The 65,107-nt window shown below is 33.7% G+C and overlaps 2 protein-coding genes across 2 annotated transcripts; one reads left to right on the top strand and one right to left on the bottom strand.

Annotated features, from left to right (window-relative positions):
- Positions 1–24,173: 24,173 nt before the first annotated feature.
- Positions 24,174–55,419, top strand: LOC128552018 (uncharacterized). Its single transcript, XM_053533011.1, has 11 exons — positions 24,174–24,756; positions 25,975–26,073; positions 27,031–27,444; positions 32,773–32,868; positions 33,636–33,728; positions 44,321–44,515; positions 48,232–48,259; positions 49,785–49,972; positions 51,565–51,692; positions 53,440–53,549; positions 54,268–55,419. The coding sequence occupies exons 1-11, from the start codon at positions 24,174–24,176 to the stop codon at positions 54,701–54,703; spliced, it is 2,370 nt and encodes a 789-aa protein (XP_053388986.1). The 3' UTR covers positions 54,704–55,419.
- A 5,068-nt stretch (positions 55,420–60,487) lies between these two features.
- On the bottom strand, positions 60,488–61,060 carry LOC128552017 (keratin, type I cytoskeletal 9-like; the record flags this gene model as incomplete). The annotated part of the gene is made up of 1 exon (XM_053533010.1): positions 60,488–61,060. A coding segment is annotated over one exon (573 nt), but the record flags the coding sequence as incomplete, so codon positions are not given.
- Between the last annotated feature and the right edge of the window lie 4,047 nt (positions 61,061–65,107).

The raw sequence follows: 65,107 nt of genomic DNA, 5'->3' as shown, positions 1-65,107 counted from the left end.
AATCAAACATTAATCTGATCATTTGACCTCTGCCAATGTGCAAGTAGTGGCAGAGAAGATTTGGTATTGATATTAGCAGAACAGAACGGAATGAAGGATTGTTTAAATCTAAACATTACAGCTTATCATCTGTACGAAGTAGCAGATAGATACAATGCAAATTAAGGACAGAATGAGTATTAAAACCATCAGAGGGTAAAACTTCTACGACTATTTGAACGCTTTAAACAGTCGTCTCTTATAAGATGTGCTTTGATAGACGATGTAATAATGTTTATTAGTGTTGTAAAACAGTTCTATTAGCTTGAACATACTTGTCCTTCGCGTATTTTATGGAGGTATATACAACGTCACAAACCAGTACAAAGATAATATTCGTTTTAAATAGTTATTGACTTTTGATATCGTAGACTGTTTTATTTAAACTCATTAAGTGTTTTATAATTCATTGTTAAAATTTAACTCGAAGCTCACTCTTTTAACTCGAAAAACACTTTTTGAAAATATAATTCGAAACTCACTTTTTCTTTTTACTCGAAACTCACTTTTAAAAACAAAACTCGCTTATGGATCGATTATCTCAAAGTTAACCATATAGAAATGTCCTTACTACAAACCGAACAAAATAGTGCGGTAAGTCGTTCCATGCCATAGATTTAGTCAACCATCAAACTATAATTATTCTAGCACGACTGTAATTTCAGCTGTCGAACGTGCAAAACAAACAATTCTTACCATATCTTTCAATTTATATAATATATATTTCTGTTGTGTATTCCTGCAGTAACATATTAATTAACATATTAATGCTCGAAAACTATGTCACCGATAAGCCTACGAGGCCAGCGTTTTTTACAGCTGAACACGCAGACTGAAAAGATTACAGCTAGCCTAGAAGAGTTGTATGTATTTTTTGTAGCGATTTTGATGGTTACACCAGGAAGGTCTAATACGGGGAGTGGATACTTCGTATAAATCAATACATTTATCTGTATTATGCTGTCATCTGGTAACTGGATGTATACTACTAGCCTGCGTTCTAGCCGTCCAGAAATCAAACTAATTTGATGCTATCCTCGGAAATATTGCCTGAGGTATTTTTTCATATTGGCAATATTTCCACTTGTGTCAAACACTTAAAAGACTAACATTGTTGAAGCAATTTCCGATTAAACTCACAGAATTGGCAATAAATTCAAATAAATCTTACATGTATCAAAAGGGGATTCAAATTTTGATTGATTTATGTAAAAATTATTAAACGATATCTAAAATAACGAATGTTCTGGTGATTAATACCTATGTTTGTCCTGTACACGATTAATATTAATAGTTACAGTGATAAAATAGAAAACGTGGAAACTTCACTAGTCGCTTAATACGACAATACTGATAATGTTGTAGGCTCGGTTTAACTGAGCCTGTTCATGGACGGTAATGGAAATGCATGTTACCGTCCACGCCCTCTAGCCCGTGTTGAGCAGAACTCAACATTTACACATGCAAAAAATAATTTCGAGACATCCGCAGATGTATTCAAACGACAGTGTAAACTTTACATGACACTGTGTTTTGATTTATCTTCCATTATTTTGGTTCTTAAAAGTTTTGACGTTTAGCTTGCCTGTCACAAATATAAAACAATATGAACGTCTAACTATTTTGACTAGCACTCAAGTAACAGGACAGTTAGCAAATTCTCAGGGCATTTTCTAGCCGTCAGGTAATTGATTTCTTAATGGATAAGTAATGATTTTATAAAGTTTTAACTGTTATTTACTTAAAATAATTAGTACTTATCTATTTCAAATTATGAAAAACCATTATTAAAGGTAATGAAGATTGCTTATATGTATAAATTAAGACTGAAAAATACTCAAGTCTTGATATGATCATTTTCAAGCATTTTACTGATGATTTTCTGTAACTTCATATTTAATTTCCATGTACTTGCTCTTGCAGATAGTCCTACCTATCTGACCATTGATAAATATTTAATCCCCAATTATAACTGGATTATTGCAGAAAGAACTTATGCGAATGCAAAAGAATTGTCAAATACATGCTTTTTGTATGGTATAACAAAATGTTTTAAGATTCATAAAATAAATTCAGATCCACTATTTAATATAAAAACAAGAAAAAACTCTTCAGTATTTACTATGAAAATGGACATTTAAATAAAATGACTTATCACCAAGTTTTTAACCATAACGTTACTGCATTCTGCCTTTTAATTTCCGTCACACATGTGTAAATGTAAATGCAAGGTAGGATTATTATTTGGGTAATTGATTGATCTCTAGCACTATGTCTACTTATCTGTAAATAACATATTGTGTGAAAACTTACTGAAGTACAATTTTCAACGTCTCAAATAGATTGTAGATTTATTAGTCGATAATACGAATGAGATCGTTTTTGTATACAAATCCATTCATAAAAATGATAAAACATTGATTGGCGAACGTCCTTGTTATGTTTTTCTAATGGCATAAACGTTAATCCTAAAAACACAAATTTATAAATATATTTTTGATGAATGGAAAGCTTTAAACCTAATCAATTTTGACTTTATTTCGAATAAAATCCATTATTTATGAACGCTTAACTACTGGTTTTCTAAAATTTTAAACATCACGTTGCCGCTATAATTGATGTTAAATGTCATTTAAAACAGATTTCAAAAAAAAAAAAAAAAAAAAAAATGAATTCTAAAATATGAGAATTGTAGAAATTTCCAAACTGTTTTATCTTTGAAAATCCATTGAAAAATAATGTTAAAATTTAAAAATCTAAAAGAAATATATACCTGTAATGATTCATATTCAGAAATTATCACAGTAAGAGGAAAAATAACAAAGTTGAATTGTCATCGTTACGAAAATATCAAAATTGGCAGCGACTAGGGGTAAAAAAAAGATCGAACCTCTAGACAACACGTACAGGAAATATGCATACTGAGAGACGTATTTTTGATCTTTAAAATTAAGACTGTTTAAAAATTTTGAAACCAATTAATTATTTGTATGAAATCAATCCGAATCGTTTAAATGGCCGCCATATTTAAAATGCTGTTTTCTTTCCTGACGACTGTGTCAAGACACTTCCAGCAGCTGTTTACATTAGGAACTTCGGGACTTTATCGTTTGCAAGCAGTGTAATGATTAAAAAGTACAGAAATTGTTGTGATCGCCTATGTCTGACGTATATACTTTCTTTTGTAGTACATATATACATGTATGTTATAATTAGGTCAAACAGGTGAGCGTATCAGCCCCCTTGGGCCTCCTGTCATATCTCTCCTCTTTTTTCTTTTTCTTCATGTGAATAGATATGTTGTTCAAATGATTATATTAATTCTGTATAAAACACAAAGGCTACACATTATACTTGTTAATTAACTACAATTAAGTAGCCGTTTTCCATTGTTACACGTGATGTTTTATCATGACGTTATATTGTGTGCTATGCTGATGTTTCCCATTATTGTGGGACTTGTGCAGAATGTAAATAAAATCTTGGAAATCTTGGTTTACTTTATTTTACATGTTTCATGACAAGCAAATTATTGACTATTGACTATGTTCACTGTGTTTTAGCAGAAATATACTCCGGGTCTATGTGCTAGTCAAAGAAATGTATAAAGATAAAGGGCGATTCATGAAATTTATTGTTTGAGAGCGATTGGCGGTTTTGAAAAATTGAAACCAGTTTCACCTAGTAATCGAATTGGATCCAATTAACAAAGTAATCGTCCCAGTTCTTTTAAAATCGGGCGATGTTTTCAAAAGTTTGCTCTCGTACGTTTTTCTTGTCCGTTTATATGGAAAGTTATAAGAAACCTTACAGTGATAATACAATTGCAAATTAAAGGAAGTGTCTAGCCGTCCGGTAACTGGTCTTTGTAATGTTATATTCAACAATAATATTGTTTACAGACAATAGATAAATCTTGAATTGATATTACAAAAAGTACGTTTAATTTACTAGTAACTGTTGTGCTTTGACATTTCAGTTCAGTTTTGTTAAAATCTACTTCTCGATTATCATTTAAGATACTACTATGATACTTCATAGAATGGTGAGATATGGTTATTAAATGCCAGAGGGAAGAATATGAGTTCCTATATCAAAAGTAAAGTTCACACATATGATCAAATGTCAAACTTTGTGTACATTTGTACACTAGAAAAGCTTCCCCTGATATTTACACATAATATGTACAATCGGTGTTGTTCAGAGACAATCGATCCTCTAGTACTTTCAGTGCTTTGATTTAAACTCGGGACTCACTTTTTGTAACTAGAAACTCACTACTAGAAAAATAAAGACATCATCCATTTAGTGACGACACCGTACATGACTGAAAAAAAAGTTTTTATATTTTATAACCCTTGTAAACGAGTAAAATTGAATTGTGTTACATTGACTTGTTTCATTCTTTTTAAATTTACCATTTTTATGCCCCCGAAGGGAGGCATATAGTTTTTGAACCGTCTGTCGGTCTGTCAGTCTGTCCGCAATTTTCGTGTCCGGTCCATATCTTTGTCATCGATGGATGGATTTTCAAATAACTTGGCATGAATGTGTACCACAGTAAGACGACGTGTCGCGCGCAAGACCCAGGTCCGTAGCTCAAAGGTCAAGGTCACACTTAGACGTTAAAGGATAGTGCATTGAAGGGCGTGTCCGGTCCATATCTTTGTCATCGATGGATGGATTTTCAAATGACTTGGCATGAATGTGTACCACAGTAAGACGACGTGTCGCGCGCAAGACCCAGGTCCGTAGCTCAAAGGTCAAGGTCACACTTAGACGTTAAAGGATAGTGCATTGATGGGCGTGTCCGGTCCATATCTATGTCATCGATGGATGGATTTTCAAATAACTTGACATGAATGTGTACCACAGTAAGACGACGTGTCGCGCGCAAGACCCAGGTCCGTAGCTCAAAGGTCAAGGTCACACTTAGACGTTAAAGGATAGTGCATTGATGAGCGTGTCCGGCCCATATCTTTGTCATCGATGGATGGATTTTCAAATAACTTGGCATGAATGTGTACCACAGTAAGACGACGTGTCGCGCGCAAGACCCAGGTTCGTAGCTCAAAGGTCAAGGTCACACTTAGACGTTAAATGATAGTGCATTGATGGGCGTGTCCGATCCATATCTTTGTCATCGATGGATGGATTTTCAAATAACTTGGCATGAATGTGTACCACAGTAAGACGACGTGTCACACGCAAGACCCAGGTCCGTAGCTCAAAGGTCAAGATCACACTTAGACGTTAAAGGTCATTTTTCATGATAGTGCATTGATGGGCATGTCCGGTCCATATCTTTGTCATTCATGCATGGATTTTAAAATAACTATGCATGAATGTGTGACACAGTAAGACGACGTATCGCGCGCAAGACCCAGCTCCGTAGGTCAAAGGTCCTAAACTCTAACATCGGCCATAACTTTCATTCAAAGTGCCATCGGGGGCATGTGTCATCCTATGGAGACAGCTCTTGTTTTAGATAATTAAGATAATTTAACCTACCTGAAAATAAAGTTTTGTAAATCAGATCAAGGATTTTAATATCCAGATAAGGCATATGTTCTCCTAGACGAAAATTCTTGTGTCTGAAATCATTCGTCTAACTTATTCATCTGATTCCTGTGGTTAGATTAACTATCCACCGTATTGTAAAACGCACAAAAACAATTGTAAAATATGTTTCTGACGTTTGATAATATATAGAGTGAAAAACCGTAAAAACCGAAGAAAAGTTGACTTTGTTTACAGATCTGCTTATCTTCTATAATCTTGAACCTTTCGCTAAATTTGGTTTGTGGTATAAATATGGTAATATGGCGGCTTTCCAGCTTTCATTAACGTAAAGATCGAAAATGCCTATCCGAGATTCATTTCGAGCAGTTGAGAAAAACCACAAACGAATGGCATATTTACATGGCTTACACATATACTAATATGAGAATTGACTATAATTCATCATCAAAATTCATCATAGAGTTATAATCACCATTCTTCAGATATCATCATTATCTTGCATAATCAACATTATGATTATTATTATTATAACTATTATTTATTCACCACAAACAGCAAATATCGTCAATCATGCTCACCATTCTCAATCATTGATTATCATCATCATCATCATCATCATCATCATCATCAAAATATTTCAAACATCATCATCATTATTCATTATGCATAATCACCACTACTCATTATGATAATCATCATTCGTCAGCAATATCATTATCATTCAACACAGGTAGATAATCATCCTCATCATTGTATAGTATCCTAACTATCAATAATAATCATCACTATTTATCCTCATCATTCTTTGTTAGCATCCTTATTAATCTTTTCTATCAACATGCATCACCATAATCATCATATTTTACCGATAACAACCATGTAATACATTATTTCCCCATTACTACTAATCATCATGATTCATCATATTATTACTTATTTTTCTTCATTATTCACAATAATTCTCATCATTGATTCATCATCACGGTTATTCAGCATGACCAACGCCTTTCAACAATAATTATTTACGAGAACTATCCGTCCCGATGGCACTTGTGCATTTGGCGATAACGAGGCTTAATTACAGCAAGCATCACTGTTTGCCATCAGCATTCATCTTTAGCATCCATATTCACCTTTTTCTATCATTATGAAGATGGGTTTTACCAGTATGGATACAATCATCGGAAACGCCAGTGTATGAATACGAAAAAATAAATACAGCACTTTTGAATGTTTGCTTGTTTTGTTTAGAAATGTATTGTGCACATTTCGTGCCAAATTACATTTGTATGCAGTCATAATTCATATTCCGATGTGTGTCACTATCTCTGAAAGTAGAACATAAACAAAGTGATTATAGATTATATGTCGTTTTCTACTAAACAAGCTACAAGTTCTGTAAGACATTGTTACGAAATTGTGCATGTACTTTTAGCAAACCAATTTTTAGTAAATAAAACTATATTCTAATGTTTCATGTTCTTTGCACGGTTGTTTTTCCCCTTAACAAATACTGAATTGTAATTTGAACAATAGAAGTATCAAGGATATTTAAATTATTGCAGACCTCTAAAGCGGGATGTAAGTTACATTAGATTAAAGAATGAGATATAGTCTATAACAGTCGTATTTTATTCCTTTTAATCACTATATATATATTTTGCTATACTGTCCAATGATAACAATGAAATTAACATGTATTTTGTATATTTGATGCCAAACTTACGTTGTACACGTAGAGTCACATATATATACTCTTTATGGGCATCACGTGTGTAGAAAGTTATATTGGTATACAATCAAAATGGGAAAAAAGTTTGCTCCACAAGATTTTTGCATGGGATGTGTGCGTTTGTGCGGGGTAGGTGCAAAGGGTGTGGAGTGGATGGGTGGAGGCGATAGGGACAACAGCTCCTACCTTTGACGAAACCACGTCAGATATAAAGTTTAATAAGGACTAGTTTCAAATTTGAAAGACATTAGCACCTAAACTATAAAATATTTCAGATAAATTGTCTCTTTTATTTCAGTTCTAGTGAATGGAGCTAGTCTATATCCTATTCCCAATATCACGGCGCCTAACACCCTTCCGCCCGACCACCGTCTTTGTTTTTTTGTTTTATAGCTCTAACATGTGTTATTATCTTATGAAAATAATTTCTTCTTAAACATTTTCGAAAAGTCAAGCGCGCTGTTCTTCCGACCATTTTTGTTATACATTAGTCAAGTGACTTGTCTACACACACATTTGCCAGAGGAATAAGGACTCGGGACGCAACCATTGCAGAAATAAAATGTTCTGCTTATCTGTACTTCATGGTCTTCACCTTTATTAATGTGGAAATAGTTTTCCATAATAGTTTTGCAATGGACAAACTGACCGACAAGCCGCATGACCAACGGACCGTCCAATTGTAAAATGAACCCTATTCGCACCTTAAATTTTGATTTTCAGGATATAAAAAAGTAATAAATGACAAACAAGTATATTAAGCTTTTTGCGATGTAATCTTATCATTTCTTCTACCTATTTGAATGTATTATTCAGTTTACATTGGGGCCATTCTGTTTGAGACAAATCATTAAAAGTCTTAACCGCTCAAAAGAAACTTATTCTGTCACAGATAACATCTACAGAAATATGTATAATGAGACGTCCTACTTCGGAGACTGAGGTTATCGCAAACAGTCCTGTCAATCATTTTGTAGTAACGGCCTACTATGCCATTATGATGTCATTATCTAGGTAATAGCATTGTATTCGCAAAGAAAGCTGTCTGAATCTTGCACAGTTTTCTAACAATTTGCGAAATGCTTGTGACGGGATTAATGAGCACTTTTACTCATTTAATTTCGATTCTATGTGATATAATATATCCTGGAATTTCTGGAAGGAGCCATTACATCAACAACGGTATTTAGTTATTTCCTTTCAAAATGTGTATTTACAAAGAATTGAATATGCTTGTTTAGAAAATGAAATTAAAGTTCTTGAAATTTCAAAATAATTTTACAGATACAATATCTAGTTGTTGTTATTAAATTTCCAGTATTTCTTCTTAATTTCAACATTACAAATGCGTGACTCATAAATTTTCTATATTTTTCCATCCACGATTAAGCCATGAATTGCATAATCATTACATTGTATGTAAGATAACCATTCATTAGTATTATATAGTTGTATAACTTTAAACTTTCAGGTTGATGTTGAGCCTTCCAACATGGGTACTTGACCGGGTTTGAAAAGATGTAATTGCCTGCCGAAAAACAATGTGAAAGCCTAATACAGTGTGACTATGTAGAATATTCGGTTATTTCATCTAAAATAGGAATAAAATATGTTGATGACCAGTCGTCTGTCAATGAAAAGACATAAACATGTAGATACATTATAATTTTATAACTGTATCTGGTTTTGTAAGATGTACAACCTGAAACGAAGTTCAAATGAAATGTTTCACTAAAACCTGCACACATTATCATTAAACGATCAGTCGCGACGTTTATTGCCTTATTTCGTGTCGGATGGCAAAATTTACACCATTTATTTTGCCTGCTGTCAGATATTTCAACGCAAGCTATTTTCTATCTGAATAAGGTTTATACAGCAGAGCATGCAGTATACTGCAACGTTTTAGAATTTTAACCGTTTCTCTGTATTCATCTGTATTATATCTCTATGTGTTTGTGCTCTATTTTGTTAACTTGGTAAACCGCGTTGCTTTGGCTTATCATAATTCTGTTAGTAACGATATTTCAAAGTTTTTTCCCTATCACAATAGCTTATCAGAATTCTAATAGTAGCAACAATACGCAGATTTCTTCTATCCGATTTCACACAGTGAGCATTGTTGATTTCTTGTACCTTATCTGAATTTGGATAGCAAAACCAACGCTCAGGTCTGCTGTAGTTCAGATCTATTTCTGCCTATGTATTGTTTCGGCTAATCTGAATTTGGATATTAACGTCAATATTCATTTTTTTTTCGTCCGATTTCTGACTGATGATTGTTCTGGCTTAGCTGAATTTGGACAACAACGGCAAAGTTTCAAGTGTTTCTTAAGTACGATTTTAGATAGTTTAACGTTTTTGGCATATCTGAATTTGGATAACCATTCAGAGATATATTTGAATTGATCTGTTAGTCTTGCATATTTGTACAATTTTACAATTTATATAAATAGAATGAAAATAATATGAAAAATGCATGTTATCCGATTTCGGATAAAGCATTTCCTTTCAAATATGTTGACATAAGGGAGTTATTTTTAGATGGATGTGTTCCCTGATTAAGATATTTTTCTTGTGTTATGTTAAAAGTTATTAAAGATATGAAATATCTCTTTGCTCTTTTGTGTTTTTTTTCTGAAAAGTTCTCAATAAATCGATCAATTTGACAGTGTTGAAACTGTCAAATACATATGTAACATGTCATATCAAAATCAATACTATTGTTAGATTTCAAAGATGCATCTCTATGTCTGAAGAAAAGACAAAGTTATCGTTTATTCTGGTATGTTATCAAATAGGCGTGACCATCTGTTTATACCATAACGGTTTTCGATCTGCTGTTGGGGGTCGAAATAGCTAAATGGTTGTTGTCTCTCACGATTGCAGTTGTTTACTATGGACTACTTGTTCCAAAAGTAAATAAGTATCCATTTTTTGTTAAAACTTGGCGTGAACATTTTATCTTGTGCGTCTTCTAAGGTATACATTGGCAAATCAGTTCTTCTTGTTTCGAAGGTATCTCGTAATGGTGCGGTAACATTTATAGTAAAACTGCGATATGTTGAAAAGATGTCCTCAAGAGATAGGTATGACTTGTTTCTAGGAATAAGAGTTTGATATAGCTGGTGCCCTTTTTTCAGTATATCACCTAGAGTAGATGTTTTCCCTGCATGGCAAGGGTTTAAGCATTTAGCAGTTAGGAGACACTGGATGGAACTTATCATGCATTGTCTACAAATGTCTTCGCGTATATCTAAAAACCCCTATGGCCTGTTTCTAACATTGTTTTAGTTACAGTTAGATTGATTTCTTTAAAGGATAATTACTTACTTCTATATTTCTTATTATCAGTAAGATTATATCGTAATTACAATTCGTAGTTAAGCAATTATTGACATCAAGTCAACAATGATGTCAAAATACTAAAATATTCTATATCAAGAGAGGAAAAATTATTTAACTTTATTCACAGTTGCAATAAAAATGTTTAACCATAAGTATTATCAATGGAAAGTATGTGGATTAATTGTTTTCATATAATAAATTGGAACAGAGCGGTTAGTGACACAATATATTGTAAACGCTCATTAAGATTTAAGACTGGCGATTTATTCGCCAGACTATTATAACCATAAATCGAAATTCCACAAAGTTCAACAGATGCTGAGACTGACAACACAAAATATGATTGCATTCGCAATTCAAATAGTTCGCCACGTTTAACAGTTTCTCCTTAGAGCTGTATAAAGATTATGAATCTTAACCTGTTTCAATAAATCTATTTGCTCAAACATGTTATAATAATGTTTTATTTTTGAAAGATACATTAGAAAATATTACATAATGATGGTAAATTAATTCGTCCCTTTGAATGCAATGTCCGTAGGAATGGAACTTTTTCGTAATTCAACGCTGTTGTCGCTTCGTTATAGATTATTAACCCGGTCTATGCTATAGGAACTACGGGGCGTAATCGCTGCGTGGATATACCACAGAAACGTGAGAAGAAACAAATGACCACATTCTACGAATTGTATATATACCTAAACAACGTATATGCTTTATTTTGCTATAGAAATAATGTTAGCATTTACACTAGAAGCTATAATATCATTTGACTTAACGGCAGTTTGTTTGTTTGTATGTTTTTGTTTGTTTTGTTTTTTTCCTTGCTAGTTTTAGAAACATTCTGACGAATGCTGACAGATATTTTGTAAAAAGTGCTTTGTCACCAATTTGCTTAAAGGGTGGGGGAGTGGATATAAACGATTTTTGTTTAAACACTCGTTTTCATCTGTATTTCATGTTATATTAAGATAGTAGACCCGTGATGGTAATGTTTAACAATTGCATTAACTTGGTAAAGTCCTGAAGTTAACATTGTTTCGCTACGTGTTGTATCTTTAAAAGACTTCTACCGTGTCTTTTTTTATTTGTTAATTTTGTATAAATTATGTTTTTTCCTCCAGCGGAGCAGAGACAAATTTTAAAGTGATAGCCATTGCGCAAAACGATCGCAGAAAATTATTTTACCAAATATTTTTCTAAATGAAACCTCAAAGTACTGCGTAACAATAATTATAAAACACAAATTACAAAATTGTAGGAAACAATTTTTCTGCGGAGCGTCGAGTAAAAGGATTTAATCGAACAGAAAATAAACTCCAACTCTTAAAAAATATGGCCTTGCTCTCTGCATTCAAAAAGAATCATAGGGCAGAAGTAAAACCTACCTACATTTCTTCCAAACTTTTTAAACTAAAGAATAAATGCAAAATCAAAATGCAACTAAGTATTTTCAAAGTTTTCTAAATATTCACTCTTCAGATTAAATTTATTTTAAAAAGCAAGAAATGGAAAATCAAATGAAGTCTTGAAAAAAAAAAGAAATAAAAAAAGTTTATCTTACTTGAAAAAAGAAATATAATGAACAAAGTTTGGTCCTAGTGGAGTTTGAACCTACACCTTCCTGAAAAAGTAGTCTTATGGTAGAGATTGAATACTCTTCAAAAAAAGGAGGTACACTATAACGGGTCCGCCAATTTTCCTAACCATCGTAATAGGGAAATAACAGGACTAGACCATAATCATTAACTATTTATGTTATCTGATATTATGTCCCTCAATGTTTATTATCGCTTCTTGATAAACATATATAAACGGTTTTGGCACGCCAATTGTCCAATAATAATGCCAACCCAGGTTCACGATTGAAAAACCAGGATTAACAATCGATAAGCTAGGTGTTTTGAACGTAAAACCAGGTTTTTCGAATACTTACCAATATTTTTGAACGAAGACATAAGATAACGGGCATTAAACATAGTTTACGCCCGTGAATCCAGGTTTAAACTAGTTTTTTTTTTAAATTGAACAATGAATTTCGGCCGTTATTCTACGTAAACCTATGTTTACGGGCAAAAACCAGGGTTCAGGAGTGTAAACCATAGTTTACGTACGTGAACATATGTTAACGATCGAGAACTTAGATTTACGACCGTGAACATTGGTTTACAACCGTAAACATAGGTTCAAGCTCGTGAACATAAGATTATGATAAAAATCATAGAGTTCATGGTCGTTAACATAGGTTCTCGTCGGCAATCCAATCATTCAGTTATTACATTCTTGGTCGGAAAACTAGAATTATCGAATATTAAGCGAAAACATAGGATAACGGGCGTCAAACATAGTTTAAGCTCTTGAACCCATGTGTACGTTCAATAAACTAGGTTTCTCGATTGAACTTTAACTTCGGTGTAGAAACGTGGACTTATGCTTACGAGCGGGAACTTTGGTTTACGATGTTATTCTATGTTTTCGCTCGAAAGAATAGTTTTATGCTTTTACGTTTACCCATCGTTAATCCTAGTTTTTCGACTGTGAATCTGAATTCATGCAATTATTGGACAATTTCCATATATGTCACGTCTTTAAACTAAGGTTTACAATCATAAACCTAGGCTCAAGGTCGTAAACAGCGGTTCACGTTCTTAAACGCAGGTTCACGCTCGTAAATATAGGTTAACAGCCGTAAACCCATGTTCACGCCCGAAATTCATGGTCGATTTTTTAGCTGAGTTTTTCTGATCGCTCAATGTCCGGCGTCCGTCGTCTGTCGTCTGTCGTCTGTCAACATTTAGCTTGTGTATGCGATAGAGGCTGTATTTTTCAACTGATCTTCATGAAATTTTGGTCATGATAACATTGATGAAATCTAGGCCGAGTTTGAAAATGGGTCATCTGGGGTTAAAAACTAGGTCACTAGGTCAAATCAAAGAAAAAACTCGTGTATGCGATAGAAGCTGTATTTTTTGAATAATCTTCATGAATTTTGGTCAGAATGATTACCTTGATGAAGTCTAGGTCAAGTTTGAAAATGGTCCATCTGGGGTCAAAAACTAGGTCACTAGGTCAAATCAAAGGAAAACATTGTGTATGCGATAGAGGCTGTATTTTTCAATTAATCTTCATGAATTTTGGTCAGAATGATTATCTTGATAAAATCTAGGTCAAGTTTGAAAATAGGCCATCTAGGGTCAAAAACTAGGTCACTAGGTCAAATCAAAGGAAAACCTTGTGTATGCGATGGAGGCTGTATTTTTCAATCAATCTTCATGAATTTTGGTCAGAATAATTGCCTTGATAAAATCTAGGTCAAGTTTGAATATGGGTCATCTGGGTTCGAAAAGTAGGTCACTAGGTCAAATCAAAGGAAAAGCTTGTATATGCGATAGAGGCTGTATTTTTCAATTGATCTTCCTGAAATTAAGTCAAAATAATAACCTTAATGAAATCTAGGCCGAATATGAAAATGGGTCATCTTGGATCAAAAAGTAGGTCACTAGGTCAAATCAAAGAAAAACCTTGTGTATGCGATAGAGGCTGTATTTTTCAATCGCTCTTCATGAAATTTTGTCAGAATGATAGCCTTGATGAAATCTAGGTCAAGTTCGAATATGGGTTATCTGGGTTTAAAAACTAGGTCAAATCAAGGAAAAACATTGTGTTTGCAATAGGGACTGCATTTTACACTGGATTTTTATAAAGTCTGGTCAGAATGGTTGCCTTGTTGAAATCTAGATCAAGTCCGAATATGGGTAGTCTGGGGTGAAAACTAGGTCACTTGGTCAAATCAAAGAAAAACCTTGTGTATGCGATAGGGGCTGTATTTTTCAAACAATCTTCATGAATTTTGGTCAGAATGATAAATCTAGGATAAGTTTGAAAATGGGCCATCTGGGGTCAAAAACTAGGTCACTAGGTCAAATCAAAGAAAAACCTTGTGATTGCGATAGAGGCTGTAGTTTTCAATTAATCTTCATGAAATTTGGTCAGAATGATTACCTTGATAAAATATAGGCCGAGTTTGAAATGGGTTATCTAGGGTCAAAAACTAGGTCACTAGGTCAAATCAAAGGAAAACCTTGTGTATGCGATAGAGGCTGTATTTTTCAATCAATCTTCATGAATTTTGGTCAGAATGATTACCTTTATAAAATCTAGGTCTAGTTTGAATATCGGTCATCTTGGTTCAAAAAGTAGGTCACTAGGTCAAATCAAAGGAAAAGCTTGTATATGCGATAGAGGCTGTATTTTTCAATTGATCTTCCTGAAATTAAGTCAAAATAATAACCTTAATGAAATCTAGTCCGAATTTGAAAATGGGTCATCTTGGATTAAAAAGTAGGACACTAGGTCAAATCAAAGAAAAACCTTGTGTATGCGATAGAGGCTGTATTTTTCAATCGCTCTACATGAAATTTGGTCAAAATGATTGCCTTGATAAAGTCTTCCTTAAGTTTGATTATTGGTTATCTTGGATCAAAAAGTAGGTCACTAGGTCAAATCAAAGAAAACCCTTCTGTATGCAATAGAGACTGTATTTTTCAATTGATCTTCATGAAATTTGGTCAGAATGATTGTCTTGATGAAATCTAGGCCGAGTTTGAAATGGGTTATCTAGGGTCAAAAACTAGGTCACTAGGTCAAATCAAAGGAAAACCTTGTGTATGCGATGGAGGCTGTATTTTTCAATCAATCTTCATGAATTTTGGTCAGAATAATTACCTTGATAAAATCTAGGCCTAATTTGAATATGGGTCATCTGGGGTCCAAAAGTAGGTCACTAGGTCAAATCTAAGGAAAAGCTTGTATATGCGATTGAGACTGTATTTTTCAATTGATCTTCCTGAAATTAAGTCAAAATAATAACCTTAATGAAATCTAGGCCGAATATGAAAATGGGTCATCTTGGATCAAAAAGTAGGTCACTAGGTCAAATCAAAGAAAAACCTTGTGTATGCGATAGAGGCTGTATTTTTCAATCTCTATTCATGAAATTTTGTCAGAATGATAGCCTTGATGAAATCTAGGTCAAGTTCGAATATGGGTTATCTGGGTTTAAAAACTAGGTCAAATCAAGGAAAAACATTGTGTTTGCAATAGGGACTGCATTTTACACTGGATTTTTATAAAGTCTGGTCAGAATGGTTGCCTTGTTGAAATCTAGATCAAGTCCGAATATGGGTAGTCTGGGGTGAAAACTAGGTCACTTGGTCAAATCAAAGAAAAACCTTGTGTATGCGATAGGGGCTGTATTTTTCAAACAATCTTCATGAATTTTGGTCAGAATGATAAATCTAGGATAAGTTTGAAAATGGGCCATCTGGGGTCAAAAACTAGGTCACTAGGTCAAATCAAAGAAAAACCTTGTGTATGCGATAGAGGCTGTAGTTTTCAATTAATCTTCATGAAATTTGGTCAGAATGATTACCTTGATAAAATATAGGCCGAGTTTGAAATGGGTTATCTAGGGTCAAAAACTAGGTCACTAGGTCAAATCAAAGGAAAACCTTGTGTATGCGATAGAGGCTGTATTTTTCAATCAATCTTCATGAATTTTGGTCAGAATGATTACCTTGATAAAATCTAGGCTAGTTGAATATCGGTCATCTGGGTTCAAAAAGTAGGTCACTAGGTCAAATCAAAGGAAAAGCTTGTTATGCGATAGAGGCTGTATTTTTTCAATTGATCTTCCTGAAATTAAGTCAAATAATAACCTTATAGAAATCTAGTCCGAATTTGAAATGGGTCATCTTGGATTAAAAAGTAGGACACTAGGTCAAATCAAAGAAAAACCTTGTGTATGCGATAGAGGCTGTATTTTTCAATCGCTCTATATGAAATTTGGTCAAAATGATTGCCTTGATAAATCTTCCTTAAGTTTGATTATGGTTATCTTGGATCAAAAGTAGGTCACTAGGTCAAATCAAAGAAAACCTTCTGATATGCAATAGAGACTGTATTTTTCAATTGATCTTCTGAAATTAGTCAAATATACCTTAATGAAATCTAGGCGATATGAAAATGGGTCATCTTGGAGTCAAAAAGTAGGTCACTAGGTCAAATCAAAGAAAAACCTTGTGTATGCGATAGAGGCTGTATTTTTCAACTCTATTCATGAAATTTTGTCAGAATGATAGCCTTGATGAAATCTAGGTCAAGTTCGAATATGGGTTATCTGGGTTTAAAAACTAGGTCAAATCAAGGAAAAAACATTGTGTTTGCAATAGGGACTGCATTTTACACTGGATTTTTATAAAGTCTGTCAGAATGGTTGCCTTGTTGAAATCTAGATCAAGTCCGAATATGGGTAGTCTGGGGTGAAAACTAGGTCACTTGGTCAAATCAAAGAAAAACCTTGTGTATGCGATAGGGCTGTATTTTTCAAACAATCTTCATGAATTTTGGTCAGAATGATAAATCTAGGATAAGTTGAAAATGGGCCATCTGGGGTCAAAAACTAGGTCACTAGGTCAAATCAAAGAAAAACCTTGTGTATGCGATAGAGGCTGTAGTTTTCAATTAATCTTCATGAAATTTGGTCAGAATGATTACCTTGATAAAATATAGGCCGAGTTTGAAATGGGTTATCTAGGGTCAAAAACTAGGTCACTAGGTCAAATCAAAGGAAAACCTTGTGTATGCGATAGAGGCTGTATTTTTCAATCAATCTTCATGAATTTTGGTCAGAATGATTACCTTGATAAAATCTAGGTCTAGTTTGAATATCGGTCATCTGGGTTCAAAAAGTAGGTCACTAGGTCAAATCAAAGGAAAAGCTTGTATATGCGATAGAGGCTGTATTTTTCAATTGATCTTCCTGAAATTAAGTCAAAATAATAACCTTAATGAAATCTAGTCCGAATTTGAAAATGGGTCATCTTGGATTAAAAAGTAGGACACTAGGTCAAATCAAAGAAAAACCTTGTGTATGCGATAGAGGCTGTATTTTTCAATCGCTCTATATGAAATTTGGTCAAAATGATTGCCTTGATAAAGTCTTCCTTAAGTTTGATTATTGGTTATCTTGGATCAAAAAGTAGGTCACTAGGTCAAATCAAAGAAAACCTTCTGTATGCAATAGAGACTGTATTTTTCAATTGATCTTCATGAAATTTGGTCAGAATGATGTCTTGATGAAATCTAGGTCAAGTTCTAATATGGGTCATCTGGGTCAAAAAGTAGGTCACTAGGTTAAATCAAAGAAAAACCTTGTGTATGCATAGAGGCTAATTTTTTTCAACTGATCTTCATGAAATTTTGTCAGAATGATAGCCTTGATGAAATCTAGGTCAAGTTCGATATGGATTATCTGGTTAAAAACTTAGGTCAAATCAAGGAAAAACATTGTGTTTGCAATAGGGACTGCATTTTACACTGGATTTTTATAAAGTCTTGTCAGAATGGTTGCCTTGTTGAAATCTAGATCAAGTCCGAATATGGGTAGTCTGGGGTGAAAACTAGGTCACTTGGTCAAATAAAAAAAAACCTTGTGTATGCGATAGAGGCTGTTTTTTTTCAAACAATCTTCATGAATTTTGGTCAGAATGATAACCTTGATAAAATCTAGGCCCAATTTGAAAATGGGCCATCTGGGGTCAAAAACTAGGTCACTAGGTCAAATCAAAGAAAAACATTGTGTATGCGATAGAGGCTGTATTTTTCAATTAATCTTCATGAAATTTGGTCAGAATGATAACCTTGATAAAATCTAGGCCGAGTTTGAAATGGGTTATCTAGCGTCAAAAACTAGGTCACTAGGTCAAATCAAAGGAAAACCTTGTGTATGCGATATAGGCTGTATTTTTCAATCAATCTTCATGAATTTTGGTCAGAATAATTACCTTGATAAAATCTAGTCCTAGTTTGAATATGGGTCATCTGGGGTCCAAAAGTAGGTCACTAGGTCAAATCTAAGGAAAAGCTTGTATATGCGATTGAGACTGTATTTTTCAATTGATCTTCCTGAAATTAAGTCAAAATAATAACCTTAATGAAATCTAGGCCGAATTTGAAAATGGGTCATCTTGGGTCAAAAAAGTAGGTCACTAGATCAAATCAAAGAAAAATCTTTTGTATGCGATAGAGGCTGTATTTTTCAATCAATCTTCATGAATTTTGGTCAGAATGATTACCTTGATAAAATGTAGGTCTAATTTGAATATGGGTCATCTGGGTTCAAAAAGTAGGTCACTAGGTCAAATCAAAGGAAAAGTTGTATATGCGATAGAGGCTGTATTTTTCAATTGATCTTCCTGAAATTAAGTCAAAATAATAACCTTAATGAAATCTAGTCCGAATTTGAAAATGGGTCATCTTGGATTAAAAAGTAGGACACTAGGTCAAATCAAAGAAAAACCTTGTGTATGCGATAGAGGCTGTATTTTTCAATCGCTCTACATGAAATGTGGTCAAAATGATTGCCTTGATAAAGTCTTCCTTAAGTTTGATTATTGGTTATCTTGGATCAAAAAGTAGGTCACTAGGTCAAATCAAAGAAAACCCTTCTGTATGCAATAGAGACTGTATTTTTCAATTGATCTTCATGAAATTTGGTCAGAATGATTGTCTTGATGAAATCTAGGTCAAGTTCTAATATGGGTCATCTGGGTCAAAAAGTAGGTCACTAGGTTAAATCAAAGGAAAACCTTGTGTATACAATAGAGGCTAATTTTTTTTCAACTGATCTTCATGAAATTTTGTCAGAATGATAGCCTTGATGAAATCTAGGTCAAGTTCGAATATGGATTATCTGGGTTTAAAAACTTAGGTCAAATCAAGGAAAAACATTGTGTTTGCAATAGGGATTGCATTTTACTCTGGATTTTTATAAAGTCTGGTCAGAATGGTTGCCTTGTTGAAATCTAGATCAAGTCCGAATATGGGTAGTCTGGGGTGAAAACTAGGTCACTTGGTCAAATAAAAAAAACCTTGTGTATGCGATAGAGGCTGTTTTTTTTTCAAACAATCTTCATGAATTTTGGTCAGAATGATAACCTTGATAAAATCTAGGCCGAATTTGAAAATGGGCCATCTGGGGTCAAAAACTAGGTCACTAGGTCAAATCAAAGAAAAACATTGTGTATGCGATAGAGGCTGTATTTTTCAATTAATCTTCATGAAATTTGGTCAGAATGATTACCTTGATAAAATCTAGGCCGAGTTTGAAATGGGTTATCTAGGGTCAAAAATTAGGTCACTAGGTCAAATCAAAGGAAAACCTTGTGTATGCGATAGAGGCTGTATTTTTCAATCAATCTTCATGAATTTTGGTCAGAATAATTACCTTGATAAAATCTAGGTCTTGTTTGAATATGGGTCATCTGGGGTCCAAAAGTAGGTCACTAGGTCAAATCTGAGGAAAAGCTTGTATATGCGATTGAGACTGTATTTTTCAATTGATCTTCCTGAAATTAAGTCAAAATAATAACCTGAATGAAATCTAGGCCGAATTTGAAAATGGGTCATCTTGGGTCAAAAAAGTAGGTCACTAGATCAAATCAAAGAAAAATCTTTTGTATGCGATAGAGGCTGTATTTTTCAATTGTTCTTCATGAAATTTGGTCAGAATGATTGCATTGATTAAATCTAGGCCAAGATCGAATATGGGTCATCTGGGATCGAAAAATTAGGTCTCTAGGTCAAATCAAAGAGAAAATTTGTGTATGCGATAGAGGCTATATTTTTCAATTGATCTTCCTGAAATTAAGTCAGAATGTTTTTGATAAAGTCTAGGTCAGATTTGAATATGGGTCATATTGGGTTAAAAAGTAGATCACTAGGTCAAAGAAAATCCTTGTGTATGCGATAGAGGCTGTATTTTTCAATCGCTCTTCATGAAATTTGGTCTAAATGATTGCCTTGATAAAGTCTTCCTTAAGTTTGATTATTGGTCATCTTGGATCAAAAAGTAGGTCACTAGGTCAAATCAAAGAAAACCCTTTTGTATGCAATAGAGGCTATATTTTTCAATTGATCTTCATGAGATTTGGTCAGAATGATTGTCTTGATGAAATCTAGGTCAAGTTCTAATATGGGTCATCTGGGTCAAAAAGTTGGTCACTAGGTTAAATCAAAGGAAAACCTTGTGTATGCAATAGAGGCTAGTTTTTTTCAACTGATCTTCATGAAATTTTATCAGAATGATAGACTTGATGAAATCTAGGTCAAGTTCGAATATGGGTTATCTGGGTTTAAAAACTTAGGTCAAAGCAAGGAAAAACATTGTGTTTGCAATAGGGGCATTTTACACTGGATTTTCATAAAATCTGGTCAGAATGGTTGCCTTGATGAAATCTAGATCAAGTCTGAATATGGGAAGTCTGGGGTGAAAAACTAGGTCACTTGGTCAGATCAAAGAAAAACCTTGTATATGCAATAGAGGCTGACTTTTCAAGATTGTTGCTCCAAATTGAATGATAATTGGTCAGAATATATTTTTCCATGAAATCACTAGGTCAAACATGTTTACACTGTTATGGTGTGTTATGGTGTGTTTATCAGGTGAGCGACCTAGGGCCATCTTGGCCCTCTTGTTTTTAAATCCTAATGTATCGACCGTAAACCATGGTTTACATAAGGAAAACTAGGTTTCTCGCAAAAAATTATGAATTTCGGTCGTTATCCTATGTGGTTTGATTGAATTACGTTCTCGGAACCTGGCTTTTCAGTAAGATTTTTGCGGTTTCAGATTCCCAAGTGCGATTTTGTGCCATTCTCTCACTTATTATGTTATCCCCAATGAAGCAAACACAATGTTATTTTTTCACCATCTATATAGTCTGTAATATCCTTAAACTACCTTCACAAGTTAATCAAGACTGTTCATCACAACAACACCCTATGCTCGCCGTAGTTTAATATGGAAATCCAATAACATCTAAGATTTTGCAAACATCTTTCTTGCACAGTTTTCATCCAGTGCTTTGTGGGAGACAGCCTGTCTGTACTTTCAGTACTTTGATATTATATTACTTTATTTAAATAAAAATATCAATATACGTTTATAGCAAACTTTTACCTATGCTTATGTGTTATCTTCATTCAAAGTTCTGGCTGATTTAGGAAGAAAACCTTCTTCAATATTTTAAAGCAACAAAATGTAATATTTCATTTTATTTTCATTTTTTGATTAATAATATTTCAATACCAATATTTTCATAACATCATATCTCGAGTTACAAACATATTGCGCTAACTGAAAGTGTCTGTCCGATGTACAACCTTCTGGCAAATATACTTCTAGCACTTTAATTTTCAGAAGGGAATGTAGGTCTTTTTTACAGAAATGATGTATATATGTAATCTAAAGTAACTTATGAAAAATGTGAGTTAAGTTTTTTTGTTTTTTTTTTTAAAAAAGAAAAAATAAATAAATAAAAAATAGAGTTATGACCATGTTCCACTGAGTCATCGGCACATTCATATTTCAAGTTTATAGTCAATATCTTGAATAGTTTTGAAGCTCTTCTCTTGACACAAACTACAAAGGACAGATCTGACATTTAAACTAAATTTTGACCAAGACTTTCCGACCAAATCCGTAAGTTTACATGTCGTCTTATTAGCACCAATACGTCAAGTTTGAAGTCAATACCTTGAACGGTTAAGTTATGCTCTCGCCACAAAATATGACGGACTTATTTAATATGCCCAATTTAAAGTCAATACCTTTAATGATGTTAAAGCTCTTGACAAAAACTATAACTTTGACCTTGACCTTTGACCTACATACCGGGTTTATACGGGCGTACAAAAGGAACAAAACCCTTACAAGTTTATAAAAAAGTCAGTATGGGACTGGAACGTTAGATTTCATCTTTAACAGTGGACAGCTATTATCAGTCAGTGCAAATTTAATTGCATAAATTTGCTACAGCTCAAAGGTAATGTTGATATGATATTCTTTTTGTCTGGCTGACTGATCCAATTTTTGCAACAGGACGGATGACAGACGGACGAACATGCCACATTTTATTTAATAAGAACAATATAAATAACTCTGTATAATGTTTACAAATTCATTTACCAATGAACTAACAAAAGATGAATTTAATTCAATGGATAAAATGAAAAAAAAGCGTATACTAAACAGGTATTCGGACACTTGTTTAATACTCAAACATAATAAAATGTGATAGTGCTTCACAAAAGCCAAATTCAATAAGAAAAGCCAATTAAGTATTCGATCGCACAGAGATTGTACAATCTACGATAGATCGTCATAAATATGTATAGCCAAATATTCCTCTAAGTTAAATGACTTACAGGCACAAAGTTGTATTCCTCGCAGTTATCTGACTTCTGGAGTAAAAAATCGTACAAACCATATGTAGGTTTCCAAAGAAAAAAAGGACAAATAAGATAGTTCAGTTTTTGTACATAAAATAACATGTAGGTTCTAAAATGTCACGTGTTTCACAGTAAAGGTATATGTGATATACTTGATGCACAAATGACTTTACGTAACTATTACTTCATTGACAGTTCCTCTATTAAGGTGGTTGTGCACGTTCCGATCATTTTTCCTACAACGCAAACTTCTATTAAACCCTGACTTTTTAAAACTTTGGAATATACTTGTGCAAATAAAAAAGAAAGTGTATTGTGTATGATATTTTAAAAATGTAACCTTTCAACACTTTACATATGCCTGTGGAAAAATCTGTATTATGATGACACTTTGGCTATGAGATTTTTTATGAAACTGTTTACAGTTGTTAATAAATATATGTTTTAAATGAGTACGGTAAATAAAATATGCGCGTCTGTATGCTTGCTTTCTGCCTGTGATTACAAAGATTTACACATTTCACGCTGATGTTAAGACATAAATGGAATATTTTAACGTCTCAAACGTTTGAATATCTTAGTCAATCTTTAGAAAGATAGTAACGGTGCCTTTTTAATAAATGTACCTACTGTTTGTAATTAGTTCATTAATGATTTTCATTCCATATACCGACTCCAGACTTTATTTGATGTTTTCCGTACAAATGACGTCGTGCTGTTACCTCCGGCTAATCGAACATGCAAAACTACCTTAACCTAAAATAGTTTAACTACTGATGAGAATCATTTTTAATGTTAACAAAAATTAATTAGATACAGAATAAAAATAGTTATCTGACATTGTATTAGTACCTAGCTGAGAAAAACGTATTAGACGGGCCGCTAGGCGAGTCCAATATTGTTTTTTTTCCCAGTTTGGTACGAGTCGAAATATATATCGTAATATAACTTCGTATTATACAGAACAATGTTAAATAAGCTGATAATATATTAAGTATTTCAACTACTGCAAAACATGTATTTGACTCCTCCTTTATTAGATTCTCAACAGATTCATTGGTATTTGATATATCTCTAAAATATGATTCCATTAAGTCTGAATAAGTAAATACTGTTAATTGTGCAGATATCCGTATTGTCCCCTGTAATAAATGTATAAGCATCGGCAAACAGTCAATTTTCTAAAAAAATATACGACGTTCTGAAAAATACTATTTTTGTATTTCTGTTTTGATTCTAGATGGCAACACAAGATTCGGACCAAGAAGAAAAATACACACGGATTTTAATAACACTGATAAAAGGCGGAACTAAACTAACATGTAGGTTTTTTGAAAAACGTGTTGCGGAGCTAACGCCAGCTGACCATGCCACCAGTCCATGGACAATTTATGAATTTCTTCTTGCAAATAAAGATAACATAAACAAGTGTAAACAAGACACAGGAAGAAACAACAAAAAATTGCTTTTTCCTGGAGCACCAGACAAGATACAACACACAACATGGGATTTTGCTTTGTTTTGCTTCCTACTACATGAGCTTTGTGACCTCAGTAGCGCTCAGAGGCTAGATATAGAAATAATCATAAAGATTCGACACAAACTTGCCCATGCAACCAGCCCTACCTTACCAGATCATAGGTACAATGTCTATAAGCAGAGAATTGAAGTTGTCTTCGGCAGATTATTAAAAGAGATAGGTGGAGCCGACGAGACTTTTATCAAAGATATCAAACAGATATTGGAACTGTTGAATGGTGCGCCACTTAAATTGAAAGATGTTATCCAGGAGATACACAAGGCAAAACTAGATAACAAAAAAGGTACTTTAAATTGTATTTTCTTACATTATAAGTAGAAACTACTCTCGTTAATATTTGCTATATATTTCATTCTTTATTATATCACATAGTAATTGCAGATACGGAGTTGTATGACAAAGTGATGAATGAAACCTTTAACCTTTATCTACGTTTTAAAAACTGCAGTAGTAGTTCAGTAGATTTTGATTCTGCCTGCTGAAACCCCATAACATCGATAGTGTAATTTACTTTTAAATTACTTATCCGAGGACAGACTTTAATCAAACTGGCGATTTTACAATTAATCAAAAACTTTCGTCCGGTAAATCCTAGGTTAAATCTTTATGTGTACCTCTCATGTAGTCGAAGTTGAAACTAGACTTTTTGTCAGCTTTTTGATGCACTTGTTTGCAATACAAATACTTTAGAAAATCCAAATAATGATGTAAATTATTCCAGATATTTTTTTTTTCACAAAAGAACATGAAAAATAGGCTAAAGTTAATAAAATAATCATCACAAAGTAATTTTTAAATGCAGAATTTTACTTTGTGCATTGTATTTGCTCAAGTATATAGAAGATATACCTTTTTTTTCAAAACATATTAACATGAAAATTTCAACAACGTATCACTGATCACGTCAACATAATTATGGTTAAAATGGTGACTTTCCGGCTTATGACGATTGATTATCCATGAGGCTCCAGTGTTATTATTTGATCTAGGATGAGGAATTACCGGGAATCAACGAACTTCCGTAGGCAAACTTTGTGAGGAACAAGTAATTCCAAGTCATCCGCCTTATTAACTTAACCAATGCGTCCTTATAGATAAACAATGCTACTAACACTGAAACTTGTTAGATTCAGATGAATTTAACTTTCTATTTTGATGGTAATTTTGTCAAGACGGTTGAAATGCGTTAAAATATATTCATCATAATTATGCTTAAATTATCATAATTGTGCTTAAAATGATTATCGAATGCATATCATATAGCTAACGCAATATGTCTAAGACACTTTGTCGGTTATTCTTTTACTGTTTAAGTACTGATACTATAGTTTAGCCTCTGTATACTTTGAATTGTTTTGTTTTGAAATATTTCGTCATCTAAATACAATCCTGACCACGTGATATAAAATATGTATTCCTTTTGGTTTGGCATTGTACTACTAAGATTCTGTTCTTTTAAAAACTCTTATCATTAAACAACATAAATTGCTCTTATATCCAGATATGGAAATTATGGCGAGACATATGCAAAGACTTGAGACGAAGGTTGACATGATACTTGACCACATGAAAATCGACAGAAGCAAAGTCAAAGTTGCAGGTAGGACATTAAAGAAAGTCTGGAAAAAGCAACACCTAAACAAACAAACGAAAACAATCTTCAAAAATAATTTGAAAATATTTGTAGATATTATAAATTTCAATTTTAATTCTTAAAGATCTGTACACTGGAAATTAACAATAGAATACTTGAAATAATGTTCCCTTTAAAGCGTCAGAAAGTAAAATCTCTTTTATAAGAACAACAGTCACGCAATTGTACAATTTGGAAGGAACATTGTTCTCTAAATGTAAGATACAAAAACAAGTTTCAAGTTTTGTAAACTAACATGATGTGTATTTTGATAAAGATAATAAAGAAAAATAAGAAACAATGCAGATAACACGGTTGTAAAGGTTCTCTGTTTTACATTTATTTTGTATATAGTACAGTTACTTTTATGCAATCTGTACTGATTATTTAAAGGTGAAACATATTTTCATCAATTTGAAATATTTAGCAATTTGTGTGGTTAAAATTCTTAAATGCATCGTTTTAAGACGTATAAAGCGAAGGCGCGACCACTCGATTAGCGATAGAAAAAAAAAATATGTAAATATGTATGTTTATTTCTTAAAAATTATGCAGTAAAGCTCGAATCAAAATTCACGTATGTTATAATCATTGCACTCGATTAAGATAGAGGTCTATAATGACGTTATGTTCCGGATCTAACTTTTGGTAGTTAAAAGATGAAAGTTGCTTATGTTGTATAACGACATTTTGGGAACATGTGTGAAATGTGATAAAAACATGTAATGTTTCTTAACACAAGTGTTTTCCTATTTTTCGAAATGATTTTCACATGATATTTATTTGTCATGGAAACGCCTTTATCTTTAATTAAATTAAGTTCATTTTAGCAATGAAAATACAGATATTGATAAAACATATCAATTGTCAATAACCAATAATATATGCATATCATAATAATATATATGTACTTTTGTATACCAGACATTAACGTTGAAATTACTCCTACAAACTGTGACAATACAACTAGAGCTTCGGCATCAAGCTTGATGGTGACGAAAATGCAGCTTGCTGTTAACACAAACCCAACGTCGGAACAAACACTAATTGTAAACGACCCTGATGCTGAGGTTGACCAGGCGATCGGTGGGATTCGTGAAAACTTGGAATCAAGCGGCAAACACATTGTTGATGTTGATTATAAATGTGTAATGTTAACACTGAGATGTCACTCGCTAAATATTCTTTTAGCATTATACAACGACAGTATAACGGGAAGATTATATCAGATCTTTAGACCATTAGAGGTTGCATTGAATCAAATAATAGGTTTTGAAAACGTACGACTGCGTGTGGAAATAGACGAAGAAGAATTGTATACAGCAATAGGAAACTATGGTAAGCATCTATGGCCAGAGAGCTCATTGACTTTTATTGCAACAATTATAGCCCAAAAAAGTTTATACATTTTTTTGGGGAAACAATATTTCATATGCTCTATGGAAACCCATTTCTTAAGTGTCAAAGCCGTGTCTATCTATATTTTGGTGAACTATGTTTGTTATAGGGTAGTTACAACTCAATTGTAAAAATATTAGGCGGTAGGGTAGAGTTTACGCCTACCAGTGTTCTCACTGTTTAATTACAATAGGTAGCTGTTTGTCAGTAAATGTATAATCGAAAAAAATAGCTCTTTACTTTTCCGCCTTGTTTATAATATCTTCTCAACGAAACAAAGAGGGCGATGTCTGGTATGCACATATAATTTCAAAGCATTGGAGGTCAACCAAAACAACCAAACTATTTTTTCATTCCTTAACTTAAAAATTACCATTGACCCTTAATATCACATTTGAACTTGTCTGATGTCAGAGTATATTTTTGTTAGTGACACTTATGGAGACATATACATTAAAATAAATCACGAGAAATAACTACAAATAATAAGAAATATCTGTAAATTTTCAAAGAGGAAGTTATTAATGCTATTTTTCACAAGGATTTGACGTTTGGTCTTTAATATTATAGTCCCTGGGCTACTATAGACACCCCTTCACCCTCACACCCTTGGGATTTTTGTTCTTTATTATATTTTGAAAAGTATATGTTTAAAGGATATTTTGCAAGATGTTTGCCAATTTTAAAATTGAGATTAAAGTCGTGACAGTGATGACTTTAAGTTACCTAATAATTTCTCTAAGAGTCAAGCTTTTCTCAAGCTCTTGATTTAATATGTGTTATTACAGTTCATACTCGAGAAGTAATCGTAAAATGTGAAGGTAAATTGTATTTTCATACTTTATTTATCCATTTAAAGAGCATAGATACAGTTCTTTACAGCTGTAATACATGTTTTTTATCAAATCGTCACGGATAATATACGCTTTGACCAGGGCTCGAACTTACGACCTCGCGATCTCTACCAACTGAACTAAGCGGGCGGGCTGATATATATGTATGGTGTGATTCCAAATTAAATGTGTATTATATACAACAGTGTTTCTTCTTATAAATAATATATAATTTACAGTTTGTCATCTCAATAACTAATGTATACATGTAGCAGACAGAAAAAATTGTAACTCTAATATGTAAGATGAATAACTTTGTTGTTTATTCAACTTTACAAAAATCTGCTGCTCAAACTGGAAGGAAGACCATTTCTAAGCTGATATGGTATTAAAGGAATTGCAATAATATATTCAACATTTTCTTGACTTTAGAGCTCATTTTAAACATGTATAGCATCATTGTTTACAATGTTATTCTCCATGAGTTTACCAATGTCATAAAATAGTACCTTAGTCGAAAGACAGATGGAAAGTACTCGGCTACCGATGTTCAACATGTTTGATATTTAGCTAATTTTAGCTTCAAAAGAGGTAGAAATATTAGATTCTTTTCTTAAATATTTAAGCAAAATGAAGAAACAGGAAAACAAAAACAAACTTAACCATTACAAATACGTATTTGTTATCCCATTTTCGTAAAATCTAAATTAAATCAATTTTCTGCTCATTCTGTGCGTTCCCCTGCCTGATGTCATTGTGGCGTCATTTTGGCGTCACCGAGTAACTTTGTACGTCAGTGACGTTAGCAATTTGTAACTAAATGCATATGCTATCAACTGATGTATTTAAACAAAACATAAATGCATTATGAAAAAACGCAGTGCCTGAAAAATTAGTTGTACCCCCATTTCTTTTCTATTTAAGTAAATTAGGGGTAGTTATCTAAAATTGAGCACGACTTCTTTAATCTCGATTTAAAAAATGGCAAACAAGACAATCTAATCATATAACAATGATAGTCTACCAAAATCCCTAGAGGGGTTAATAATTTCACCAAGTAGCATTACCCTTGGCAGGTTTTTTTTTGTTACATTTGCACTGCTGATTTAGCCTGACATACAAACATAAAACAAATTAACATCAGTCGTTAGTAATGGGAAGATATGTTAAACAGTTTAGATAAAGTAAAGGAAACATTTTTCACATTTTCCCCGGAAAGTTTTGAACTTGACATTTTGCAGGCAGATTTTTATCTCTGATATTTGCTAATATATACGCACTATATGAATAAAGCTGAGTGACTTATGATAACAAATAAAATCTATAAAAAAGATCCATTGGAAGCAAAGAATGCAACCAAGATGGATAATCGAAGATTCGATTTGATTAAGTCTGTTCATGAAAGGTATTGAAATGTGCAACATCTCTCACGTCCCCTAGCACCGGCTTAAGCGGAACTCTATTACATATATGTTGAATGGACTCGCTGATCCCAAGTGACCAGAAAATGTAACAACACTGAATCCAAGTACGGGGAGACCTTTTACATCCGCCACACGGCACTTAAAGAAGCTATTTTTACGAATAAAAATAAATTTCATATATGCAAATTTTGTGATTTTATACATTGATTTGACCTTTGACTTTGAATAAAATGTTTATCCTTTATTCCTATTTGATAAACTTCTTGTTTCGTTCATTATTTGACAGCTATACATTTACTGAAGATCAGATAGTTGCTGTAATTAAACAGAGAAAATCTCGTAGACGTAAACTTTACCATACCCCCTAATATTTCAACAAATCAATTTTTGTTCATATGCAGATATTTGCTAATACAGCATTATCTTGAAAGCAACATCAATAAAATACAGTATAACCCCGTATTAATAATCACTTCCAGCATCATTGAATATTGATCACTTTAATGTTTTTATAAGCATTGTATATTAACTGCATATGACACCTAAAATATCTTTCCTTTGAATACTTATGGACTCAGTGATTTAAAAGTGAAACCATGTCTTACTCTAGTTAAATGATAGAGAAGTCAATAGTTGTCTCCTCCAGGAATTGCATTTAAGAAGTAGGAAAGTGAAAATGAAAAAGAACAAGGGGATCAAATGTCTTAGTGGTCACAGTGCATGTTGTAATGGAATCGGGATAATTTTAAGCGATGCATATATAAAACTAAAAACGAAAGAGATAGTAAAGGGCCTTCTGCAATGTGTAGGAGCAACAATAAACGAAACAGTAGTAGTTTTGATTAATGTATATGGACCGATAATTGAGGGTGTAGAAATTTTTGATGCTCTTGAGAGACTCATAGCGATTAATCGAAACACAAAAAATGGGGAAGATTTCAATATTATTCTAGATACTTGAGAAATGAAAATAAATAAATAAAAAAAAAAACCAAAGAAACTTGACTTGATTTGACCTCTCAGACTGATGGCCCATCCTATTTAAAATAGAATCATTTAATTTTATTTGACAACAAAATTAATATTAAACAGATTTTAGGAAAGCCATAAATGAAACTAAGGAAATACGTCATGAGGCTAACGCCAATACACAGTAAAAGTAGATTAAAGGTTCTGCCAGAAATGTAACAATGAACTATTTCTCTTTAAGAATAAAGTCATGATTCTCTATGGAAAGTAGTCTACAAAAATGATACATAAAATAACCCAATTGAGAATACTGTATCAAATTTATGTTGCTGTTCATATTACAAATGAAGAAAAATATTGACACAAGTGAGACAATATAATAGTATTTTGCAATTATGAATCCTTGATTAGACAACATGTCTTTTTCTTTGCCATTCTAGTCATGTTACAAGTTGCAGGTTATTTGTGAACTGAAAGCTCAAATCAAAAGAAAGTGCAGCGCTTAAGTAGTTTGACCTGATGCGTATTATGTAAATAATAAATGCTTAATCGTACTTTAGCAAGTGGATCTTTAATATTTATACATAGGTGAAAACAGTTTATGACATAAGGAAGAGTCAGTACGGCATTTAATCACTAATCATGTAGGCATTGCTTCATGACTTACATAGTGTTATGTGTACCCAAAATGGAAAATATACTGCCAGTAACTTCCATAATGATATCTCACCGGATATGTTCATGTATTTGAGTAAGAACAAATGTTTTCTAAATGTTTACAGTAGCGTATTTAAGCAAAGCGTGAGAATACAGGAAAGAAGTCATAACGTTTCACGGCGAGTGCCGGTTAAGTTTTCTAATCTGTTTAAAATTTTACAGCATAAGGGTATGTAAATTCTGACATTGAATTCTTCATACTATATTACCTCCGTTATGCGTCTCAATATGTTATCGCTGTAGACAATCTGCGGATAAATACCACCTTTTAGCATTCATAAGCATGATATTTGTAAAGGTCTATTTTTGCACATACCAGCCTGAATTTACAGACCACTGTTATTTTCATTCTGCAATTCATGTTAACCTTTGAATCGAGACCACTGCGAATAAAGAGCACCATTTGACATTCAGTGCATTGTCTCAACATTCAAGATTATGCTACACACCATCATCAAACATAGACCAATGTGCGCCACAGCCATTTTAAGATAAAGTTTTCAGTTTACATGTATTCTAACGTGTGTATATATAAAAACAATTTTTCATATGCCTTCATATCAAAGGCAGTGGGGAAGCCATGCTGATATATAATAAAAGAGTTTATCGCAATGTTAAGTTCAAAAAAAAAAGATAAGCACCATGTAAAATTTGAATGTAATATTAGACAGGGGTTTCATGTATGGAAAATATATGGTGTTCAGGGTTCATCAGTTAACCAACAAACTGGTAAGTAATTAACAAAATTTAAAATTATTTGTATTTGAAACGCTAAGAACATATAAACAACTTACGATTAAGGTGGTGGAGACACTGGATTACAATCAAAGCGGTAAACATTTCTGTTTATACATTAAATATTACGGATGTTATTAGAATCATAAATGACGTTATATTGATATAAACGTATTTTCACACATTTTTTACTGATCGGTTTAATATTTGATTCAGGAGCGTCTTGTTTGATTGGTGCGTTTAATGATTGGGGTATGATGTATGGTTTTAATGTCACTGAAATGTAAGATATTACTAAACGTTCAAATATATGCTTGCTATCAGAGTCATGTGTATTAAAATATAGTGTGTTTATCAAGCCGATATCAAACAGATATTGGACTATATATACTCGTATATAAGTCACTTTTTCCAGTGCATCTCTTCGCTATTTCTTTCATCTCTTGTTTCTAAAACTTTTATACAACCATTAGCTTTGTAATACAGGAATCAGATAGTTTAAATTGAGCTAACGAGAAATAACAACAACATTTATTACTTAACATTTTCTTATTTTGAAGTGGTGTGATTCTATGGGGTTGTAATTCCAGTTGATGTCTTAGAAGAATTTATCATGAGCCCACAAGTGAGTGAATATCTTATGCAACTAGAACAAGATAGTCAGACAGAACCAGCAGCGGACACAGGTATTACACTTCAATCTGAAAATTTATTTCATGAATGCGTTTAAACATGACATACCGTGACTTGACATGTATTAAAATGTGTTACTTGACATGCATTGTACAATAAATATAGTTATTGTATGTTGAGGAAAGCGTATTTCAGTGTTGTTATAATAGCAAACTGTATACATTGTTGAATTTTAACCAAATCTCTTACTGTTGAAACGGTTCTCTGCATGGTCTTCAACATAAGTAAACATTGCTATTGCATTGAACCGACGTTCCATTAAAACCCAGTATTCTTTTAAGCTATTAATCTATTCTCCCTATTCGCAATATTCGTTATGGCTACGTCATCAGTGTAAGCAATGGTTATGATTTTGTTGATGTGAATTTGTAAACTAAAAGTGTTCTATGCTTGCAGCTTTGCATATTTAGATCGATAATTATGTCATAACTCGTTGCATTTTGTCAGGAGTATGGTCCTTTAAAACTTATAACACTGGTATTTCTTTGTTAATATTTCTGGACCACTTTGGAATACTAAATCCATTTTTTTAAACTCTGATAAGTTATGTTAAACGGTTCTAACGGAGATGTAACAAACTGAATCTGAATGAGAGTGCATACCAAATTATGGACTACCAATACCAAAATAGTTGGAAATTATTACAAGCTTGTGAACTATTTGCTATTGTTGCTGATCAGTTAGGACTGAATCAGTGTGGGACTAAAGTGAAGGTAATAATATATGTATCTTGTTATCTATGCTTTTTTGCCATTAACAGATGTTACACAAGAACTTCTTGATCACACACCTTACGGTTGTAGCAGAGATGTTGCCTCGGGCAAAGTTTCTGACTGGACTAACATAGAAAAAGGTAATAAAATAAATAGTCTCTAATACAAATTACCTACCGACTTCTATGTTCCGATGAGGTCTATAAACACCTTTTAGACCGCTTAAGAGGTCTGTAACAATTTCCAGACCTGTCCTACTTTTACTGTCTACACAAAAATCTCAAGTGCCTGTAGTGGGAATCGAAATCGAGTAGCTCCGATGCTAGTCCAATGCTCTAACCCCTGAGCCAAGTTGTCGACACACTTACGCACTTGTCAGAATTAAATTTAAAGTTATGCGTAAGCGACCGAAACAATGCAGTAGAATCATGAGAAATCCGTGCATGCATTTAAGGTGAACGCCGTAAATAAAGTATCAATTGTTTCAAAAAAGTACGTTTTAAGTGAAAAAATCCGACCAGTTTTACCTATCTTGAAAATTGATCTTATCATGACTTTACTGTTAAGTTTTATCATTCAATTCTGAACAGGTCTTGGTATTTGTCTGAAAGTTAATACGGGCATACTCTTCCGTCAGAGTGCAGAATGCTTCATGAAACAGGACATTTTGTTTTACAAAGAAAAATATTGACAATGATATAATTGCAAAAAAAAAAAAAAAAAAAAAAAAAAAAATACAAACTACACAAATTTCCTCCAAGTTATTTAATAATCTGCTAATGAAAGTTGTGACGATTTTCTGTACAATTTACATGGAACATAAGTAACGAAGTTGTATTTTTGAAAATAACCCAGTTAAATTATTGTGATACATTTCGAGCATGTCTGAAATAAGACTGACAGTTAAAACATATTTAAAGGCAGCTTTTAGGTAGTGGTAATTGGTGAGAAACTTGTTAAAGTACATTTCTTGTATTCTGAAAAATATTCTAATATTGCTGAATGTTGTTAACTCATATCAAATTAACAGTTGACACTTTTATGCCTTTAAATATTATATTAGATAGTTTGCACTGTACCAGGTTTCATTAATTCTATACTTGTATTGACATCCACAAGTATATGACAACTTCTTCACGTGAATGAGGTGTGGAGAACCAATACGACTTTAAACTATATAATGTTTATTCAAATCGTTGCCATGTCAATCAAAACAGAGGCCTCGAACTACAAACCTCTTAATTAGCTGTACTCATTACTTTCATTGCCAAGAAAACTGAAGGTTTTTATATCTTCTAGATGGTGTCGTCTTGGGGTGTTCCAAAATCAGGTTTTTTATCGGATACGCATTTCTTGAGATAATGTCATGATAAATCTATATCAATACTTTTTATACGGCAATGAATATTTAAGTGTCAAATTAAAGAGCTAATTAAACTTAAAGTTACTTAGAATAATTATGAAAAAAAAAATTATATAAAAAGAAACATTCGCGTCAAATTCTGATTAATTGACTAGACACACATGGATGATCTCAGAGAGAGACTTATTTCCCAAATGTGCACGGATTATTCATGCAATACAAAATGTCATGTTCTAATTGTTGACAATATATTTAAAGTTTCGTAGCAAGTTTGGCATTTTGTAATATTAATAGTATCCGATAAATTGTGACAATATTGTCTTGTTCCTTCTATTTGCTTTTTTTTTAATCATACATCACGTTAAAAAAGTTCTTCGAATCCGAAACCAATTTTGATTTTGTGAAACATAGAAGCATGTAGGTAAGTCAGATATCATTCTCGGAATAGGTCTGCACTGTGTTTAAGACCTGTGAAGAGATTTGCAAACCACAAATCTCCCACAGGTATATAAACACAATGCAGACCTGTTCTTCGAACAATAACTATTACTTATATTCACTTATTTGGACGCTGTCTCAAATATATTTATAAGTATAAAAAGACGCGAATTGCGCCTAGCAGTTTTCCCTTAGTAGCAATTGAATCTTTCCACAACACATTTCAGTGTTATGCAACCTATGTGGAATTATAACATTTGTCAAAATTAAGCATAAGATTACTTAAAGCCTTAAGTAGAATGAAAAACATCTTTCAGATTGTCAGTGAGGCTACAAAAGTGAATGCGAAACTTCAGACATAAGTTTTATAATATGCCTAACTTCGGAAGAACGGAAATAACATCTTAAATCTAGTCTTTTTGCTCTGCGACCCGCTTATTTCCCCTTTCGTCTCATTTTGTTCACTGTGCATCGTGCAAGTTTTGCCCAGAGACTCCAGTATTTTAGTTATCGAGCTTTGCCCCGCGTATTCTTCAAAAAAAAAAAACGACAAAAAAAAAAACAACAAAAAAACAAAAAAAAAAAAAAAAAACAGCAAAGAAATTCCAAACAGTCAACATTTAAGAGATATTATGAGGGAAGGTAAAGCAAAATTCCGTTTGAAGGGTGCTGCCTATATCTATAAAAAGTTTTCGCTAAGCGATTCCATCGTCTGGGTTTTAAATTTAAATCTGAACATTTCGTTCACGCTTCTGATGATTTGGAGATATTTGCCCTGTGAGACCGCTGTTAGCAACCTTTCAGCCTGTGTCACAAATAATGCTAAAATCTCGTGCGTCGCGGATCGAACAAATAAAATGACACCATTACATATTAAAACTGATAATTCCTTACTGGTATTAGACAGTGTTGCCCGAATGTATAGAGCTGCATCATTTGACGTGACATAACACTCAACCTAGTTACATTAAACTGACGTCGGCCGACCTGTTCTCGAACTATCCTCATATTGCTGACCGCCAAGCAAAAAAGCTATTAGTAACATTAATCAAATATTTGGTAAGAATACACCAGGGAGAGAATCAAAGACCTCTAGCACTCGTAGCGAGAGTTCTACTTCGAGGATACCGAAAAGCCTTTCTAGGGACGGTGAGAGGTGATGCATTTTTCATTACTTCTTATAAACAAACAGTCTCAGTCAAACCGAGTCTGCTATTATTTTGCTTGGCTGCATTATTTGCTTCCAAAATCTTTTTACAGATTTTATTTCTAGAAATTATGTCTCGAAAATATTCGTAAACGACAAAAAATTCTTTGACTTTATTTACCAGTCAGTTCGACATTTTATAAATAAACATATAATTATACATATGCATTATGTTATTACTTACACATTACGTAGTTTACCTAATATAAAATATACACTGCACTACTCGTGTTCACTAGGAATTTACTGGTAAAATATACACTGTGTAACGAATTATCTTACCGCCTTCGTAACAAATTTAATACATTTTTACGTTTAATTGCTTATAATAGCCTATTTAAACACAGTGCGGAAAATCCGTAAACAGGAAACATCATAACTTACTTTCACGTTTTATTATCTATTTTCTTTCTTCAGCGTTATGTTAAGTAGTTTCGACATTTGAATGTTTCACATCCCATATTCTGTTGTTTCTGCAAAGTGTCTCGACACCACATTGAAACTAAAATCAACAATTGATGTAATAGTTGTAGGATAGAAAAAAGTATATGATCGTGTGTACATTATGGTCTAGATTAAGACTATGGGATTCCACAGGTGGAATCAATGAATGTCTCCGACTTAAATTGATTTTTATTTCAGAAACCCCAATATGTATGTTTGATAATGCAAGATCTTTTTTCTTTGATTGTTTTCTCGCATTGAACGTTTAAGCAAAATACAGAACAGAATGACTTTTTTTATCTTACTGATTTTCGCCCAGAACCTAACACAAAATATTATGAATTCTCAAGATAATTTGATTGATAGGAACAATGTGAATATATCAACAGCAAAAACCTTCAGTTGTTTTCCTGCTTATTTTTAATTATCGTGGCATGAATCGTAAATGACAAACCATATGGACATACCCCACACGAATTAACAGACCAATAGATTCAGTCGGAAATTGAACATTTTCAGTTGTGTTAACCTCAAAATCTCGGCACATTAAAATCACCTTTTGACTTTCTTGGTACGTTTTTACATTCGAGTCTACGCTTCAGACTATCACTGAACAGAGACCATGATTGTTCTTTAACAGAAATCTGATTTCATTTACAAATTGAATACAGCTTTTTACATATACTTTATCCAGTGAATGAATACCACATACATAAAACAAAAAAAAGTTGCTCAACAACACAAGACATAAACATTTTGCATGCTCAATTCTAATGAACATTCATGGATGGTCTAGCCTCTGGTTGAGCAGAACTTAAAATTGAACCCTAATACAATTTATACAGTTTGAAGTGTGTACGTACGGCGGTGTCTATTAAAACGTTGATAGAACAGAGCGTGTAATTCCATGAGAAGTGGTGTATGACCCCTCATAAATAAATTGGCTTGCCATACACGAGAAAACACTGGACATACCTATAAACATGAATTTAGACAGGGAGTCTAATGTTATTCGGTTGAACCTGCATATGTCTAAACCTATCAGAAGACATAATTAGAAAGCAGACACAATATCTAAGGAATGACTAAAACAATACACTTAATTCATTGTTGCTGTAATTTAATACTTTTAGCATGACGGTATATTGCTGGTATGTGTATCCGAAGAATGATAGAAAAAAAACCCATATATTTCCAACAGATTTCAGCATGTTTCTTGTGCTAGGATACTGCTGTATTTTACACCGTTATGATGGACTTGAGCCAAGATTTTGACACCTTTGATCATCGTTTAAACGTTATGAGATACAATTTTAACTCCGTTTTATCAACGATGCATCTTGTGCCGACGGAAAAAGTTGAACCCTGTTCGAACATTTTCTCATTTCTAAGCATGGACTCTAATGGTTTAAACATTTTTCCCATATAATTCATTGATTCAGCAAAGTAATACCTACTTATACCTGGACAGACATACCAGCAATAAATAGTATGCTGTTACGCATTTTCACGTCGTCCTAAAAGTTGTGTCTTACAAAAGTTACAAGGATTTGAGCCTATTTACTCTCATATGACCAGAATAACTATTTGAATGTTCTCTGTTGACATATGATTATTAGCTTCTTTAAGAATTTCAAGGTTTATATCACACAGTCCCCGATGATGACTTACTTTTACCAAAATTTTGCTTAAATTCACCATTCAAACGCATATGCATATTCACCATTTAAATGCACCGAAATGTTCATCTGTCGAAATGAAGATTTCTAGAAGTCCGTCGGCATTGTAACATCTACTAACCTTCTAAACAAACATATACAATTAATATATTGAAATGAGGCCATGCCTAAATGATGTAAATTACAGCAGTTACAAGTAGTCGCGCTATTTTTCTGATGTTAACCAAATGCCAAAAATATAATTGAAAAAAAATATGAACGTTTATTGTCGGCACGTAATGCAGTAATTGATAAAAATGATTTGATAATGCATTTCGTACAAAGTAAGGTTATAATACTTTTTTAATTGTGCATCGCCAATACAATTTTCCTCCGTGACAGTACCATAGTTATTTACATTAAAAAGATTACAGCAGACAGAATACGTTATTTATACTTTTGACCCTGACAGATGATGCACAAGTTATTCGAGAACAAACGCTTTACGATTCTAACGAAGGAGATGTTCTCCCAAGCAGTTCATCTAACTTCAGTGACACAAAAAAATGTAAGAAAATTAAAGAACCCCAACGCTGATTGCATACACTTGCATGGATGCTGATTAATGATTAATGTCTCAAATGAGTATATGATAATGAAAGAATTAGAAATGTGTTGAAGGTTTTCATTCGTAGATTTTTTATAGACGTTTATATATAGCCATATCACGTAAACATAAAACCAGTTGAATCTTACAGTAAAATGAACAAAACTTGTCCATAAGCCTGCCAATTTTAACGCAAAAACTTCGGGTGGGCATGTGTTTGCACCATACGCTTAGCTCGAGATGAAAAGAAAGTAAGAAATCCATTTATATTGGTTCTTTCGTCAATATGTACCAAGTTTTTCCTTAAAGTTACATTCGTCTTCCTACAGTTGCACCTCAAGTTCCAATTTTGCTTAGCGACGCATGTGTTTTCCTCTTACATCTCTGTTTTTGCCGTGTACAGCTGTTTAGCGAGTTTTCGCCCCATGGCTCCGCCATTTTAGTTCTTAAATCTCAATTTTAACAGTAACAGTTACTTTAACCTAGGCAGCCGTTCGGATCCGAACTATGAACGATTATTACGTATCCTAACTCCTGCCCAAATTTTAATAACCGGTGAAGTATAGGAGCATATTTATCATTATTTTTTTGAAGACCAGACTTGTGGAGGCCCTGGACCCAAATTGTAGGAGAGGCTTCCTGAAAATAAGTGAGTGTGAGTGAGGTTAAGAAACGGTCAGTTTGTTATATCCAGGTGAATCAGCTAAATGATCAGCATTGATTCTATATCAAGCCTAATGCGGCATTTAATATAGGTATGAATTTAAGTCTTTTCGTCCATTTTATAGTGTGACAAGTACATTAGTCAGTGTATACGACAGTATGCATTTCAATTTGAAATAACTCGGTCATTTGAGAAGGAATGTGCACGAAATAAATAGATTTATATGCTATTGGAAACATCTGGGATAAAAGTACGTACGTCAATTTGTGACAGACGTTTTAAGACCCTCGTATTTGACATATTTCTGGTAGACATCAATTCAACTAATGGCTACTGTCATTACTTCTAAAGGAAGTGTACTTAGCGTGATGATATATGCTAAAATTGTTTATCATGTTCTTGTGACCAAAGAAAATTCACAATGCATGAGACTTCAAATAATATGCCCCTAACCGATGTAGATTCGAGCCTTGCTCTGTGCGTTGAATTTTTTGTGTTAGGAAGCCATCAAGCCGGCTTACGGAAGGACGGTGGTTCTACCCAGGTTCCATATGACTTATAGTTTTGTCGGAATGACCTTAAACCCATCAAATTAAAAAAACACTATTTATTGAAAAGATATGGCTTTCGGGTCAGTAAAACAACAGAATGTTTAGAAATATCAGTTAAGATAAGATATATTAGAATTGTTTGACATATATGAACTACATAACATTTAGGTAGAGGCTCTAGGTTACAATTTAGGAAGGGGGTTTGGGATGTTTGCGTAAATGATTTAGCTCAGTATAGTTTTAATATTTTCTGTCGTTACAGGAAATAATTCGGATGTTGTATTTGAATCATCATTGGCATATTATATAAAGCGCACGAACTAGGAACAATTTTTTCTTTGATTGACTTTATGTTTGATTGATATCTTTTATGTTTGATGTTTGATGTTTGAAGCAACCCGTCAGAAATATTTTTCCATTACTGCTTCTGTTTGGTATGGGCCTACCTTGCAAATGCGTGGCTCTGGGGCTTTGTTTTTAGTGGTCTGTGCTTCCAAGAAGTCTACCCTTACCTATTATCTTTGATATGCATATTTAATATTTGATTCAATAGTTCAGGTATGATGGTTGAACTAACGTGGGACAATTTTGATAACAGATATAAAAACTAACAGAATAACAAAATTTACGATCACTACCAAAGTCACATGAACTTCAGAATATTTTGCTTGTTATGCCCTAACCAAACAGTTATGGAACCGTTTACAGATCACCTAATTTCATATCTTTATCAGTAGCTTTGCAATGAAGGACTCAAACAATAATTTTATGTTTAACTTAATCTGGTATTTTTGCGCTAATGTTAGAGCTTTTCTCAGCGGTGATATTATTTATTTTGTGTTGTCTAACTTTTTGAAAACAGAGTAAGTGGGAGATTTGCATGCCCTAAACGCGTTTAAAACCCCAGTTTCCTTTATATAGGAATACCGTCCGTTCCAAGGCGGTCCCCCTATTTTCAACAGGTTTTCTGTCTGTCTTGTATTGCAATTTTGTTTGTTTGTTTGTTGTATGTGCTTTTTCCTCCTCCTCACTCACCCTACAGCACTTACTTTCCACTTGCATTTGCGCTCCTTTTTGCAACCCGCCCCCTTTATATTTTGAATTAGTTTATGTGGCTCCCCTTTATTTTGCCTCCCGGAATCTTAGGGCGGTACACGATTGTTTTTCTCCTGCTTGTAGGGGTGCATTTGTGTGCTTGTGGGTCTAAAGCGGTGCTTGTATCTTACTTGTACCACTGTGTTCCTTTGTTCGTTTTATCTCGTGTTCGTGTGTTTGTGGCGTCCACGTTTTCGTGCTGTGGGTTTCATCTTGGGAAGGCTGCGTTTCGGTACGTGGCATTCCCTGTTTGATATTTGTCTTTGTTTTTTCTCTGTTAACTAGTTGCATGTGGCTGTTTGTGTCGCGAAATTGGTCCTTTCGCGCTTTTTAAAAGTGCATTTCGGTAAATTGTGTTAGTATACAGCAGTCTATGTAAAAGTCGGAGGTATGTCCGTATGCAAGTGACTTCATACGGCCATATAATACAACTGCGCATCCAGTTTGGGCATATTGTCCTGGGAGCTCGAAGAGTGCAGATCGAAGAGAACTGGAGAAATAATTTATATAATAAGCCATAATTATTACTGGGACTTTGGTATAAATAATTTAGGTGAGGCACCCTTTTATTTGCAGCTTCGGCTCATCCTTGCTGGGTCCTCTTGATAGCTATATTATTTTATTGGTCTGGGTCGCAGTATAAGCTGATGGTTTTACGTTACAGTGCTGAACCTTGGTAGGTCTGAGACAAGGTTAAAAACATAGGTTTAAGCGAAAATTGTTAGGTGTTTGAGACATTTGGTTTGAAATAGTATTAAGGTTTGGACCTAGGTGGGTTGTGGAAAGGTCAGTCCCTCATCCTTGCAGCGTATGCTCATACTTGTGGGGTTTCCAATCCATATACTCATTCTAGGTCGAGTGGTTCGTGACTAGGTATTGAAACCTTTGGTTTGAAACAGCTGGTCAAAGGTCAGAAATTTAGGTTGTTTGATACCAGTAAGTGAACAATAAGGACCACAAATTGAATTGATTATCTGCTTGAATTTTAGTTAATTTATGTTTCAAACAATCATTTACAAATCATTGGTCAAACCAATCAGAAGCAAGGCAGCTTAAGGAAAATTCATTATACAAGTTTTATACCAATCAAAAGCTGATAGTTTTAGATATACTATTTATATACATTTTATAAGTAAGGCTCGGTACACGTGACATTTGTTTAGATGGTACTTAAAAATTCAAGTTTAAGTTTTAAATTAATGTTGATATCTAAAGTTACCCACTTACTTTGTTTACAACAATAAATAAAACACCTTATAGTTTGTATAAGGTAGTTGATCTGTAACGAAAATTATCAAATAAAGTAACCTCCATAATTAAGCTTTTTCAGCATTTATTCATTTTTCAAGTAAAGCAATGATCGTGATAGTTCCATCCAGAGAATGTTGATTTGCCTAAAAAACATTACATAGGGTCATTACCTATCAGCTACCTTCAGGTGTTGTAATTACAACTACTGCCTTAAAAACACTGTAATTATATTTGATGACAATGAATTTTTTGTGTTACATTATTTGAAGCAAAGTACTCCTGAACAGTAAGAGAAATTCTTCAAAATGAATAAATCATAAGAAACACTTTCAAAATGATTCATTGAAGTGATAAATAAACGAAATCTAGCCAAATGTAATACTAATTTAACTGTTTTGTTATTTCTCATTGTTAGATATATGAATTTTACATTTTAATATATGAGCCGCGCCATGAGAAAACCAGCATATTGCGTTTGCGACCAGCATGCATCCAGACCAGCCTGCACATTCGCACAGTCTGGTCAGGATCCATGCTGTTCGCTTTCAAATACTATTGCAATTAGAGAAACTATTAGAAACAGCCTGGATCCTAACCAGACTGTACAGATGTGCAGGCTGGTCTGGATCTATGCTGGTCGCAAACGCACTATGTTGGTTTTCTCATGGCACTGCTCATGTAAATTTTATGTAAACCAATGTATCACCATTGAGAGCAATAAATAACTTTGGCTAAAAGATCAAAACTTAATAACGTTTCTTAATGTCGTAAATTTTCTTTAAAGGAATTTACGCATTGTTTTACATTATCTTCATGCACTACTAAACTTTCTATCAGGGCCTCACTACAACTTATAAAATAACTGTCAGTGTAAGCCGTGAGAAAAGTGTGCATATTGTATATTGAACACAAAGAGATTTAAACAAATGTATGTCATATTTTGTCTGCCTGATCTGTTGTTTGAAAAAGGACCTATCTGATTTTTCTTTCACTTTTGATATTATTAATATTTTATTTTGGCTTCAGTTATGTGGTCAATTCAGAGTTGTGTCTTATAGATTTTCTTGGGTAGGTACCATCTCTAGTTTATCTTTGACACATGAATATCTGCGCTATTATGGTTTACGTTGTAGTGAAACTGTGATTAGGAAACGAAGCATTTCCTTTGTACATACATCCTTTTCCCCGCCCCGCCCTTCAATTTCCTCCCTCACTCTCGCCCCTTTTCTCCCCCTTACAACTTCCGTTCCCTCTATCTATATTTGGCATAATTGTTCTGCACATGTTAGATTTTTGAAGCAACCAGTCTGTAATATCTTTCCATTACAGTTTCGTTTTGTTGTGGGCCTACCTTGCAAATGCGTGGCCCTAACCCTAACCCTAACCCGAGGCTGTGTTTGGTGCTCTATGCTTCCAAGAAATCTACCTTTACCTATTATATTTTGTATATCCAGTTTCCGTCAAAGAAGAATTTTGCAAGAGCCAACGATCGAGTGAATATCTCATGGAATTAGATAAGGACAGTCAGACACAACCTGCAACAGATATAGGAATTACGCCCCGGTCTGAAAATATCCACAACATCTCAAGGGTGCAAGAACATGAACCTGACGGAAACATAACAGCTAATACAGAGTCAGCAAACATAGGTATTTTTCATGATTGGTTTCTATTTAAAATACCAAGACTTTAAAGGTATTCAGTAAGTTCTAAAACGTTGTACAATGGATAAAGTAGGTTCCGCTTGAAATCTCTTGATGTGGTTTGTTTGATTTATTGGACGAAAACGTGTTTCCATCTTGTTAGAATTATCAGCTCTATTTATTTCTGATACTTTCTGCCATTTATCTTAAAATTGTCATTTTCACCGATTTCAATACCTGAAACATACTAAACATTGATCGTTAGAATAAAGTTAAATAAGATATAGACAATGAACTTAAAAGAATAACCCAAATTTATATGAGAAGTAATTTGCTTGTATTATTAGCTCGTATAATCATAAAAGAAACTACTACGAGGTATTGTTGTTACTGTAGAATTGTTGATGTAGTCAGCGTCAGCATTGGCTACAAATTTGCTTTTTCCCACTTTTTCTCAGAAATTACAAGTGCTACATCCCCAGAACTATGAACAGATTGTTAAATGTTTAATTGATCGCAGCTCTCAACTAATTTTTTGTTAGCAGTGTTGTCCTTTCTAACGTATAACAGTGGTATTTCTTATCTAATATTTCTGTTTCGGACCACAATTTCAAACTGTAAGAGTTAGAGTTTGGAAAATATATACATTTGTAGTTCTAACAGGTGAGCGTTGCCAACTACATATGGTGATCATGCTATGATCCATTCATTGTCAATATATATTTTGAAAAATGGATTAAACATTTAAGCATTTGATAAAAAGATCCATTCGGTTTTCAAACAGTCAGTCATAAAATTTCAGATAAGATTAGATTAGACGGGTCTGTTATGAAGGTGATGTAACAAATTTCAGGAACGGAAAAGCTTGAAAGTTGTTACAAAGGTATTGTCTATAAAATGTATTGACAAACTATAGTAATGTCGTATAAAATTTTATACTGCTGATACGTCTGCATTTATTTGGGCTAAAAGTAAGGTCATAGCATGTTATTCATGCTGTTGCCACTCACAGATGGTGCGTATGTATTACGAAAACAAACGCTTTCCGACTGCTACGAGGGAGCTATTCTCTCCGGCATTGTATCCACCGTCAGTGACATAGAAAAGGGTAAGAACATAAATAGTCTACAATACTGACATTATAATATTTATTTGGATGCTTATTAAATGTAATCGTTCAAAAAATATACGTACGACTGAACGCCAGTTACAGCAGTGCTTGAATAAAGTTCAAACTTGGGCCATGGAAAATGGTTTTAAATTTTCCCATTCCAAAACTCAGTGAGTCCACTTTTGTCAGTTACGGAAACAACATTGTGACCCTGAGTTTTTATAAATGGTACAAAAATACCCGTTGTTGACGAAGCAAAATTTCTTGGTGTTATTTTTGATAAAAAGCTTTCTTTTATACCACACATAAAATACTTGAAAGCCAAATGTTTGAAATCGTTGAATCTTTTAAAGGTAATTTCAAATACTGATTGGGGAGCAGATCGCAAGGTTTTGTTAAGACTTTATAGAGCTTTCATTAGATCAAAGCTAGATTACGGTTGTGTTGTTTATGGTTCAGCCAGGAATCGTATAATCAAGGTCTTCGTATTGCTCTTGGCGCATTTAGAACATCGCCTGTTGAAAGTTTGTATGTTGAAGCAAACGGACCCTCCCTTTACACGAGACGTGAAAAACTGTCATTGCAATATGCTCTGAGGGTGGCTGCGAACAAATCTAATCCTGCTCATAAAATCATATTTAAACCCAAGTACCCCGATTCGTATGACAGAAAACCAAAACAAATTAAACCTTTTGGATTTCGCATCAACAATTCTATGAGGGAAACTGATTTTGAATTTGATGATATAAAAGAAAAATTTGTTCTGAATACACCACCATGGACTCTTAATTCTCCATTAGTTCATTTTGATATGAAAACCGCCTTAAAAAAGTCTGAAACAAACCCTGAAATATTCAAGTCCAAATATAACGAACAAATCTAATCCTGCTCATAAAATCATATTTAAACCCAAGTACCACGATTCGTATGACAGAAAACCAAAACAAATTAAACCTTTTGGATTTCGCATCAACAATTCTATGAGGGAAACTGATTTTGAATTTGATGATATAAAAGAAAACTTAGTTCTGAATACACCACCATGGACTCTTAATTCTCCAACAGTTCATTTTGATATGAAAACCGCCTTAAAAAAGTCTGAAACAAACCCTGAAATATTCAAGTCCAAATATAACGAAATCAAGCCGACTTACAAAGATCATTTTCCAATTTATACAGATGGTTCTAAAGATGATTCAAAGGTTGGATGTGCCGCCGTTAGCTATCTGCATCAATCAAAATTACGTTTGCCAAATAACGCTACAATTTTTTCAGCCGAGGCAAAAGCTGTTGATTTGGCCCTTAATTCTATTTCAGAATATAGTGAAGAAAAGTTTATCATCTTTTCCGACTCACTTTCTGTATTACAATCAATACACAACCGTAATACGGAAAATCCTTTCATTCAAAATATTCTTCTCAGGGTTCATGAACTATCTTTTAAGAAGTCTATCATATTCTGTTGGATTCCTAGTCATGTTGGTATTTATGGAAATGAGGATGCTGATACCGCAGCAAAGAAATCACTTTCATTAAATCAATCTAAATTGAAATTACCATATACTGATTTTAGGTCAAATATCAACAAATACATTTTAACTAAATGGCAGTCTTCATGGAACAATGCTTCGTTCAATTAACTTCGTGAAATTAAACCTACTTTAGGTGAATGGCACCAAGGTAATAGATCTGTTCGCAGGGAGGAAGTTGTTCTTTCTCGTTGTGAATAGGTCATACTCGGTTGACTCATTCGTATCTTCTGAACAATGAAGATCAACCTGACTGTGTACCATGTCAAACACCGCTTACTATTAAACATATTTTAATCAACTGTGTAGACTTCGATCCACAGCGCAGTTCATACTACAATGTTGAATCGTTACAAGAGTTGTTTGAGCAAATTCCTGCCGACAAAATTTTGCAATTTTTGAAACAAATATGGATTCACTGTATATCATAAAATCTAAACCTTATTTGAAATTTTATTCACATTTTTTTTTACACTTTTTATGTTTGCAACTGTTTTTTACACTATATTTGTATATACCTTTTTACTTTAATAGTGTTATATAGGCTTTAAAATTAACGTAATTCATTTAACTATTTCCCGGCGATATATGACCTTTTTGTGTCGATTCGCCGTAAAACACAACTCATTCATTAATTCATCGTTTTTTTAAAGGCTCATGATGTCTTTATTTGAAATGTGGCATCCACATTTTCCGCAATGAATACAAAGACTTTTATATGTGGATAAAACCTATTTTTGATGATTATTTTCTCTTAACTTTATCAGCGGTTTGAATTTTTATGAATAAAATAGAAAGATGATTTGAATTTATTGTTTTGGTTACCTCGCTTAATGGCTCTAACGGTAAACATTCATGTACAGTTTTAAAAGTTCTCATTTTGACCATATAATTGTGCATAGCATCTATTTGGACAAGTATTTGATTTGTTTTAAGCATGAAATGTATGGGTATTTTTTATTTATTTCCATTGTTCAACACAATTTTACGCTTATTTTATAAGTTTTGGATATAATACTAGATCGGTCAAAGCTGAGATTACAATGTTTGACAATGTACAATCACATCTTCATTTGTTTCAGATATATTCGAACCTGACAATTACGCAGGGTGAGTATGTCAATACAATTAATAATTTTTGTAATATCTAGTGACTTCTAATTGAGTTATCCGTATTGAATAATTAGATTGGCATATTCAATCGTCAAATAAATACAAAGGGAACAGTATTGCAAAGAGTTATTGGCGAGAGAGGAAGTCAGTTTTATTAAGGCTCAATATAGCCTCAATTCGTTCCGGAAATCATGTGTTAAATGTTTAAAATTGAATTCAGAATATATTTAATGCTAAAGCAGGTTGGCTATTGGCGGTTATACTTGAAACATAAATATAAGATGGGCTCTGCTCAACCAGGGGCTAGAGGGGGTGGACGCTAGCATGCATTTCCACTACCTTCCACGAACAGGCTCTATCAAACCGTGCCTGCAACATATTAATTTTTTCTTGTTTAGCGCCCGATGGAGATTCTAAAATTATCAAAAATATCTGAACAGAACTGAGGTCAATTGTCACTTACAATTTGTGAAGGTAACCCTGTTCTAGCAAAATTTAATACTGTAGGCAAAACATGTACAATTATTGTTTGGTCGTTTATAATAATTTTCATTTCAGTAACGTCTGGCCACTACGAATACACGTCTACAATTATTACAAACATTTTACATAAAAGTGGTCTGGCAAAATCCTTATATATACGCTCCTAAGGAAAACACTACCATTCCCAAGGTTGAAGATTAAATGCTGAAGGTCCCATCTGCTGTTTCTTACAATCAACACAACTTTTAGATAGCAATTTTAGACTTTTATCACTACCAGCCCACCACAATCAAAACCTGACAATGAAAAAGCATAACTCTGAACGCGTGCCACGAGTATGGATCGGTCTCTGTATTAATATCTCCCTTGCTTGATATTCAGCATTACAAAGTTTAAGAAATCTGTTCTCCAATAACCTAATGTCCACAGAATGTACCAGCAACTAGTCATTCGGCACTGATGAATACATATATTGAGTGAAGAGCTTGTTGCAAAGCCGGTCAAAAGCTAATAAAAAATGAATGTATTTTAGATATTTTTTTCTTCAGAATTTGTTTTCATTGATATACCTTCTGCATAACAGATATGAATAAGTGAGGACAGTTCATAGTGAATATATTTAAAATTATCGTGAATATATTTAAAATTATCGTCTCGTCAGAAAAAAATGTATTTCTATGTTTGCCTATATAAATCAGTGATTGTGTATCTATGTACAGCAAAATTATTGTAAATCTTTCAGTGATTATTTGTATTTTGTTAATAACTTGACTAGTATTGGACCATTCACAGAAAGTTGGCGCAAAAACAAAGTTTCATTCACAGATCCTAGTGAAAATAGAATAATAATCTAAAGTTTGGTAGGGAAAATGTTACGAGAGTTAAAATGTGCAAACATGGAACGTAGTTTTATAAATAAAGTGTTTGTTAATAGTATGATTAATTTTTATAAATTACAATGGTTATTTTGACAATTAATATATCTTATGATTGTTTTAAAGATCACCATAAACGATTTAAAGTGTACGTTTTGTTACAGTTTGGAAGTTTTTAAACGTCCAATGTGTCTTGTGAGAATATCTGATGACGGGCAGTTTGAAGTCGATGAGAATATCTTAATGCAGTTTCGAAAAATCGAATTGCCGATTGTAGTTGTTGCTGTTGTCGGACTTTGCAGAACTGGAAAATCATACCTTATGAACTGTTTAGCAGGACAGCCTGGAGGTGGTAGTTTTTTTTTCCAAGATAGCTGAACTCACAGTTACGTTTCATTCGTAATATAATAATTGATAAATTGCACAGATTGGTCATTTTCTAGGACTGACTCAATACCAAGAATGCTTACTGTTAAAATGAATTAGTATTATACTATTCTTACAAAAACATCATTCCCTTTAATTATTTCCCTACGACTTGGTGAGACATATTGTTTGAGCCCTGTCTGTCCGTCCCCACACTTCATTTTCTATTAATCACATGAGGACCATTTTACCTTAAACCTTCAAAAACTTCACAAGGTGATACGACATTTCATGTAGATAACTACTATTGTTTTTGTGAATACTCTATCTAATGTCACGTTCACAGGGACTTGCTGAGGGAAAATTGTTTCCGATCAATAACTTGATAACCACTTGACTCAGAACTTTGAAACATCATAGAATGATTAGTCATGCCAAGAGTAGTTAACTCATATTGATTTTGGGATTAGTAGTTCAAATGTTAAGGCCACAGATTATTACATAATAAACCATTTGGCCCTGAAAGTTGAATTCAATGGGATGATTAGATATGCAGAGAATATGACCTTTTTACATTGGGGTTAGTAGGTCAAATGACAAGGTGGAAGAGCAAAAAAGGTGCAAAGCCGTTTCCGATCAATAACTTAAGAATCACTTGACCCAGGACCTTGAAACTTTACGAGATGAGTAACTAGGTCTAATATCAAGGTTCTAACAACAAGAACATCGATAACCGTCTCCGATCAATAACTTCATAACCACTCTACCCAGAACCTTAAAACTTCATAGGGCTATTGCAGATGCAAAATAAATGACCAGTATTGAACTTGTGGTCACTCTTGTTAAGGGCAATATAAAAGGCTGCAAAATGGAATACCAAGGTCAAAGGTATTAAAATATAGAAAACCGTTTCCGAATAATAACTGGTGAACCTCTTGGCTCAGAACCTTGAAACTTCAAACACTTATTAAACATGCTAAGCACATTGTTCATGATGATTTTGGGGTCAGTATGTCAAAAGACAAGCTCACAGGGCTCTGAACCATGGAAACAGTTTCCGATCCAATTATTGAGAATTATCTGAATCTTGTCACTTCCTAGGATTACTGGAAATTTTAGTAGTATGTCTACCCTCTCCTCAAAAGCCACAGGTACCTGGACGCTGAAAACAATTTCCTTATAATGATATATAGGTGACCGCTATTGCATTTCAATCGCTTTGCCAACCATCAGGGTCACTTTGACTTTGGCTCCTGTCCCATACTATCTTCTTGCCTATGACTATGTTTTCGGGAGAGCCATGTGATCTTCAAAGACTTCTACTTGTTACAATTTTACAAATCATAGCTCTCTTTGAGTATTAGAAAATCATTACATAATAACCGGCTTTCTTTCGTGACAACATTCAGATGAAACTGAATGTGTTAAAGCTTCGTGCTGTTGCTTTAATTACATTGTACATAGAATGAAAAAAAAATATGATAGTTACATATAATGACAGAACAGGCTATTTTAATGTTTATGCTCGTGTATTTATAACTACAAAAATTAACAAACATGTTTATATGATTTTTTTAGGATTTCCTCTTGGTAATACAGTTGAAGCAAAAACAAAAGGCATTTTAGCATGGTGTAAAATGCATCCGGTCAAATTGGACACTGTCATTTTAATGCTGGATTCTCAAGGACTTGGAGATATCAGAAAGGTAAACTACAATCAAGATACTTCCAAATTGCTCAAAAATGTGTCTTAAATTGTCCTAAATTCACATTTATATAACATGTTTGTAGCCGTAATATCAGAAAGTCCACGAATTCAGTATTCCTAGATTCTTAGCTCGGGAACACTATTTTCGACAGGAACATGAGGGCACTACAACAGCTTGGTTTCAGGCAATGGAATTGACATGGAATAGTCATTGATCTTTTTGTATTAACATTTATTGTTTTGAATCGTACAGTGAGAACTCTTCTTGAAAGTCCGTAGAAAACCTGCATATATTCTTTATTTGGAATTGGGCAATTTATATGGTCAGTACATCTAATGTAAACTTAAATATTATATGGGATCTATACTCTTATTGCTAGCTCTAAAACTTCTTGATGTACTGAAATGCAAATTGAAATCGTTTAGTCGAATTATATATGAATGTAATTAAGTATTTTTGTTATACATATGTAGCCGCTTTAGTCTTGAAATGTGTTATGTTTTACAACAAATATGACTGTAAATCGAAGTATCTATGCTACTATGTTGCAACTAACGCTGTTCAATAAATGGTTTCAGTAAATGAAAGAAACATTCATCAATGGTTAATTTTCAACTTTCTAAAGTACCGTAGTTCAATATTTACTTTCAGTGTTAATGGAAACAGAAGGTTACCCGTTTGTTCAATAAAGAGAACTTTCGACTATATGTTGTTGGCCCTCATTGTGTGTAAAATCCTTTACCTGAGGCTAACTCTCAGAAGCCAAATCCACATACCTGATAATGTGTTTGCAGTTGATGGGTCAATTATCCAAAACTTTTTCGATACATGCAAACAACTTCATAATTTTAAAATTCTGAAATTACGTCGATTTCAGTTAGAAATGCTTTATAATCTGATTTGATATTTATCTCTTTTGAACTTTCAGTATTTTGTCTTTGAATGTTAACTAGCTTTCAATGGGTTAGAAAAAGTATTCACCATATGGAATCCAGTTATTGCTTAATATTGATGCAACTGTTTGCATGTTGGTATCTGTAATTTAATCTAAAGGAAAAAGATATTGTAAAAACATAAGTATATAGATTAGTATAAATCAACTCTATCCATACGTAAAAAGAAAATATATATACTCTTGAGTACTACTGGATGCTTACAACATATGTAACAGTTCTTGAAAACCAGAAAAAACATAGCACTATTCGGAAGTGTGACTCCTTCATGCAGCTCGTAATATCATAAATGGCATATATTTGTTAATTGTAGAATATATGCCTTTTACCATGTTGTTCAGTTTTCTTGCAAGATAACTCTTTGTTTCTATGATTTTGTTATATTCGAATATGTTCTTCAACATAGATATATTCATGTAGCAAGTTTTGAAAATAGTAGCTCAATCAAAAGCAGGGCAGTATCAAAATTACATGACTTCAAATATAAAGGAATAACGTCATGAAAGTGCGACATAAGCCTCAGACGATTCAAGTTTTAAAATACTTGACGGACCTCAGCACTGATGCGTTTCGGACAGTCCAGTATTTTATCTCTGCTTTTCATATTCTTTACATATATTGATTGAAACATGAACACACCTCCAACAATCTCATATACTATGCTAGGACTTTTACATTCATCATAAGGTAAAGTAAAAAATATATCTTAGTGTTTGTCTCAACTAGAACGCAATCTATAGTTTTGTTTAATCATTTTTAACAATAATCTATTGTAAACGTTGTATTTCCAGGGCAACGTTTCTATTGACTGCAAAATTTGTACCATTCTGGCTTTATTGTGCAACGTGTTTGTATACAACATGATGTCAGCATTAAACAGAAATTTTGTAGAAGATCTTACGTATCCTTTGAAATTCGTTCTGTGAAGAAAAGAGAACTACAACGAAATAGCATTTAGAGGGCTTTTTATCTTCAGTTACTAAGTTACAATTTATTTACAATCTTATCTGGCAGTGCTGGTCAGTTGTAAACTACAATGTACTCAGTTAAAAGTGCATAACCTTATAATATGCTGTTTTGCGATTAAGTTAATTCATCTGCAAAATCATAACTTTGTCATCTTAATCAACATGCATTTAACGTATTTGTAATCAAACCTGTTGGTGACAAATAACCATGAAGAAATTATGCGCGTCCAATGTAAAGTAATCTTAGCGGTAAAAAAATCAAACTAAAAGCTAACAAAAAGCTAAAACTGTGACACAAGATATTTTACTACATACTGAACATGGATGAAACATGCATAATGTTTTATTTGTCCGTCTACTGTTTTCTAAAAATCTCATTCTGTGAAATTCTGGTAGAATTATATAAAATGAAACAGCATGTTGGCATGAAACGTTTACTGTCAGACAAAAAAATAAGATTCTGCTTTTCTCTTGAACAGCGTCATTAGCTAGTATGTAGCATCATTGGAAAATATTTGCTTCAATGGTTTTGAATGACTGTACAAAAACGCCGTCCATACTACAAAACCTTTCTTGTCGCTGAACACGATGCATCGTTTCATTAATAAGCAAAACAATTGCCACATGACTTTCCTTAAAATAGAAAACAAGGTTTGTTTCGGAGATTGCTAAACAAATTCGTGAACGTAACACGAATATAACCGGAGAAGTAGAAAATACAGAAGAAACTTCACCAACGCTTGTAATATGCCTGCGTGACTTTTGTTTGCTTTTAGAAAAAAGTGGAAAGGCAGTTAACGCTAATGAATACCTTGAGGATAGTCTCCGATCAAAACCGGGAACTGACGATCGCACCCAAAGATATAATCAAACGCGTGAATCCATAAGGAAGTTTTTTCCGAAACGAAAATGTTTCACATTTGACAGACCTGGCAATGTTCGAACTTTGAAACAGCTGGAAACAGTTTCATTGAAAGAGGTGTCGGCAAAATTTTATGAGGATGTTCTGCAGTTCAAGTCTTTCGTACATGAATGTACTCCAATGGTTCGGTCGGAAAGTAGACCAATCAATGGCCAAGGTGAGTAACGCTGTATTTGTATTTTCTTATGCACCGATTACTTCGTAAGATCTATATGTTATGTTAAAACCTGCAACTTTCAAGTTATTTAAATCGACCGATGTTTGTTAGGACCATATATGTGCACAACATTGTTATCAGCACTTATAATACAAAAGTACATCGAGTTATAAAGAAGTCCAAACAATTCGCGTACTAAGATTTAATGTTGTTATATTTTCTGATCCTTTCGGATCATGGAGTCTATTAAATTGATGTGTAATAGAGTTCCGCTAAAGCCGGTCCCTGGCGGTGGGCGGTGGCGCGGTTGGATTTGTTAGAGGTGTTGCACATTTCATTACCTCACATGAACATTTTCATTCTACCGAGTCTACTTTTATTCTGCTTGGTTGCATTCTATGCTTCCAAAGGATCTTCTTACAGACTTCATTACAACAATGTTATATATTTATTTTAACATAACATATAGATCTTATATAAACAATGTACATTCATACTTCTGAACACGCCTGTTTACAAAACCAATATCAAAGCATAAAAAATAAAGGGTCACCTCACTTGCCAATGAATGTCTAATCAAGGTGTAAAAATCAGATTAAGTCATAATAGAAAGTACATTTCATTAAAATTTGAAATGATGTCACTGAAACTAAAGTTGATGAACTGTGTTTATCTTTGGTACATGAGTGTCTGCGTTATAGTGGTTTTCGTTGTAGTGTGACTGATATTAAGGAACTAAGCAATGATATAGTTTGAAAAAAGACAAAAGTTGGTTGTCACATCATCCAATGGACCTGTTTTAAGCTGTTTATATGGTCAGATGTGTGTTAGGTCCAGCAACGTTGTCAGCACTTGTACAAAATGTAAATCGAATTATAAGAAAACCATTGATGTACACTTTACATTACTCATTAACTTGTACTCTACAGCGTTTGCGTAAGCCTGGGCTACATGGCTAAATGTTATGCTTGAGTAACTGATGTGTACTCAGAGCTTTTATATGGTAAATATTATCTCAAAAAGTATTAATTTATGAGTTATAACATTTGCTAGTTATTCCATATCAAGTTTCAAGTCAAATTGAAGGCCCGACATGGAGCATTTGTTTTGTAATAAAGAAGACTACATGCTGTAATCTTAAAATCTCCTCCGTTTCCACCTAAAAATGCAATAATTAGACATCTTTCATACTTCTGGATTTATGGTCTTTCAAACTAAGCTACGTTGTTAAATTACCTTTCATTAGATTGTTGTTTTTACATGCATAAACACATATTCAAAACCAAAACGTTATAGACAGATGACCTGTCATCTGTTGATTGACACTGATATTACTTAATTACTGCCAGCTGCATATGAGGAAGTGGTACTTAATTATACACATAAGAATTTTCTTTTTAACTATTTATGAAATAGCTGAGAGGGACTTTAACAAATACGGAAAAATATTTAATAATGCCACAAGCCAGCAATAAATAAATGCTTCAAATAAATCCTACAGACAATGTGAACAGAACTTGGTTGAAAAACGCTGGGAAAAACATAACGTTTTAACTGTGCATAAACTTCCTAGTAGTGCGCAAATGAGCCTGGTAGTCGGACTTTTTATAATTTTATTTCATTCAAAAAAAATTTAGAGTTAATTTAAAAAATCTATAGAGAGAGAACAAGCAGTAAAATGTTTATAAGAAGTATCATTTTTTTTTAATTACTATTTGCAGTCAAGTATACAAGTGCGGAAATTAAATCGGAAAGAAATAGGAAAATGGCTTACAAAATCAGAATACGCTGAAACTGAAATCTATGTTGTTGTAATGTTTTGTGATTAACTTATTGGTCCCCTACTGGTTGAAAACCAGTTTCGGGAACTATAGGAATGCGCTAATCCGTCATTCCGTTCATCCGCAATTTCGTGTCCGGTCCAAAGCGCTGTCATCCATGAAGGGAATTTAATATTACTAAGCACAAAAGTTCTTCATTATAAGACGACGCGTAATGCGCAAGATCCCGACCCCTAGCTCAAAGGTCAAGGTCACAATTGGACATCAAACGTCAACAGGGTTTTTGTCCTGTCCGGTCCATAACTTTCCCATCCATGAAGGGATTTTAGTATTACTTGGTACAAATTGTACAAATTACCTCATAATAGGACGATGTGTCATACCCAACTTTTAGACCCCTAGCGCAAAGGTCAATGTCACATTTAGTAGTCAAATGGTGTGAACAGGGTCTGTTTCGTGTCCGGTCCATTACTCTGTTATTTATCGAGGAAATTAAATATCACTTGGCAAAAAATGTTTCCAATGGTAAGACAATGTGTCATGTGCAAAATTCGGACCCCTGACTCAAAGGTCAAGGTCATAATATTTGGGGATCAAAGGTTAGCAGGTTTCTTTTCCTGTTCATAACTCTGCCATCCATGAAGGTAATTTTATTTTTCCTGGCGCAAATGTTCCCAGTGGTGAGACAACGTGTCATGTTCTAAACCTGGACCCCCTAGTTTAAAGGTCAAGGACACAATTGGAGGTCAACCGTCAATAGGGTTTTCTCCTGTCTGGTTCAGTACTCTGTCAACCATCAAAAGATTACAATATTACTTAACATAAATGTTTCCCATGATGAGATAACGTGTCAGGAGCAATACCCAGAACTCTAGCTTAAAGGTCAATGTCACACTTTGAGATCAAAAGTCAATAGGGCTTTTTTTCCTGTCATGACCAAAACCCAGACATGAGCTTAAAGATCAAGGTCAAACTTTAAGATCAAAGGTCAGTATATTTTTTGCTGTCCGGTCAATAACTTTGTCATGCAAGACAGGATTTAAATATCAGTTTGCACATATATTCCCGTGGACCAGACAATATGTCACGCGCAAAATCCAGACCCTAGGTCTAAGGTCAAGGTCACACTCAGAGGTCTAATGCATTTGTGTGTGTGTTTTTTAATGCATAGATGGATTTTGATGTTACTTGGCTCAAATGTTCACCTACATTAAGCACCCTTGTTTATAGAATAACGTCCCTTTGTTTTTATTTGAAATAGATTTTTTTTGTTACTTTGCATCAAATGTATAGGTCTATTTTGACCTATCTCTACCTGGTAAAGAGTTTTGTGTGGACTTATAATAGAATTGTTTCCAAGGATTAATTTCCTTTGATGTTACATGATAACTATTTTCAGCTTTTACTATGTATATGCAAATTTTGATACAAGTGTTTTCCTATAACATATTGTGTATATAGTACAATATATTGTTTATACACCATTTACAGATATCATTTCATTATGTTATACTGCAGAAGAAAAAACTGGTGTCTTCCAGTAAGGGACTTTGTATTGCATGGCAGTACTTCATTCTCTTTTTACTCTATGATATAAGCAGTCCTTCGTGAAATTTTGATGCACAAAAACTTAGCATGAAAAGGGATGATGGGGCGGGATGAGGAAGAATGGTAAGTAATCTTCTGCATCGACTGAGATTTTCTTTCTTTGGGAGCTTGATTTTCGGTATTCTGTCTTTGTTGATCGTACCAGGTGCGAGCTAACCGATGCTAATTGAGGTTCTACGTCGAGAATCTTGATTTCTGTTTCCTTGATACTGAAAAGGGGTCATACATGGCAGAGCTTTGTGCAAGTATTTCTTATGTAATGTTCCCAGCGTAGTGGAGCATGTTGATCCGTGTATGTCACAGAACGAATTTGTAAGACGAGTAAAAAATTCGACTGAATATATATACAGTAAACATCGCTTAAAAGGAACAGTTTGGGACCTTTAAAATTGTTATTTATTACCGAGGTTCCTTATATCCGTATAGCGAACTAGTTCCTTTTTACCGAGGTTGGAATGACGAACACAATTTGTACAGCAAACACTATTTGACTGACGTTTAGAAAGGGTTATGTGTTTTCACTTCGGTCCGACAATGAATCTTTTTGTGAGAAAGTTGCTCTGTCCATGTTTTAATATTTATCTTGCACAAGGAAACTCTGTGCTTAAAATGACCAACGATACCAGCAAAAGGAATATATTTCGTATCGTATCCATTTTGAAAACAATGTGAGTAGATTATTGTTTAATTGATCCTGGAACGGCCATAAAAAAAAACAACGTCAAGTCCTGTGATTTCCTGCAAAACTTTTTAATTCAATCATCATTTAAGCCAGTTATCGCGATAAGCGGCGAATTCAAATCTCCTTAGTACGCCGCATGTCAAAAACAAAATTACTTGTGATATAATCAGAGTGGTTTGTCGCGTGTTGATGATTACGAAAACACACAATACTACATATATCTTTATCAACCATTCACCTATTGGAAAACGTGGATCTGTTATTGGCCAGGAGCAAAAAACATGGTAAAAGTCTTTTGATTGACAGGCGCAACTGTTTTCCGTTAATGTAATTGTGTATTGAGCAAGCACGCGCGTGGCAAAAAATATGCGTTCCGGGGAATCGCGTTTGGGATTTTCTAACGTATTTTTCAAAATGTATGCGTCCAAATACGCAGAAATAAGCATGTTTTATTATTTGGTTACGTTGATTATAATTCTTTTTGTGAGTCTCTACAAATATAGAGATATAAACTTAACAGCACAAGTATGTTTTCTATGAGTACACTTTACATAAAGGCCTAAGCATAATACATAATCATCTAGTGTTCGGTAAATGTTAATGATGATATCATATATTGTCTTTTTATCGTTTCCGTGAATTAACAAACTACAGATCATAGTAATGAAATAATTTTTGTTTATGTACGTGAAAGTACCGACGTTACTTTGACGTCATCAGCGATTCTCCTGTTTATTTCCGGTTTTAATAATTTATATTCTTTTTTAGGTTTAACGCCGTTTTCAACAGTATTTCAGTCATGTAACGGCGGGCAGTTAACATAACCAGTGTTCCTGGATTCTGTACCAGTACCAACCTGTTCTCCGCAAGTAACTGCCAACTTCCCCACATGAATTATCAGAGGTGGAGGACGAATGATTTCAGACACAATGTCTTTTATCAAATCGTTCCTTATAACCGAGTTTCCTAATAACAATTTTACATTGAATAAGAAGGAATTAGATCGGGGAATTGAAAAATGTTCCTTATAGCCGAGTGTTCTTTATATCCGAGTTCCTTATAAGTGAGGTTTACTGCATTACACATGTGATGTATTCCACAGAAAAAAGCACGCATATGAAATGTACATGTATATGATCCATTATATGTGCTGTATACGTTTGTCGTTGGTATTTATAGAAAAACCAAAAGAATATCGAACATGCAGAAATGGGCAAAGAAAAACAAAACTTTAACGAATACATCACATTTTCATCAGTATAGGGTTTTAAAATAACCAAATTTTATTGGCATATCTCAGTTATGCCACACATATTCTTCTAATGTTAGAGTTACACGACCGACCGCAACGACCCGAGTGTTCCAAACACATTGTTTGGGAACTGGACTAGTGTGATCGGGATGATTAGTCCTACGTCTTTAATCTTTTGTAAATATTTGATAAATTACCGATCGTGGGGTTCGGAAAGTTATCGACTGCGTGCGTGCGACAGTCAAATAGCGGTTGTGTTAACACTGACAAGAAATTGGGAAATAGTTTGTTACTGATCGAGCCCGATTAGCAAGAGGTCGGAAGGAATGTTCATTTTAGATCTATATTGACCGGCAATGCTCAGACTCTTTATCCGATATTTTTGATACGTTAAAATTGAGTAGCAGTCGTTCGGCAAGGTTCGTGAAGAAATTGTGAAAAGATCATGTTTCAATCGACTCTTGATCGTTTAGAGACTGCCTTCATTGGAAAAAGATCGAAAAACAATACCCGATTGCTGTTTGAAATCGCCACAAGATCGATGCCATCTTCTGTTCAGATTAAATCGAACTACCATTACCACCACAACATTACTATCATTACCTTTAAACCTATTACCACTATCACCACCACAACCAATACCTCCAGCATCACCATTACTACCACTAACACCACCAGTGTCACAACCACAACCTCTACTACCACTATAACATCCATTACTACTACTATTACCATCACCAATACCATTACCATAACCATTACTTCTACTTCTACCACTATCACAATTATCACTTCCACAACCACCTGCACTGCTACCAGTTTCACTACCAACACTACTACTTCCATTGCCACGACCACTACTACTACGACCACCACCACAACCACTCCTACTGCAGCTACCACCACTTCTACTTATACCATCATCACTACCACCACTTCTAAAATTACCATCACCACTACCTCTGCTCCCACTACCACGATAACAACCACACCCACTACTACCCTTTGAAATTTCTTTGTTTGAAATTTCTTTATAATACCGCTTCCAAACAGACTTACGTTACTAAATTTACTTTATGGACTGCCTGTACTTTCCTATGAGACAGCATGTGTTCATGTATATATGAAACTCAAACATGTATACATTGTTTCGGAATAAAATCGAGTATAAAACATCACTGAACATTTTTGTCGGTGTAAAACATTGGTAAATGTGTCCTGGAGACATCCATTAGCATTTCATTCTTCACCACGAAGAGGCTGTAACAGGCAGAGAGCTGCAGTATCCATAAATGCCACACTCACACATGCGGCCATAACAATTACATTTATATTTGGAGTAAACTTGATGTATTTGCATGGCCGGCTACTGCCGGGGATCCGCCGATGGGTGGGTTCCGATCCCCTTGCCGAGATGAGTTTAACTAATCTATTATTTTTATCATTTTATATCTTAACGTATGTGACATATACGTTTCGGTGTAAACTGTCAAAAATGAACAGACGAATATTTCACATAAGACAAATGTCAACTTTACGGTCGAATATGTCACAGACGAGTTACATATACGGTCTGTAACATATGCGGCTCAACAGGTGTACGTTGTTATTAGAAACTCTTGATGGTCATGTTCCTGCAGATATGCCCAAATGTAGAAATATATTTCTGGCAACTTTTGCATTCATACTCTCTTTTATTCATATTCTCTTTGCTTGCTGCGTAAATTAAGCTAACTTATTTGTCATCTGAGGTCAGTGTACTCAGTCTATTTTCTTTTCATAGTATCGCAAAAAAAGATAATCCATAGAATCGTAACTGGATTGGAAAAAAAAGCTTTTGAAATGCAAAATGGAAAATATTTCGCTGTTTTAATTCAAGCGCAGAATTGAATGCGATGTTAAATTTTGAAGCCTGAGAATCATTTCTTTTTTCGGAAAACTTATCGTTGTATATATTTCTTGAAACGCAAACTAAAATTCTAGCATAAAACTGCTGTTCTTGACACCTTTTGTGGGTGGTCAACGTGTGTTAACAGAGAGATTCTCGCGATCACGTTCTGTTTACTCATTTAGGCCTAATCCCTTGAAAATCCGTGATATGAGAATAGCGCTCCAGGTCGGATCCCTTATTAATGCGTGATGATAACGATATAGCGTAAGTCGGGTCCCGCATTAATGCGTGATCAACCCCTTGTTAAAAACGTTTGATTGGTTTAAAATTATAAACACAAAGGGCTTTCCCAAATATTTAGCCAATCAGATAAAAGCTTTAACTTCGCAATGAAGGTAAAAATATTTTGATTGGACAAGTATAATCTGTTTTATTCTTATGTAAATGCGGGAGTTTCAAAACGAAAGTAATCGAACGGGATTCCGTACAAAACCGTGGCTGAACGTTGTTTATACGCGATGGGCGTAGTAATTTCCCAATTGCAAGGGCAAGTGTTTAATATACAGATCAATATTGTCAGATACGACAATATATCTATATCAGATTAACCCATATTTTTGGAAAATGTTTAATTTTATTAAAGATATTGCAATTTAGGTATTATCGTATTGTCTCATTCCAAGTTTTAGGGTTCATAAATTTGACCTGAATTTATTCAAGTCTAAAGTTGCCACTTGCTTAAACACGTGCATCGTCATAAAGTTTGGATTTTAAAGTTTTATTTAGTTGCCAGCATTATGCTGCTGGAAGAAATCGCACTAAAACTTTATTGGGTATATGTCGCCAGTCCGGTCTCTTCGATAAATAAAATGAATTTAAGATTGTTTCGTCAAAAGATAAGATAATTAATTACATCTTGTTGTTATCAGAATAGTTCATATATCAGCCAATTATAGTATTGATGAAACATATAGCAGAACCATGTTCAAACATGTCTGAACAATCTGATGAGGTCATACGTTTGCTGAAAAATTTCATGAGAGCGTAGCCATAGTTGATAATACATATTTGATATTTCCTTTGTATAATATCAGCAAACTGAAGAAAATTACTTAGCTTGCTTTTGAAATGTATTACATATTTTCACGAGGGTTCTGAAACTGTCTGCTTTCGACTACAGAGACTTCAAATATGTGTTTTAAACTATGACGTTAAGCGTGACATTGTCATTTCGACTATGTATTACAACATGCCGCTTTACAAAATTTGTTTGCTTTTTGCTACATAATAAATTCATTTTGCGATATTTTATATCATTTAATTATAATAATTAATCATTATTCAATTTATATTTACAGTCCTTTCCGTTGGTCTAAATGTAGTCTCATGACCAATGATAAAAAGTAGTTTTGTCTCGAAAGCAGAGCCAAACATTCATATTGACCCCCAGAGGTGACGTCATCACGGTTTGACGTGAAAACAATGCAACATCGTATACAATTTATCGCGAAAAAATGTCGAAGGCTGATAATATTTGTATTTAATGTTTCTACTTAAGAGTAGGCATAAATTCACACATATTACCAAAAGGAAATAATTGTATAATGTGTTTGTAGTATCATGTTTCTCTAACGATATAATTAGTCATACTTCAAGATATCATCAAATGTATTTCATGTACTTTTATGTATTTTTGTCCCCACCCCCGCCATGAGTGGTGTGGGCATATAGATTTGGTCTTGTCCGTGCGTCCGTCCGTTCGTCCGTCCAAAGTTCGTGACACGCCTACCTAAAAATGTATTTGATATACATTGATGAAACCTTGCAGGAGTCTTAGCATGATATGAACTTAAGCATCTCCTATTTTTCGTCTGGCTCCGCCCCCTATTTTTAGAGTTATGGCCCCTGAAATAGTCAAAAATGCACATTTTCACCTTGTGACACGCCTAGTTAAAAAAAGTATTTGATATAGATTCATGAAATCTTGTGCGAGTCTTAATCATGATATGAACTTGCGCACCTTCTATTTTTCATTTTGGTCTGCCTCCTGTTTTTAGAGTTATGGCCCCTGAAATAGGCAAAAATGCCCTTTTTCACCTTGTGACGCGCCTAGCTCAAGAACTATTCCATATAAATTGATTTAACCTTGTATGAGTCTTTATAATGATATGAACTTGTGCACCGTTTTTTTTTTGTCGGGCTCCCCCTGTTTTCAGAGTGATGGCCCCTGAAATAGTAAAAAATGCACATTTTCACCTTGTGACGTGCCTAGCTCAAAAAGTATTTCATATAAACTGATTAAACCTTGTATGAGTCTTTGCCATGATATGAACTTGTGCACCTCTTATTTTTTGTCTGACTCCGCTCGCTATTTTCAGAGCTGTGGCCCCTAAAATATTCAAAAGTGCACATTTTCACCTTTTGACGCACCTAGTTCAAAAGGTATTTAATATAAATGGTTGAAAATAAGTCTTTATCATGATATAAACCTGCACACCTCTTATTTTTTGGCCGGCTCCACCCCCTATTTTTAAAGTTATGGCCCCTGAAATAGTAAAAAATGCACATTTTCACCTAATTATGTGCCTAGCTCTAAAAGTGTTTAATGTAAATTCATGAAACATTGCTTGAGTCTTTAACATGATGTGACCTTTCACACTCGGAATTCTTCTTGAGAATATTTGCACTTATTACGGAGTTATGGCCCTTGAAATAGCCAAATAGTGGATTTTTTGTTTGTGATGCTCTTAGCTCAAATATATATGGCCTAGAATAATGAATCCTTTTCATAAAATGTTTGTTTAAGCTAAACCCCATTAACACTGCAAACATTTGAATTATTGCCCCTTATTTGTGACAAATGTACCAGTGGGGGCACACCCTGCGTCCAACAGACACATTCTAGTTATGCCTTAAAATGATTTAAAAGCATCATGAAAGGTTTTAGGGTATCACAAAATAAGATACATATATTTTAGTCACATCATGTTTTTTTTTCGATTTAATTACATCATATATCTATTTTAGGATATCACAAAACATATTTAATGAAAATCAAATCTAACAACGCTTATTTCACGATATCCGTATTTTGATAAAATCGTAATTAAGATATTCAATGATCTCATAAGATATAATCAAAATCGAATTTAAGTTATCTGTAACTCATTAAATGATAAATAAGTGATTTCACAAAAT

The sequence above is a fragment of the Mercenaria mercenaria genome, unplaced genomic scaffold (assembly GCF_021730395.1).
Source record: "Mercenaria mercenaria strain notata unplaced genomic scaffold, MADL_Memer_1 contig_1945, whole genome shotgun sequence".
Lineage (NCBI taxonomy): Eukaryota > Metazoa > Mollusca > Bivalvia > Venerida > Veneridae > Mercenaria > Mercenaria mercenaria.
The sequence above is the reverse complement of the archived record's forward strand: the minus strand, read 5'-3'. Positions and strand labels throughout refer to the sequence as shown.

Bases quoted from the DNA above. Each gene is read 5' to 3' on its own strand.
- LOC128552018 (XM_053533011.1), top strand. From the start codon at position 24,174: ATGGCAACACAAGATTCGGACCAAGAAGAAAAATACACACGGATTTTA. The intron at 51,693-53,439 runs GTAAACTACAAT...TTGTATTTCCAG, and splicing joins GACTTGGAGATATCAGAAAG to GGCAACGTTTCTATTGACTG. The intron at 53,550-54,267 runs GTATCCTTTGAA...ATAGAAAACAAG, and splicing joins AATTTTGTAGAAGATCTTAC to GTTTGTTTCGGAGATTGCTA.